Source organism: Lineus longissimus, chromosome 16 (genome assembly GCF_910592395.1).
Source record: "Lineus longissimus chromosome 16, tnLinLong1.2, whole genome shotgun sequence".
Lineage (NCBI taxonomy): Eukaryota > Metazoa > Nemertea > Pilidiophora > Heteronemertea > Lineidae > Lineus > Lineus longissimus.
Window position 1 is genome coordinate 5239903 of NC_088323.1, and position 60948 is coordinate 5300850.

The 60948-nt window shown below is 41.9% G+C and overlaps 3 protein-coding genes across 6 annotated transcripts; all 3 read left to right on the forward strand.

Annotated features, from left to right (window-relative positions):
- Window positions 1-22847: 22847 nt before the first annotated feature.
- LOC135500801 (pancreas transcription factor 1 subunit alpha-like) lies at window positions 22848-27049 on the forward strand. Its single transcript, XM_064792452.1, has 2 exons — window positions 22848-23352; window positions 26880-27049. Exons 1-2 carry the CDS (start codon window positions 22848-22850, stop codon window positions 27047-27049), a joined length of 675 nt encoding a protein of 224 aa, XP_064648522.1.
- An 8771-nt stretch (window positions 27050-35820) lies between these two features.
- On the forward strand, window positions 35821-37946 carry LOC135500358 (acyl-CoA-binding protein-like). Of its 2 annotated transcripts, XR_010449435.1 has the most exons (6): window positions 35821-35914; window positions 36262-36376; window positions 36633-36695; window positions 37042-37123; window positions 37331-37514; window positions 37624-37946. XR_010449435.1 is itself a non-coding variant. In XM_064791786.1 (5 exons), exons 1-4 carry the CDS (start codon window positions 35906-35908, stop codon window positions 37116-37118), a joined length of 264 nt encoding a protein of 87 aa, XP_064647856.1. In that variant the 5' UTR covers window positions 35821-35905; the 3' UTR covers window positions 37119-37123; window positions 37331-37946. The 2 variants fall into 2 exon arrangements, 1 of the variants encoding a protein (XP_064647856.1); XM_064791786.1 differs by having other exon boundaries at window positions 37331-37946.
- Window positions 37947-38410: 464 nt separating this feature from the next.
- Window positions 38411-58970, forward strand: LOC135500321 (tubulin monoglutamylase TTLL4-like). Of its 3 annotated transcripts, none has more exons than XM_064791711.1 (15): window positions 38411-38526; window positions 39715-41524; window positions 48228-48328; window positions 48595-48840; window positions 49070-49257; window positions 49550-49744; window positions 50225-50307; window positions 50438-50566; window positions 50990-51112; window positions 51253-51351; window positions 51490-51750; window positions 52174-52285; window positions 52593-52803; window positions 53306-53459; window positions 55473-58970. In XM_064791711.1, exons 2-15 carry the CDS (start codon window positions 39810-39812, stop codon window positions 55621-55623), a joined length of 3768 nt encoding a protein of 1255 aa, XP_064647781.1. In that variant the 5' UTR covers window positions 38411-38526; window positions 39715-39809; the 3' UTR covers window positions 55624-58970. The 3 variants fall into 3 exon arrangements, with proteins under 3 accessions (XP_064647781.1, XP_064647782.1, XP_064647783.1); XM_064791712.1 differs by lacking the exon at window positions 55473-58970 and adding an exon at window positions 54280-55428; XM_064791713.1 differs by lacking the exon at window positions 55473-58970 and adding an exon at window positions 53704-53862.
- Window positions 58971-60948: the final 1978 nt, after the last annotated feature.

Sequence of the window (60948 nt, forward strand, 5' to 3'; positions counted from 1 at the left end):
ACAAAGACGGTCACGTGTGATTGGGGTACCGACAATGAACTATTGTTGACAAACAAATTATATGGGACGAATGTTTTTTTCACCCCAATACACGTTTTGTAATTTTTTCCCGCAACAGGAGATTTTTCGTCGTTTTTTATCTGGCTGTTGGTGAGCGAGAGAGTTCAACAGATTTTTCTCGACGGGTGGGTATAAAAGAGAGCCGACGCGTGCGGATCTCCGACATTGAACTCCAAAATTTTCAATTTTGAATATTTCGATTTTGATGTCGAAGAAAAATCCTCCAAAAACTCATTAAAACTGAATGTAACTTGAGCCGTTCTTTTTTAACTTCATTTATGAAAAATTTCAATCTGCTTTCCGACATTTTGTTATGTTTAGACGTTTTGTCCTTGGTTTTTATGCTATTGTAATTGACCATTGTATCATTATGAATAAACTTAAAATTAACTGTCCGGATACAATATATCGTCACGAAAGAAGGGCTGCCGGAAAATTGGCTTGAAAATCAATTTCTGAAGACAATGTCATTGAGATTAAACAATCAAATAAGGTCATGATGACTTAGGAGAAAACTTCAATCAACTCGACAAAGTCTACTAAATTTTTTACTGGCAGGTCATTAGAAATCGGGGAAAATAATAAAAAGGGAAACAACGGTTGGTGCCAAAAATGAAATATCGTCGAGACATCCACGAGACGTCAGGGAGGACTTTTTACTCATATTTTTCCAACTTTATACTGAATGAACTCTTGGCCGTATCTGAGCTTTGAGGAGAAATTTTCATTAAAAATTCACCACGGCGCGTGCCTGTCTAAATCGCCATAGAAACCACCAAGCTACACGAATGCCCTGTCACCCAATCGAAATATTTTCAGAACAGATCATTGAACAACATATTATGTCACAAGATTATGATCAGTTGCATCGGGCCATTTGTACGTCAATTAGAACCCTTATTATTTCCATGCAAGGGATTATGACCCAGGGAGCAAGATATCGCGAAGCGCCCCTGGGACAAAGGGTCCCGGACCCTTTATATGTCTGAGGGGGGTGCAGAGTGCCGTTGTTGACGCTGGGCAACACTTGAAATAAAAACAGCCACGAGGGTCCGCGAGAATTGCAGCATTGAGACCAGCTGTTGTGAACCGGCTCGACAAATCAGAACCGGCGTTACAAATGGCTGTAACGCCGCCATGTTTTGTTGTTGGGGTTTTGTACAATGAGATTATTGTGTATTTATGGGGTTTGCGGGACTAATTTCTGTAAATGATTGTTATGTTGTGGATAATGAAATTCCTTTGCTATGATATGGTCTGCTCAGTGAGGTCGTTTGAATACGGATGACTTTAAAAAAATATGTTACAGCATATTTCCCAACTATCATGAACTGATCCGCAACTCCATCTGTTTCCATGCTAATACAAGTAGAGTGGGCAAGGACTACGCAAACTTGTGTCCACCCAACTTCACGGCAAATTATATTTTGTTTCGTTTTAGTGATTTTGGCAGCAAAATCGAAATTGATAAATCTCCAACGATTTGGTATCGCCTGTAGACTGTAAGGGATAAAACCGCATCCGGCACACGAGAGTCCATGCATGTCATCCGAGATTCCACCACCCTGCCCTCTTAACTAATTGGATTATTACGGGCAATGAAATCAGCGTCTCTCAAAAAGGGTCCACAAGGGTCTCGATACAAAGAGCTGCAGCTGACCAGACCAGGGGGCCAGGAAGGGCCACAAACACTAGACAGGGGTCCAAATCAGTTACCTCGGACAATGGGGATTTTGTAATTATGAAAAATTTGATATCAATTCAGTTTAATTTTGCTACAGCATATTGCTCCTATATTTTTTGCTTAAAATGTTAAAAACACTTGTCAGTCGCTTGACAATTTATAGAAATATCGACATCAGAACACATCAGTCATTCAGTTTGGGTTTTTTTGAGAAAAACTAATCTAAAGACTATGACTCAATCAAGAAAACCCAGTTGTTGCCTCCGCAGTCATTTCGCGTCATCAGCAGTATATTTCAGGCAGTATCCATCTGCCTAGATCTGCCGCTACAGCCTAGCCCATGCATTCTTACGAGCACTGAGCTTATTAAAGTTTGGCCACGCTCAGGAGATGTAACACAAAAGTTCAAAGGATCATACCCTATCATTTCTAAGACAATGGTGTTTTAAAGATGACCTTATTCAAAGAATTCTCAATAGAATGGGTATCTCGTGATCTTGATACTGCCTGGCGTCCTCTCAGATTTATCTCGCTGGGGGTACGATTAGCTACCTCATAATTTAATCATCAGCATTGGCTAAAAACAATAGGCTGTCCAAGCAATGATGAAGACACTGTAATTTTGTCCCATGACGGGCGGAGTAAAAATAATGGTCAAGACCCTCCCGGAGACTGTAATGCTGCCTACGGTATGATGAGCGTCCGTGTCATGAATCGACACTTATTGTCATGTTTCATGCTACTTTAAGAAAACGTGACCACATTGTTTTGCTAATTAAGATAGCGTTTCGTGTAATTAAGGAGGTTGGCCATTTTATTGCTCGTTATAGCAATGTGAAGACAGAAGGATAACAGACATGAGACGAATAGATGCAAGGACCGATCTCGCGCACGGTGGGCCCCAAGAAAGTTGTAGGATGTCGAGGATTCATCCTTTTCGCCTGGCCGATATATCAAGAAACAACGTCAGTTGTCCTCTTTCTATGGCGGATTAAATCCATTCCTTTGGCAGTAATCTTTTCTTTGTTTCCATGCTGTCTCATCATGGTCAATGATTCCTGACATATGTTCTGCAGGATTCCGTCGGCGTGCCTTCGGGCATGTCACCTCAAGTAATAACTCAATCTGTTGTTTTTCTCCCGAAAGAGATGTCGGGGGCCAAATACATCAAACTGAAAATAGTTGTAGGCCTGTGGATTTGTCCGGTTGCTCGAAAAGGTCGAAAAGCAAGAATTGTGCATTTCCAACTTTTCAAAAAAGCGCTGAATGCCCGACACAGAGCTCAGAAAAGTGATCCAATTCTATTCGGTGCATGGGTTTTGGATACGTTGTGGTTGCTTTACGATTTTAATTTTTTTAGTGGGAAGACCTTATTAGTGACGCAAACCTACTCTGAACCACCAAGCTTAGAAATCTTCTGCAGACCGGCGATGAGAGGAAACTACGCCGTGACATCAGTGGGACTGTTGGCCTACCACATGTTGCCATCAGGTCTAGTTCCAATCCTTGACCAGAGATTTGCTACTTCTTATGGTTAAAGTCAATCATCACAAATGCGTCGACCAGATATCAACACCTGTGCAATACGCCATCTGTTTGTGTTGTGATGTCACTTGTTTGTGTTGTGACGTAATGCAAACATGCACACGTTGACAAACAGACGACAAGATGGCGGTTTAATAAACAACAAATTTGCTTTCATCATAAAGAGAAAGAACGACTTAATTTTAAAACACTTCGAGACAGATTTGTTTTCGCTAGAAGCCGAGATGATGACTTGTTAAATAGGTGTTGGGCTCCAAGTAGCGCATGAGTGTTTAAACATGGAACGTTGCGATATAAATGGCTGTTAAAGTGGTGCTTGGCGGATTTGTTTGTTTACTTCTTGTTCCTCATGTTGACTGTACCTACCTAAACTTTATACCACCACGCCACTTTGTCCCTATAGGTATGTGCTAATGTGTTTTTTTTTCTTCATGTTTCGATCTGGCTCTGATTAAAATATAAGCACTTTCTCCATCGAGGGCTCGTGTAGAAGTAGAAAATGTCCTCCTGGAAAAAAGTGTCGGACCCTAATGGATTCTGACGGATTATGTCATAATATGCTTCTATAGTGGCCATATAAACCTATGTTCTCCACCACATTCTATCCTTGGACATCTCACTTCTTTATGAATTGGCAATACCCAGTTCAACCCTCTGTCAAGAATGTTTCTGAAGAAAATTTATGATTTTAACTTTTAATACGTTTCTGATCAGATTGTTAAAATGATGGCAGGGTACTGTCTAAACAATCCATCTGACACTGTTTCTTGATCATCGTCAAAACCGATTGTAACGCTCTTCAAAACAAAGACAATACCCTCCCTCGAGTTCAAAGAACAAACCAGTCGCAGCATACTTGAAAAATCACATGACAATCACATGACCTAATCAGATTTCGAATGAGCGGAGCCAGCAATCAAACACTAGCCGACAATACGAACGAATCAGCCATAAGGAATCAAGGCAGATTGTCCCGTCATTGTACAAGGGTGGGTACTTAAACACCATTGTTCAAGCAATTAACAACCACGGGATGCTATTTACTTCTGGCCCCTTAATCTTGCGCGATCGCCTCATCTGAGATTGAGACAGTCGAATAATTAGGAAGCAAGGCGTGGTGGGGAAATGTTCGTTTCTCAGACGGGCCCTGACGCGACGGCGAACAATCCAGTCCTTTCCCCAAGCAGCCATTTTGCGTCCTATCAGCCAATCAGGAACACACGATTCTGTTTTATCGGTGCTGTCTTCAGAATAGAACCAATCACATGGAAGAACATGAACAGTGCATGTATATGTACTAAAAATTTCAGTATTTTGAGGAATTTAACCCGAAAACTCCATTTAATAATTGTCGAAAAGTGGTAAACTTGAAAATCATTGTCATTCCTTTCAGAGTATTTTAGAACCTGTGACAAGAAATTTCAATGCACTAGGAGAGCAGTGTAAGGGGCAGTATAAAAACTACATGGTTACACATACATGCGATATTGTACGTCGATATATTTTTTCGTGCTTCGCTGCTGGTAAACCAAAACTGATTTAAATTTGGCCTCGTTTCTCTTGGCTAATGACCCTACGAACCCTCGCTCCCCGGAATAGCCGATTGTCAAGGCGGGAAGGTGTCACCTGGGTGACCGAAGACGCCATCTTGGATTCGACAGATAATCACAATTTCAACACGCGATCTTCGAGAGAAACTCGAGTTTAAGTTGGACAACTGCAACAGTACTTGGAACGCACTAAATACCTACTACTTATTGTCAAGGTAGCGTGAAATGAACTCTGCACGATGCATCCTTACAAGTTACAAATCGCAATGCATCAACTACACGTGCGTGATTCTCCTTCACCAAATCTCCAAACAATTGAAGACATGCCGCTTGCCTTTTATTGACTAAAACAGATAAAAGGAGTTCCGAAGTTTAATCAAAATTTCATGTTTTTTGTCTTTGGTTTTTGACGATGGGTACCGGCCGTTTTAGTTCACATGACTGGGTCGCTTAGGGAGAGAGAACAAAGACGTTCTCTACTCTTGCGATTAAAAAAAGCGTTGTTATGTAACACAGTTTATGATTTGATACTCTTACGAGTACCTTATCTTCTAAGATTCTTCTTCTTCTTCTTCTCCGCGTCTGTCTAGCTGTCCATTGTTAGGACACTCTCATGCAGGGGGAACTGCCAAAAACGTTACATCCACACAGCTTCATAAAGGGCTCTCAATACTCTTACCCTAAACTGTCGCATCAGTAAAGGTCAAGGTCACAACGAAGGTAATGAAGATCACTGAGAGTTCCGAATGTCGAATCTGAAATGGTGGAAATTATAATGCATTTTTTGGGACGGAATTGCTGCAGTATAAATTTGATCATTACCAGAAACGTAATCGTGGCACGTGTTTCACGGATAAATCACAAGTATCGCGAGATTTCATCACGTGACGAAAATGGCCGACGGCTGCCGTATCAGAATAAACGCCTACACGCCCGGCGGCTTAATTCTGGAGGCTATCGTCTCACCAACGTTGCAACATTTAAGGGTATAGCCCGAGGGAAGGTGGATCCGTATCGCCCGGGGACACCCTTCACAGATAACCTGTGACAATGCCTAAAAGGAACCGCCTCGGGGAGAGAGGCATAGGTGACATATTTGAAATATTGAGAGGAATGGATTTTGAAATATTTGGAAGCAAATCGGGTACTTCGAGAAGGAAACATTTAGGCTCGTGTCAAGCAAAGGCAATTCTATTCAATGTAGTTTACTTTTTGAAAAGAAATGATGGATCTTTAATGAAGAAATTTTCTCACCCGTTTGGAGAGATGTTCCTTTTCTTTCACTTCAGAAAAAAAGTGTGTTCAATGATTTTGGGTCAGATGCAAACATTGCAACTTTTACATCAAGGAATTTTTGATATTTTAAAGACTTTTTAATTATTTGAGAGGAATTTCTAATCTTTCCACAGTCGAAAGTCGACTTCTGTTAACTGCTATTCCATCGGATGCATACCTGGCACGGCGAGGATGCATCCTACTACCGCAGTCACGACAAAGTGTGTGCAAATTTGTATCTACAGATGGGCAATTCTCGCACTTAACATGATGTAGATTGTGTATGACACCTCAATAATATAGTTCTGAGCGGCGAATGAATAAGTCTGGTACACTCTACCATCCACCACTGCACTGCATGTCATGGTCAGGGGACCAGTCTCCGAGTGAATTCAGTCTAAATCTACGTTTCTCTATTGGTTTTCTGTAATCTTAGTCTTTTAAACATAATAGCGTGGTCCATTAGAGGTAATGATATAAAAGAGCGAACCAATCCTCTTCATTATGTCATTTAATCAAAGAAAATCCCGCATTCATCCAAGAATAATTCACAGTCATTGCCGTTCCGTGAAGTCGTTTGCCTTTTATATCAACCCATAGACGTCCCACAACAATTTTAATTGGTATGATCTGCCGCCACGCGTCACCGGAACAAGAATCCATCGTCTGCTTCCGTCAAGAGGTGGCCTACGTCTGTTGAGATGTTATTCAACAAATAACTGTCTAAATCTTCCCTTCCTTTGTGAAGATCGCCATTGGGTTTGTGCAAAATGAGGACCGAACACGCGTCACGTGCAAGGATGGTAATTGCGCGCGTGCACGTGAATCGGCGGGGGTCGAATGTAAACACTGGATATATCTCTTCGCTGACGACCAAGTCATTTCAACGCCGATGGAAGGAGTATTCTCAGTTCCTAGGGGTTCTTGAAGCAGCGATCCAAACATACCCTGCAACTGACACAAACACGAGACGTACACAAGTGGCCGCGTGGAAGCGTCCAAAAGGACAACATCATTAAAAGAAGACAAAACTGGGATCTCGGTCACCGTGACTTTCAGTATGGCAGCAAATGCTTATGATTGTAAGATATTATCAACAGGAGATGATGCATATTAACGTTACTAGTGGGACTGGGCAAACTTGGTATGCAATCACATTGTCTACGCAAATCGGCTGGTCACGTAGCGGTAATTTTCATTACGACGCTTTGCATCTGAAATTCCCACTTCCCTCCCACGTCAGTTCAGACATGCATTGTTTGAATTATTCACAAAATCATGTATAAATGACAAGTGATGATCTGATGCTGCCTACACTCAATGCCATACATTCACGACGAAGGCTGTTTTTGACCTCTGCAACAGGTGATCATGAAAAACACAAACAAATGGTCAAAAAAGCGGAGAAAACAAACAAAAGATAAATCTCTATGGAGGATGAGAAGCGTGGATGACATGGACAAGATTTGACACATCATTTGCCGAGGATACGGGTATCACTGATGCGTAAGCTCTCGTCCGATGACAAGATAGCGCCGGACAAAAGCACGATGAAAATATGACCCACGTGCGGGTCGGAAAAATCGGAAAATAACATGCGCAACAAGAGGAAAACAAAACTTATGGAGCGGGGGCCATTTTGAAATGACAGAGCGAGTTACGTCTGCGGCATTGTTCTCAAGGACGGGTGATTGTAAAAGTGTACCTGTTGGTTTGTGTGACGAAACGCAGGCGCAGAGACGTGTCCTTGTCACCTTTTGAGTTGTCTTCGTACACCTGCGTCCAAAACGAGATTTCATATTTCAATCCTGAGGGGAGTGGTTTGAAAATGATCTTATTCTAATTAAAGGATCAGTGCTTATCTATATGATCGGATATGTCTTTTTTTTCGGATAGACTGATCATGAGATTGCGATGTGGCGGAACCCGCATTCAATTTAGATCAATTTACATTGCAGATACTGCGGTATCGTTGGTATTGGAGAGCTATACCTCCGTGGTATTGGCGATTTCTAAGATAGTTTCCCACACCAAGGCATTTTCCCTTTGCAACTGACTTCGACCCGACTGCGAATGTTCTCGAGAAAAAAAAACAGCGATGAAGATCCTGGTTTCGCCAGAACCTCCCTTTTCGCACTATGGTGCTGAAGGTAGGCCTTCAGTGGGAGAGGCAGCTAGCAACAAAGGAATACCAGCATGATCTCTAATGAACAACACGTCATAAAAGACATAATTTCGGGAGAAAAATCCCGGCATCTTTTTAAATCAATAAAGAATCCCCATGTAACACAACGTCGGCCATTTAAAGCAAATAAAAAGGCACGGCAATGGAACAATCCGATGAATTATGTCCAATGCTCTTTCTCTGTTTCACTTATAAAATGCTCCAACCCCTCCCTTCCGCTTCGGAGACAAAAATAAAGAAAAATGCGCTAACCACTTGACGTCTACCCCTTTGTGAGCCTCTTCACCTGTGAGTGTCTTTTCAAAACAAAGCGCGACAATCCCGAGTGGCGCAACCAATGTTTCCCGCGCGGACCCCGCCCCGAGGCAAAAACTCCGTTTGACGCCCAACATATTTCACCACTTATTCCTCAATCCTGCTGCACTTGAGCTTTAATCAGTCCTTACCCCCGCTGTGAGTGTCCTCACTTAGATCACACTCGACCAAGGAAGCATCTTAATTGGGACTCGTGACGTCATCGCGGCCCCGGGTCTTTCCTACCTCCCATTCGACAAGGATGATGCTATCACACGAGCAAGCGCAGTTTTGAAGATTGGCCCTTGCCCATACTTCTTCTTTCTCTTCTTCTCCTTTGGCTCTCCCCGGCATGTAGGCTTAGATTCTTTTCAAATTCTGTAGTGGTTTAACCGTATCAGACTGTCCACGTTTGTTCAGCTTGATAACATTCGATTTGTCATGGATCTAAAGAACATTCACGACAAGCTGCAGGGTCGCTGCTTCGGAATTCAAGCAGACCCAGTGGGTGAAAATAATATTCGTGATGGTTCTTTGGCCCAGGTCAGAGCCATACTGATGAAACCGCAAAAATATCTCTCCTAAAAACTTCCGGTGGCGATTTGATCTACCACAATCCCGTTTCAGTATTCATTGCAAAAGATTACAGTCTGTAACATATCCTCAGGATGAATAACCAGAGGGGCCTGGCCAGATACCCACCATCCCAGACATCACAAAATGCAATCAAAGATGGCCGGCGGGGTAGAGATAACGAGTTGCGCTAACAACGCGTTCTAAAATCACCAAACCTAACATTTTTACCAAGATTCAATTATCACAGCCCATTAAGTCTTTGCCTTGTAACACTCGTCAATTTAAGTATACCAGAAGTTTTAATAACATGCCTCTTCCTGCGGAGGTTTACTTTTGCTTCGGGCGAAGCACACATGCGCAACAATGAGGTCAGTCATCCGGGTCATTCGTCGCACGTCTGCTTCTGAAGTCTCGGGCAGTAGGTCTATCATTTGGGGGAGGAGTGGAACTCTTGTTTGTACCGGTGTAAAATCGGTGAACAATTGATTAAATTTTTGTTATATTCATGTAGTTAAAAGCCGGGAGCCAGTTAATAATCGGTCTCAACCGGAGCAGATGAGGAAAACTTGTAACCAGAAGGCGGCGAACGGTAATGAGTTTAATTGGTACGACACGTTTTATAATGAGCTGCAGTGGTTAAAAAACAGTGTAGAAACTTGCGAAATAAAAATAACCTCTCCCATAGAAACTATAAACTGTATACATAACGATACAACTAATGGACCGCAGGTACATTGTATTATAGCGTCCTGTCGTGAATGTTCTTGGAAATTTCTATCGGAAATTATTCGTCAAGCTGTCTCTTCGGTAGGTTTTCTGTTGCCCATAACCTTATTTCAATGGAAAAACGCTTCAATAAACAGTGTTCCGATTAACTGCCATTTGCTAATTTTCAAACAGTTTTCGTCAAGTTTACATCGAATGATTCATTATCGCAAGAAAATTACTTAACCATGATAATTTGTTAACTGAAACACAATATTTTGCCCCTTAACAAATTATATCGGCTATAAACCTCTTCAAATCCTACTCAAGCTCAATAAGTATATCACGGACCACCTCCACTCTTAATTCATTCAACCAAAGGTGCAAAATCGGCGAATTAGTGACATCGCTCGGACGGGGATGCACGCAACGCGGCTGAAGAGCCACGCGCGTTTGCGCGACACCACGCGTTGGCGTCCGTCCAGTTGGAGCCTGTGCGGACATGATACGTCAGTGTCCTGAGGCGATCTCTCTATCACGCCCCTGCCACCATAATTATAGGTTTGGTTGATGCGGAACACAGAAAATAGATTGTTTAATTTATGAAGTAAACGCAAGTAAATGCATCCTCGAATACCATGGTCGGCTGTATCCCGGACTTTATTGTAAGGAAGGTGATAACACCAAGTGCATGATTCTCAACGCCGTTGAGGATCAACACACTTCCTATCGTTTTCCAAAAAGATCACAAAGCCATCGGCCAAACCAATCTTACGAATCTGAGTTTTTGGTAGCATCCGAGTTATGCTCCTCTTGCATTCTGAGTAGGCCCTGATCCGCTCGCATTCTGTGCAGTACGAAACAGCAACTCAACTCTCTCTTTCATGAAGCGAAAATGGACGGGTAAATTACCCACACGAAGGTGATGAATAAAAAATCCATTTAATTAGATATCATCATGACACTATAAAACACAGATGCACCTGTTGGGGTCATGGTAATTCGCTCTTACGATTCCAATAGCTGAATTTTCAATGAATCTCCTTTTGTAAACAAACCTTTTGGAGCTTTCAGAAGAAGAATAGGGTTTTTGAAAAGCTTTTAAACGCCATGTTTGGTCACGAGACCTCCCCTAGTCGTTCTATCTCCAGCTGCGACGCATTCAGTCACCGTATCCTACCAAGCAGCGACGACCACGACGGTGCTTCCGTGACACCACGCTTCATGAAATTCGATCTCTGTCCACCACGCCCTTTCTTGCTCGCAAAAAATGCAATTTGAAAAGCGATTAGGCCGCACTAGGGATGCTTTCTGAATGCACCAGTGACCACTTTCACTGAATATTGGTATTAAAATTATTGAATACATTTTTTCATTGATGATAGTCATGAGAAAAATCAGGTGCGAGACGCAGGACGTTGGGTGAATATATGCAAATGCAAGCAAATAAGAAACCACAGGGGGTGGCAGTTGGCCTTGTGTATCGTTATGGCGGCACGAGAGAGGACAGCGAGTCTTACATTCAGCGTCAACCAAAAAAAATGAGCCACCGGCTAAAAAATAAAGGCCATAATTCACTAGCTACATACACCGGTCAAACTCGCGGAACAAACTTCCGGCGGTCACGTGTCCAGGTGCGACACAGGGCGCGTCGATTGGATACGATGCGCCGGGATGTGAATGCGAAGGGAGACGTAGAAAATGTTTAACTGGTCTCATTATGTTTTTGATGAAAGCTTGGTTATGACCAGAAACAAAACTACGTTGATCGAGACAATTTGATACAAATTGAAAGGATAAAATCATTAGCGATTTCAGATGTTTGATTATGAAAACGTTTTATGTTTATTATTCGTCACAACATTGCAGTCCCAAAGACAACGACTATACTATAGTATACCGTGTATCATCACTAGTAAACCGTGATCATCACTAGTAAATTTGGTGACAAATCTAGCTCTATTAAAGAACCTATTAACGGATGTACAGACCTTGTCTTTTTTTACAAAGGGCCCCTGCTAGCCAACCGTGAATCGGATCGAGTCGGATTTCGAAAGGAAACAAGGTCCCTTATTCTACCGACACCCTGTATATTCAGGATCCACAACGAACCTGACTCAAGGACGCATAACAATAAACATCCAATTGGATACAACAAAAATCTCAAAACGTGGGTCTTCATCACCAGGTCTAAATTTCCGTGGGAAGAGACAGGCATGGTCATCCTAGAGATGCGCGTTCTCCCGCGAGTTCTATGTGGCATCTTTTGTTTTTTATCTCAAGTACCCGTGCCATCAAATTCAAACGCCATGCGTTAGAATAAAATCTTTATTATTATCTAGAGATGTTAGATGCTGATTTAATTGTGACCTTTTCTTTTTTTCGTGCGGGTACGGCGTCTTCTACAATAACAGCAGTACATAACAGATAATAATTGTCTCTTTAGTATTTAATTAGGACTAATTGACAACATTTTCCATTGAATTTCATTATCATTTTGTCTTTGAGTCGCGTCGCTGCTAACTGGTATATCATCCGTAGTTATGGACATAGAATCCGATGACGAAACTTGAAGATGCTCAGATATAGTTTTCCCAAACCGTTATTTTTTGGTTTGGAAGAAGAATCGATCCATGCATTTTATCTCTGAAGTTGTGATAGGTGTTTTCCTCATCAGTGTGTGAAACGAAAAGTTGTCACTTCCCACCAGGTTCCTGCAAAAGGCTTTTACTGCATCGCGCCTACATATTTCCCAAATGCTCGATGGCCACATGCTTTCACAACCTCTGCAGGAAGACCAAAGTTTGCGCAAGTCGAGGCAACATATTTTAGGGGCGAGGTCCAATTTCACACTGCAAACACGCGCTAATGGTGGGAAAATTATCACAGAACTCTCATTTAGCGAATTGGGCGTGTGCGAAAAATTTGCTGCGTATTTTCCGTAGCCAGAGAAGCGTAAATCACAGGAATATATCGGCGGCTGATCATTTCTTAAAGCTCCAAAGATCAAGTGTTCTCCTTGTGGCAATTTGGCCCATCTTTATCGGGGCGGTCTTGATCCAGTCTTACGGGGTTCCCGACTCGCGCTTCGTTACCCGAACCACGGGGTGTTTCCCGGAAACAGAGGCCACTGATTTTCGGTGATCCTATAAGGTTAGGCCGGCACCTCCCCCGCTTTGATAGGTTGCAGCTCATACTTCTGTAACAGGTCCTAAATTGATCTCGGAGCAGAAGGTAGTGGGTAAATAGGGATAATGAGATATATACCAACGGGGGACTGAGCGGATGCTATTGAGGTGGGACTGGGACGCTGCCGTACCATTAACCGCGCTTGCACAAGAGCCAAGGGCGAGCAACGGGACGCACAACCCGAGAGGCAACGCAAGGGGAACCAAGAGTTACTTCATAACCATAATTGACATCCTTTACAGCCATGTGAACAAGTTTTCTTTTGTTTGGCTGTGTCCACTCCTCCATCAAGCCCGCGCGAAGTGGACAAATTTTGCCAATTTTCGCTAGTGTCACCGCCTCAGTTATATTGGTTACAATCGAGTGACTAGTTTTGATATTTTGGACCTTCTCGCTTTGTCCGTTTGAGGGTTTAGTGGAGCTAATTTTCCTATCTGCGTAACTTCGAACGCTGTTTGGAGGGTCAGTGCCAGACCGCCAGCGCGCCGTGTGGTCAAGCCGACACCGGAGAATCGCTGGGAAAAGTCAGAATTGAGAGTTCCCCATGTTTCTTGTCTGAGGAATGTGGAAGGAATATTACGCAATGATTGTGCACGGTATGCCCTCTTAGTGGTGAAGATGAGTACAGTTAAGGCTAGAAAGCTTCTGTTCTGTCAAAGCTTGACCCCAAGATATGGCTGAAGTTTATCAGCCAACACTCGGTAGGCTTCATGCCAAAATTCACTTCGGGTGCCATGGGGGGACTGGTCTCATTAGCCTTGGTAGGCAACCAGCCGAGGGAGGAAAACTCTGATTGAAGCCTTGATATGAAGTAAATTTGTAAGGGCGTTGCCACATAAAGGTTGGCCTGCACGCTACAATAGTGCGACTTCAACTCGTCACTAAGGTTTGAGTTCAATGCCAAATGCGTACAGTGCTACAAGGTCTGAGACATAAAGTAAAACTGAACCATGAATCGCCTTCGTCTATCTGAGAACCTTTGCCTTAACTGAGCTGAGCCGTGTCATTGCAGTCGCATCGCCACATCATCAGCGTCCGATCAAGGGTGTTGGAGATCCTCGCGCCATAACGAAACACCTTGTAAATCTTACACGAAAATCTGAGAAATTATATCTCAAAAACCTGCTGACGCCTGTTTAAAACATCATCTTGACACAAATTACCCTCTCTAAATTTAACGCGCCAACACCAACAGCCGAAACCACGCGTCCCCCCTCCAAAAGAAACACCAACAAAAGTATAATATTCTCAATAACCCAATCGTCATTCATTGCAGTTTAAAGATGCTCAAACGAGGCTCGAGTCTTTAGAACGTGTTCGGGAGGGAGTCGGGTTACCATTGACGACAATAGCCGGCCGCCATGATCTGGGAACCCAGCATCCTGATTTTTGCAACAATCGGCCATCTGTTAATTGCTTGTAGAGATGCTGGACCATATTGGTGGGGATCCTTCCCATGGGCCATCGGACAGAATTCGGGGGTTTTTTGTGTAGCATCGCGGCGTCAAGTGGAGTAGAACATGTTGTGTTTACCTGTAAGTTGTGTGATGAGATTGAGGGGGAACATGTGTTATTAGCTGTCAGACATACTTGAGAACATCTTGGACAGTCGTTGGTGGTTGCAATTTTGCACGAACAAGACACTGCAAGAAAAGGTATAACACTAATTGATGTGCAGAATTATCCGCATTCGCCAAATCTAAGAGGCACGTAACAAATTCTCACAAATGTTAGCGCGGAATGTTCTTTATGTGGCCAAAATACGAATATTTAATCTTGAAACAGGCATGTTGCTCTGCAATGGAAATGTTTTGTTGTTTTGAGCAAAATAGTGTAACTCAAGCGAAGAGTCACAGGTGCGGTTTGTCACAAAATTCACACAACTATCAGGGAAATGCATCAATTACATCATTAGAACTTGTGTGCATGCGATTGTGCTTATAATGCATTCTGCGAAAATGTGCACAATTTTTCAAATGGTAAACAGCTAAATACTACAAGATTTCGCACAGCAAAGCATTTTTCTTTACTTTGCTATTCGGTAAACTTGATCTTCGTTACGTGCTGCTCAAGCATCTCCGGAACTTAGACTTTGGCATTATTTGGCGTGAGTCAAGCAGAATGGCCGGATTTGCCATAAACACAAACCGTGGAAACGGAACACATTGTGCATCTCTTCTGTTGAATATACAGTTTGTTTAGCTGACATAACCACTATTCTTCTTGCGGGCATGAAAATAAACAGTTTGCTTTTTAAGAAACCATTACACGTGTTGGCTATTTAAAAGTTTGCTAATTATGATGTTATTTAAACGGTGCGATTATTCTTGAAATGTCAGTGAGGTGAAAATGGTCCCTGGAGACAGGTGGTAAAATTGACACCGATTTGTTTGGCGTTCGTTTCGTTTTTAAAAAATACCCGCGTACTGTATCACAGCTGGAGAGTGCAAAGTGCCTCTCATCGACGAATGGAATTTTGTGATTTGGTCTGTCAGTTCTGTATAAACAGTTCAGAATAAACTTTTTGATTGCGAAATAAATATATAAAACCAGTTGGCTTTCCTTGTAAGTAGAACTCCTTGGGGTGTTTGGTTGCCTCGTGTTGATGTACCACACATTTTCCACCGTTCACCCAGACAAAATTGTCTGGAAACATTCAACCTCTTTTTGGAAAAAAACGAAATTAAAACACCTTTGAATGAAAAAGATGGTTGAAGATTTCGTCGCTGCAGTATTTCGCTGTAATAGACTCGTTGTTAGTGATGTATTGTCCGATTCTGGCAGTGTAGATACTTTCAGTTTCTATTTCATAGTTTCAGATGAAATAGGTATAACACTTAGTTCAACTGTGCACTGAATCGCTGTATGAGATCCGAATCCCATGATTTTCTCGAAATGGACTAGAATCAATTGGTCCACTCTTCACCGGAATCCAATCAAGGGTTGGCACCTTTTATAATTAGCGGAAATCGGGTTTTTACGCCCCCAAAAGAGTAATCTATCGCTGATGATTAAAATTGAAAGGGCGTCCTGTCGGAGCGGAAGTTCGGCGAATTGATTCGTGCAATTGCCTATGTACATAAACAATAGCAAGGCGAGGAAGCTTTTAGCGGTCAGTTTAACAGATGATCGTTCCTTTTTCTTTTCAGTAATGTAAAACAATATGAACCTGTAAAAACTTCAATTATCAATTGATTCAATTTTCGTCTTCAGTTCAAAAATTACAGGGAAAAAAATAAATCGCTTCTCTTTTCAATTATGGTAAATTTTCTAAGTAAAGTAATGTATGATAACATTTGGATCTTCTACCCAATGTTCCTGGTAAGTTTCTTTCTTTCTTCACGCGACCCCCCACCACCCTCCCCGAAACCATTCCTGTAATATGCGATGACATTTCTACCTCGGCAACACGCCCTTCCTTCAGAAGAATCAAGAAGAATCCTTTATAGTGACGTCTTAGTACCTCGTCCCTGCGCTAAAACAATAACGACCAATCCTCACAAACGTATACAAGTTTACTCGAGGGGACGAGACGATAATAACAACAACATTCGCAGACCAACATCCCTTCGTGACGACACGGGTCATCTAGTCCAAAAGGCGACACTTGATTCGGTGGATAAGCCTTATTTATATTTTGACCCTAAGAGAAGCATGTGAAGACCTCCGCAGCAAGAGGTCTTGACAAAATAAAGTCCCTTTTCGTTGACAGATTAGTGTAATCTTTAGTTTTGTAAGGGACATTATCCTCGATCATCTAAGATGGCGCATATTTTGACAAGTCTAACACGACGTTGCTGGGCGATTTGACGCGATTTGACCGTTTTATAATCACAACAATGCCGTCTTAATCACTTCAATGGACTTTAATGAGTTTATTACAAATACAGCCGATTATAAGTTAACAAATTAGCCCCGGGTTGGATGGAACTTGGGGCGCTTGTTGAAGGTGAGTCAATGTCAGTTGCGGTGCAGGCTTCTGACAACCTGTCCTCAGAAACACGCGGTTGTATTTCACTAATCTCAAAACTACTTCCTTCTGAAAATAAAGATAATCATTTAATAGACTGACTTAAAAGTTGACGTTTGAGTGTTGGGCTAGTTGATTCGTAAGGTTTCCCATTAAGAAATAGTCATCTTGACTTAGGAAATCTCCGCCAAACTGAGAGCATTTCAAGGCGACACACACCTCTTGGCGTCCACGGCCTCTGTCCTTCACCAACAGCGCTGTAATCATACACCCCGGTTCCCTGCCTTCCCGAGCTGGAAAGGGGAGCCGTCATCCACCATGTCGGGGTCCACCCACTGACGGCGAAATAGGTACAATTTCCAAACCGAGGGGCGAATTCCTATTAAAACCCGCTCGTTGCAGACGATACCTCATAATTATTGGTGTGAGAGTCTCTCCGATTGCAACGCGGAATTCTGATGCCGTAATTTTCATCAGCATTGGGAGAATTGTCCGGAACATTATCCGCGGACATTTCACTTTTCTCTGTAATGTGTTCACGGGTTTCCTTTCACTATCGAGACGCAACTTGCCTCACTTACCGCACACTTTCCTGATTACATTTTGACACTTTCTGACCGAGAGTGAAATTAGTCCCCCTGGAAAAAAATGGCAATCAGATTTTTGCGGATTTCAAAGATACAGAAAACGAATTGTTAGGCCAATGTTTCATCTGGAACTTCAAAGATCAAAGTGTCTAAAACTACTTTGCCAGAATCAAACAATACGATCATCAAGAATGAGTCATAAGGCAAAATACTGACCACTATTTTCAATCTGTAACTTTTTTGGTACTAAGTGTTATGTAAGGTACCCACGTGTCTCAAAACTAGGCAATAGTTGTTGGTAAACAAAACAATACATCCCAGCAGCCACCTGGCATTGTCAGAAGTCTTGTTTTTACAACGAACCCGTTGCCATGAAACGACAAACTCTGCTACAATGGCGGCTCATACACCAAGTGAACCTTTAAAAATGTCTCCAACAAAACGGCTAATTTCTAAAGCAAATACTATTTTCTATTGAACAGGTTGAACGGTGTCGCGAGGCAGTGAGTGATCAACAAAAGGCCCTGTATCCAGCATGATTTGATTTACCAGTGTTACAGAGAAGGGCCCACGACAACCTAAGAATGCTTGGTAGCCTGGCCCGAATCGCCCGTCAAAACATTGCCGATGCTGTTTTGGGTTAGAAATGCAGTCGTCTTGAGACATCAGCCCTAATATTATGCAAACTGGATGAGTTGCCATGTAATGCTTTTCCTGAATGGGAATCAGTGACAAACGCAAGAGTACCATACAAGTATGAACGTCACGCGCATTTCTATTTCTGTAAGTTAGCGTTAGCGCTAATAATAATCAGACTGGCGGACCGACAAACATATTGCTCCAAGTCCATCCAACAAAGTAACCAACACTGCTTCTTGGACAAAGACAAATCTGCTCGGTTCCCGACCCTCACAGTAACTATTTTCCCCGCAACTCGTGGGCCTGTCGGCAATACCACACAGAAACCAACAAGGTGGCGTATGGCTTGTTGTTGACATGAAAACTGGCCCTAATTCACCCAATAATTCACCTCTCGGTGCGATATTTCTCTTCTAATACCTCAAAATGAGTACTATTTACCCAGTTTAACAGCAATAAGCATGTTTAACTCATGTTTACTCATCAAACAAGCAGCAGTTGCCAGGGATTAGGCCCTTTCTTCCACACCCAGTGAAGTTTGCCCAGAACCCTATTGGTGTCCTCCAATAACGTCACTTCGTATTGACGCCGCGCGTTCCGTAGTTTGTTTTCCCCCAAGGCGTGTACCCGGTTCCGTAATAATTGGTTCCAATTTAACTAGGTCAAAGAAGTTAAATGTATTCATGCACGTATTAACATATACAGGGACTGCAACCTGCAAGGCGGATCAAGACGCAAGGCAACTAAAAGACATTCATTCGGCTTTGTTCGTCTCATTCCGTGAAACATGGCGTTTGCGTGCTAATCGGTTCGGATCATCATCATCGACTCGCGGTTTTTGTTGCTATCTTCATTAGCGATAATCGGTAACCGAGCGCTTTGCGAACTACATGTATTCAGAAAACCGAAAACTTGTACTGGATACGATGCCTCGATTCAGAATCATTCTACTGGTCTGAACACCGGATTAATCAAATTGGTTTACCGAAGACTCCGGACGATATCGAATCGCCGATATCCGTCCACTGTGTCCGGGAATTGTTCAAACCTTGATTAATAATTAACAAATAGCAATTAGTCTTTGAAAAGAATGTTTTTCATATGATTCAGACGTGCTTTGTACAACGCATGAAGCGAAAGGTTGGTTGGGTGGTCATACTTGCGTGAGGCGTAAATATTGTTGACTGTATGGCGACCTCGTGGAGGTCGTGCTGAGAAAACGCCAAGAACTGCGTCAATTTCAGGCGGATCGGGTCAGTCTATCTGTCCGCCCTGTGGAGGCACAATATTGCTATCATCCAAAAAAATGGCATGTTTCTACTGCTACAGACAAAAACACAAATAAGAATAGCAAACGAGAAAAAAATCCATTTTTGCAACAAAAGTCCTCTTATTCGTCTCTTTAGAATCGTATCATCGGCGCGTGTGCCCGCTTAGCATTGTTCTAAAACCGAGATCTCAACCCGCAGACTTTACTTTTAAATTCAATACAATTTTAAGTACCTGCAACCATGTACATGTAAAACTTTAAACTTGTGATGAGAATGATGCTTTTGAGATGCAAAGCGAAAGTGATGCTTGATTTTTGTTGTTGCTCTTCAATGTTGGAATTCACACGCGTGCCCGCATTGTTGGTGTTTTTCAAGTGCTTCCTCACTGCTTTGACCTTTTGAGCAAGTATGAACGATGAGACAAAAGTGCGTTTAAAATGGATGCAAATATATAAAAGATCCCACGAAGAAACAATGACATTTGTTGAGTACATAACGGCAAGGAGCCGTTCATGTTGTACGTACGCACAGTTTCCCGATTTTTCGTCTCTTATTTAAGCGTGGTTGTCAAAATTTTGCACCGGGGTACCAGCATATCTTATAATGCCAAATTTCCTGATAAGATGTTACGAGTGCTTATTCTCAGCTTATGGTGTTTTTAAATGTCCTTGTTAATTAAAAAATTGAGTGTTTTGCACTCTTATTAGTGAAATAACCCGGCCTGCAGATAATTGTCTACGGCGTAGTCCACAGTCTGGTATACCGCCAACTGAATGCAATGGACTACTTGCCAGGGATAAGCAAAGAATAAACCGCAATTAAAAATAAAGAACTTCCAAAATGGTATTCGTTAGAATATTCATCATAAGCGTGCAGCATGCACCCGATGCCCTTGATTCGAAATTTAGAATTAGCTCAAATTTCCCACCGAAACGATCGGAATTTAAACCGGGACGAATTTGTTTACCGTTAATGAAAATACAACTTTAAACCATTGAAATTCTGAAGGATAAAATCAACAGTAAATAATCGGTAACAATATCACATTAACTTCGAACCACGCCATCTTGCACCTGATCCGCGCCGAATTGTCATGCTTGAGTTTCTCTTAATCTTTCCTCCGTTTCTCCCTATTGTATTCTAATTAGGAGTCGCGCGCAGCCAATGGCGGCAGGTGGATTCGAATGCAACGCTCGTTTGATCGTTAAAATATTATTTCATTAAAACCCTGGGGCTTTCACAGGACTGTTTTAGGAAGCGTCCTCTTCTAGTCGATGAATGCACACGGTCGTGTAGTGGTTTGGGGATGCCCTACTGTGAGAACAAATCGGTTCTGACCAGGTTTTAATCAGCGGTATGAAAGGGAATGGGCCATATTCAATGCAATTTAGCGTGTTTTGATTTTGTTCGTAGTCTTTTTGATTTTCAATGAATGTATATATTGGTAAGACAAGTTTGGCATCCAGGCCTGTACTACGATATCTTAAGTTATATGTACGACATCCATATCTAAGAACTCATGGACCGAGCCGATTAGAAAATGAAAAGTTGATGGCTGACGTCAATGTCGTCAGGCGAACCGCTGAGGGTGTGCCAATCATCCTCGCGTGCCTCTGATACCAGTACCTTATCATGGCTACATTATGTACATTGTGCAACATACAAACAATAATGTAATCGATAATACCGGATATTTCGATGTGGGGATCTGTAATGTTTTGTCTCCATATCTGTGAAATTTAAATTTTAAATATCAATAGCTTGACTCTCATCCCTTTATGTCTGTAATGCACCGTTCCTAACGTCACACTATCATCACCATCTTGACCCTCGAGTTTTGGATCCACTCCGCCGACCAGGATTCCGTTACACCAATGAGGGGAGTTTACGGACGGGACGGAGTATACCTCTGATGGTTTAGAATATCATGACCAACCTCTCCATCTCGATTTGCATGTACATGTATATCGCTATAAATTGCACGTTGGTTCAAACGTATCACCATACACTTCTGTCCGCTGGAATTGCAAGTAACAGACAAGTACATGTAATAGGTCAAATCAGTATGTGATTTAGATTGACCCTCGGGCTTATAAATGCAAAGGGGAACGGAGTCAAATCATGCATTTTTGATCGACTGCATTTTTAGACCCGGAAATTAGTCTGTGATACCTCACTTCCCGCGTATGGCCGAGCCAAGAGCCGAGCTTGCAGCCGGCCAGGCGCGGAGCAGGTTGTCGTTGAAAGGGCACGGGTCCCGTGAAGGGCATTTCAAGGACATCTCAAGTAGTTGAGGCATTCGCTCAGCGCAACCTTTGGGTCCACTTCCCAAGATGGATACCTCAAAAGAAGGTCAAGTACGTGTGTCGCCTGTGCATTAACCTGTAGAGGCAAGACTCTGCTCCCTCATTTTGCATTGGCATCCTGCGTACACTGCACGCAATGCATTGCCGAGTGAACGAGCAGGTCACTGTTAACAACTCGTGTTGAAGCAATCTCCAAGTCTGCCTCGCCGAAAAAAAGCTGCTTCTCTAGTGTAAAGCTTCTCAGGTCCAGTTATATGTCTAGAAATGTTGTGACGGTCTAGTATCGAAATTATTCAAACTCATTTTAGCAAGCAATGATAAACAATTCTTAATGCCATCGCAAAAGCTCATGCTGGACATTAAGCACTTACTAATTACTCAACATATGATTGTTATAAGGTCTCTTTTCTTTCGGTAATTCTCAAATGACGTCATAATCAGAGACTTTGTCGATATCAGCATCGGTCATGTAGCCAATATCCGACAGCGTCGCCAAAAACGGTGCACATCACACTACGTGTATTCTGTGTGCACTTCGGTGAACGATGCATCGGAGAATGGAAAAGTGAGTTGGGAACTTTCTGAAAATGCTCAGCTGACGCCGACCAGCTCCCGAGGTGGCGCAATGCAAACTTTGCTATTGAGATTTAAATGTCCCAAATCGCCGTCCCCACCCATTGTCCCCAAGCACGCGATTAGATGTAACGCGCATTCCGATTGGCTTGGCGCGTCACTGGCCACGTGGGTTCTGTTGACATGATTCGGTATAAAAGGTGGACGCGTGGCTGGCGGACCTCAGAACTCGTGTATCTGTCACAAGCGAAACACCCGTCCAATTCTCAACTCTGTCTACAAAGGTGCACGATCACTTCATCGTCTGTCTTCTTCAGTTAGCTGTGACATCAAGTTTCTTTAATTCGGACGTTTTCGTCAAGATACCCATTTCATTACATTCTTCTCACCAGCAGATAAGAGACTTGTATTTTGGATTGTTACGTAATCAAATTCAATATGGATACTGCAGTTTGGGACAGCATATTAGACGAATTCGGCGATGACTCCTACGACTATACAGATTCTCGGACTTATCTTCAACTTGGCCAAGACGGCACATCGGAAGGCCCATCTAGTCCAAGCTTCCCCAGCTCTCCTTCAAGCTGTTCAAACTACTCGTACAGTGACGTAGAGAATCACGTGTCAGGACGTCACTTCCAGAAGCACTCTACGTCATCAAAACACGTCAAGGGTAAGAACCCACTTCGAAGAGTCCAGCAGCGGTATGCGGCGAACCAACGTGAACGGAAACGAATGAAGTCCATCAACGATGCGTTCGAGGGCTTACGGGAGAGGATCCCGGAGGCAAAAGCTGACAAGAAGATGTCAAAAGTGGACACTTTGCGCTCAGCGATTGACTATATTCAGCAGTTAGCGGATGTTTTAAAGTCATGTGGCGATTCTGGCTTCGGCAAAGCTGCGGTTCAGAAACAGAAAGTGATAATCAAGTGTCATTTACCAGGTAAGGAATTATTCAGTTTTTCATTTTCATTTTTGTTTTATTACGATAACTACAACTCCCAAGAATTTCATTCCAAGATATCGATCTAACCACAATAGGTCCAATCCAAACTTTGTAATCTCCTAGCCTTCTGTGTTAAGATGCAAATATCATGAAGTTGATGCCAAGGTTAACATGGCGAAGTGTCAATGGGAAAGTAATAAGCTGTTTGCAATTTCTTATATTATCTTTATTATACGGTGTACTTATAAATCTACCAAGACTTAACATTTTTGCTGAAATGCTCAAGAGATGTCCACCTGGATTTCTCCAACCTAGGACAATAGGTTAGCCTACGTCGTTCACTAAAAGCTTCATTCATCCATCACACTTTTCCTTTCTGCATCTTGGAGGGGTTGCAATCAATTAGTCACTTCCCTTAAACATTGCCCTGGGGTCCCTCAAGACATTACGTGTGAATGGATACACAATGTACTGAAAAGTAGTTGAACTGAAACAATACCTACAAAGAAAAGCAAAACTTTTTTCCGTTTCTTTCAATAGGGTCCATTTACCATATCGCCACTTCCCAAACACGTTCTTGAGGGATACTTGTCTTATAAATAATTAGTCACCTGGGCCAAAAGTGCAGCAGCTCCGCCTAAAAAAGGATATTGTCATCCCAACCTCTAATTATTCACTAAGATTCGCTAATTACCGGTATTCATTTTACCTTCTACCTTATTCAACATCTCTCAGTTACCACTTCTAGGTGTTGACCACATCATGGGAACATTGAAAGCAACTTTCCAACATTGTCAAAGTGCGTCTGTCCGTCTATTGAAAACGTTGCCAGTGCATTGCGTCTCAAAGTCCGATTACTGTCACCTCAATATTCCTCGTTACAAAATAAATACTTTGGTCATTACCTACCGCATTAAGTGACATAGATAGCTTTATTTTTTCCTAATCACTAGTTAGCATATTTAATTAATACTCGTTATCTCATAATTATCACCGAATTTAGAAAGATCATCAATATTGACAAGACAGTAGTTAAATAATTTAGACCTAAGACTGGCGCTTTGAAAAGGTAAATTCGGAATTGTTGTGTGTGGACATAATCTTAGCGGTCAGACAAATAAGATGTACAAAAACAACCTTGTTTTAAAAAAAACCATAACTGGACTTTGAATGCACAAACTCGTATGCAAGACAATAAGCAATAGTATGTGTGACGCTGATAATGAAAACGCACGATTTCACTATGCACAGTGTACCATCGTGTTTAAAAAAACTTGCGGGACGGTGTCTGTCGAAATCTTACTTAAATTAATGTTAGCGAAATTATTGTACCAATTAAAAGTGATCGTCATACAACGAAAAATAATTCTAAGTATACTTCGAACGATTTAACTAAAGATTAATACAACTTCTGAATGAACCGTGCATTAGACTTGATCCTTGGTCACTGTTAATGGGGAGATGAGAGAAAAATCTTGGCGGCTTTTTGCAAAATACAGCGTTAGTATTTTTTTATCACTGTTTCCATGCTCGTTTTATAGGTTTTAAGACTTTTGACAATAACACTTAAAATTCAGTAAATAAAGGTAACCAACCTTACAATATGTCACCGAAGATAATCACGTTAAAGTCGAGCTTGGTTCCTTTTATGCTAAATCCAAGAGGTCTTTGTAAAGGTGTTTCCAATGGGTGACTGTTTAAAGAGATTAACAGTAAAAACAGGTGGATTTTGAGGGTCGCCGCTGTGTTGCTAACAGTAAGGAGCCTCGGGGTCAGATACCGCACTGTCGAAAGATACAAACCGGTATTTTTTAGATGTTTTATAATTTTTTACGGCCGACTTTTGTTTGGAGATGTAAGTTCGCTGATAAACGATGAATAATGGTCCATTACAAAGATCAGTGGTCATCTTTTAAAAGGACATTGGGAAAATAATTCCTATCTCACCATAATCATAAATTGGCAAAATGTTTTATTAATAGCAAATAATAAGAACAAATTTCATACAGTGTAATTTTAAACATTTATCTTTTTTTTTCTTTTTTTTGATGAAATAAGTATGACAGTTTTCTTGTGATTAGTACAATATTTTTATGATACATCATGTAAACTTTTTTCTTTTTAACTCATAAAATGCATTGCCTTCAGCTATCGCGACCACACGTTATCAAGGCGGGCTTTTCATCCGTCGTCTTCCGCGTGAGTGGCATATCATCGGCGCGTGGCTATTGTTCGGGGCGATGATGTGGGCGTGGTGTGGCCTGTCTGTCAAATCTGACGAATCTCTTTCTGGAAATATCGCGTGCATGGGCCACTCTCGAGATTTCATATGAATTTGGGAATAGCAAATGCTAGATTCTTTACAACCAATTTAATATAAAACAAATTCGATTTAATCTGAAATAATTTTCACTTGGCGAGTTTAATCTGAAATCGCAGCATTTGTACATTAGGATTTCGTGTGCATTGCCTTGGAATGCAACAATGGTGATTTAGAAAATCCTTCATGTTATATGCATTTATCAAGGAAGCAAGATATCCTTTCGAGCGAAGTAAAACATCATCGAAAATACCACAGCATGTTTCCCCGCGTCAGCAAGAAAACCCTGTAGCTAATCGATAGGAAAGCAGTTTTTCTCACCATAAAGCCCCTACACCAAAGTTTTCCAACTGGGCATCAACTATTTTCATGGCTCGTTTGGAATTTAACTGATAGACAATGGGTCGGTAATTGAGTCCGTATACAGAAACAAAAAGGTCTAAGTTAAATCGCGTCGGAAAGAATTTCATTCTGTGTCTTAATCATGGCCTATTAAGTACTAAATGATCGGTTAGTAAAGAAACAATGACCAAAAACGCCACCGAAAACATAAATATTATTGCTAAACCAACACCGCCATTTGCAAAAACAAGTGGTCATAAAAAGCGGAACGGGAAATTATCGAGGCTGGTTCGCACGGCCGCGTTAGTATTATTCCGGCTACTTGAACACTTGCCATTATTCTCCTAATGCAATGAATGAGCTTTACACGTTAGAAACAATGCCATTAATTGACTTAAGTATCCCTTACAAATCTCAAACAATATACTTATATTTTCCTGCCATATGTACTTAGCAGTTCCGTTGTTTGCGGAGGCCCTTTGAACTTCTTGCACCTCAGTGTCGGAGTGCGTCGATTGCAAAATAAACATGTCCCCCTTCCCTTTCCAGTGGTATCACAACCGATGTCAAGTGGCTAGCCTTTTTAGCAATAACTACATCGATAAACCATCAGTGAAAAACAAAGGGTGTATGGCAACATTTGTACAAGAAATCATTGGAATTTTCTTTTCTTGATCACTTTTATATCAAATGGCTGACGGAGATAACGCCAATGAAGATAAGTTAACCCCAGCGTTAGTGACAAAACAACCAGGTCAGGATCGGAGATGAACAATATCACTATCATTAGGCCTGCATTTCTTTATTGTTCGAATGAATTCAACATTTTCACTCAAAATCTCTTTATCGTTATGTCTTTCAGAGTTACCGGATTTCGACTACATCGATGGCTTCAACCCCGTGACACCACTCTACGGCCACTCCCTCTCGTGGACGGATGAGAAGCTACCCAAGTTAGGTCCGAATAATACGTTGTCAGCAAAAATATGGATGCCGCAACACCCTGGCGATACGGACTTTATGGACTCATGAAATCTCGTATAATCCACTTGATGGTAAAACTCCATGGGTTATAAATGAAGGTATGGCAATAAAACCCAAATCTGCACAGGAGCAGATCATCTCGGGTCAGTGGCAGTGCATGCTGTCAACCGCAGGCGAAGGCAAAAGCTCGCCAAGCAAAACGGATGCATGGACAGATAGATGATACTTGACTGTCGTCGCTCGTAGCAGCAACTAACTCGTCCGCAGACTGGTGCTGCGCTGATAGAGAGAATTCTCTATCAAATGGCCTCTGTCGCGTTCTATAGATAAGGCCCGGGCTGGAGTTTGGGTCAAAACAGAGAGACCACGCTGTCTGCCATAATCGTCCATAAAAAAGAGTGAAAGAGACGTTCTTTTATGGTGCTAGTCATTTAGACAATTAGAAACCTGGCTTACGACAATCTGATTGTTCCACTGTTGAAGTTCTTGACATTTCCCTCCAGGAAAATGAAGAAGGAGCCTTAGAATATCGAGACATTGTAAATAAATGTAGATAAGCGAACATTTAATATATGCAACTTTATAAGCGAAAGCTGATTAGAAACATTGCTCATCTCTGCCAAGCCACGACACGGACGACACAACTGACATCTAATTGCCAGACTCAAATGAATTAAACGATGATATTGGATGAACTCACTCACATGATCAGTATGCTATCGCCACCACACAGCACCCCAATTCCTTGGAAATTCTCTTAAAAACAGCCTAGGGTGCCAGAATGCGGCGCTTTTGACATTTCTCAAGGCACCCTATGAGGCACCTTATGAGGCATATATCATACAGACCAACGTTTGTTTTTCTCATTTAAACGTACTTAAATTTTGTACGACAACTGCATTTAAAAACGTTTGTAGGAATCGGTTATTTTCTAAATTTACATCTTGTGCTCTGATTCTCATTAGGGGTAAAATCATTCAGCATTACAGTGCTGCCTGGTAGTAGAGCCTACACATACCTCTTTGGTCATTTGCCTCCTGCATTTACATGCACGCTGGCTATGTGCTTCCCATATCGGGGAGATAAACAGCAATTTTGCTTTAATACATTTTAAGGCATTTATAGGCCCGGGTTTATGGGCCCCAGTTTGATCATGCATTTTCAACCTCGTTTTCTCACTGTGTTCATTTTGAATAAGATTTACAACAACTGCATTTTTACCCAAGCTTTACATGTGAAGCTTGACAATCACATATTTCTTACAAAGAATGAATAACGAGTTTATACATTCATGTTCGTGCTAAAAAGATTTTTCTGTACTGTCTACTGCAACCTGAAATATTGGTAGAAGTCCGTGCATATTCCGCGGGAAAGATATGCCTGCACTCTAGCGGCAATTAGTGGAACTGAAATATACCTTTCCATCTTAAACATTCCAAGATTGAAAACAAAGTGTTTTTCATTAAGACTTGTAAATAAACATTGTATATTTGTAAACTTTAAAAATTATTTTTTTGATTGTTTGATGAATTTTTATACATGCAAAGGTTTTGTGTAAATTTCTATTGAGCATACGTGTATATATAGTGTAGAATTAAATTATGAAAATAATTTGAAAATACATGCATACGTTTTTGTCTCAATCATTCCAGCTACTTTACCAGTGTTTAGCCTCGCCCTCATCCCACCCCAACCTGTCACCTCGACTACCCCACCAATTTAAACTGACGAGTTGGCGTTTGGCGCATCCCCCCCCCCCCCCCCATTTGTAATGGTGAAATTAAAGACTTGGGTCTCTCTTGCTATACATCCCTAGACGATCATTGAACAATAAGCCTAAGGTATGGAGTTGTAATAAGAAGCAATGCCTGATGAACAATATTCTGGTCGGACTAAACAACTCACGTTCTGCAAAAACGACAGGCATTCCAATGTGTCTTGCCAAATATTCTTTTGACTTGTTTTACCAAAAATACCATGCACCCTGACACCAAATCACGTTGAGTGGACGGTCAAACTGGCCAGACGGTATACCGGACGATATGTGTCTGGTTTGAAGTGGGTAATTTAATTAAACCTGTTGCTATGCGAACAGCAACTGAATTGGTGTTTTGTTCCTCCGAAAATACCGATGGAAGACAAATTATCAACACACCCTAAAGCCTGCGCCGTTCGTTCAATCAGGCAAGGTTACTCTGAGGTTTAACTTTTTTTGATTTGTGTAATTTGTTTTGAAAATTTATTTACGCGCTGAATATAAAGTTTAACGTTGCGGTTGTGTAGTTATAGACTTATATGCAAATACTATAAATACCAAAAAGTTTCAGCAAATTTGCATGCATTGCATGATAACTGCACTGCACGCCATTTTGTGTAACGTTAAGTGCATTTTTATTTTCCTTTGGCGATTTAAAAAAAACCAAAAAAAAAGATAATAATGCTAGTGCATAAAAATAAAAAGGAAGGAAAAATGTTAGCAGAGCGTAGTTTCGATCTACGGACCTCTGGGTTATGGGCCCAGCACGCTTCCACTGCGCCACTCTGCTGCTCGTTATGTGCGCTGACGCGGCAATATGTAAACATGCTAGCGCTATTCAACGCATGCGTGTTACACACGCTCTATGAGCAGGATTTTCAAGTTCGGCTCCGGTGGTAAACTAATTTTATGGATATTTGACGAGGTTCAGAGGTCACCAAGATATCTCCCAGTGCCAGTCCTCTGGTGCAAGTTCGTTTTTAAACAGTTCGCGGAACAATTTGATATAAACTGGATCGGTATTGATTCATTCTCCAAGCGTCGTCAATGGTGATCATGGTCGCCAAGTCTCACTCGACCTACCGTCTCTGCCACAGTTGGTTCCCTAGCAACCTTTCACCTCAATATTGCGAAAATATCGCTGTCTGTCCCTTGTCCACGAAAATGTATTCATAAATAACTAGGCCTATACACTGCATGCCGCTATATCATGAAAGTCGTATTGTCCATGCATTACTTCCAACATTCACGAATTGTCAAGTTTGGGAGACCGGCAACGTAAAGGATGCCATACTCCATTTCAAATGATGAATTACAATTTGAAGTGTCCGTTTATCTTGTTATCAATGTGAAACATTGTGTATTTAAAGACACTTACCAATCACAGTCAACGCGTAAACGGATGCTGTATGACTTTATGAACAGCTACAAAATGGATTACAATACTTGAAACTTCTCGAGGGGGTACTTGAAAGGTCACGATACTCCGCGGACTCGGGAACTTTTCACCCCTTTCAAAATTACAATTCGCAGATATTGTCAAGTTCCTTTATGATTATGTAAGTCGGGGTGACATAGGATCCCGAAACAAGCATATTGACCCTCTATGTTTTGACATCGTCCAGCTTCCAAACTACGCGCGCGGAGGCTATGGGGGCAATACACCGCTGGAAGTTCAGTATGCGAAACAAGCCATCGACAAAAGCGTAAAATGGACTGATTTCATCATTAATGCCATTATTGCTGTGTTTTCATCACAATCTATTTTGCAAACAAGATGGCAGACGATATTGCTGTGTATTACGCCACAGTTTTTGTCGTGGCCTATACATTCTGAACTTCCGGAGCACTCTCCAAAGCAGACATAATATTCAAGCATATTACAATTGGAACGCCTCACCACACTCTACATCACTGCGTCGGAGTATGCCTCCAGACGACCATTCCGTAGCTGAATCAGAGCTGAAATCTCTCAACACCTCCCCCCTCCAAAAAAAACCGGTCTGGTACATACCGGTCAAATGGGCCTGGGAGTCAGCCCACGTGCGACGTCTCGCGAGGCGTCAGCGGATCGTGTCGCCACCGTGCACATGTGCCGTGTTGGTCCAGGCGGTCAAGTGTTTGCCTTTATGATAGGAAGATCACGACAAGTAGAGGGGTAAACAACGGGCTCGCGAACTGATATCAGTAGCGACACAGGTGACTTATGTCATAGACTTCCCAGAACATAATGAATAAATTGATTGAATTTCAATTTACTGAATGGCGTTGTCGCCAATATTTACGAGGAAGACGTATTGTTTTTTACCATCTTGAAGTCGAAGGATATTCTAGTATCACCCTCATGTCTCTTGGGCCCAAAAAAGATATGATTTGCTCAGTTACGTATATATAGTACAGCTTTAAAAAATCCAATGAAATTTACTGTGTTAAAAGCTGCAGCTTTACAAAAGATCGAAAAAGAATGCCCCGCTTTGTTTAAAAAGCACTTTTTGTCCTCTTTGGGTTCAATGACCCTCCAATATATACTGGTCTATATTGAAATTAAAACGAATTAATACTATGTATAAGCAAACACGCATATCGACTGCGGTTTGCGCACGTGCTTGTCGGGTTCCACGGACCTGTCACACAAGAGCCAGAGCCACCTGACTTGCGGACAAAACAAGACGAGAGAAACGCCCGTAAATGAGACTTAGAAAACAAATCATTAGAGTCATTATAAAGCATTATGAGTCTCATTATCACAACCCTCGAAAATTGATCTCTACCTCAGCATTGTCTGCTTGTCCGATCAGGTGCGCCACAGTTCGCGTTTTTTATGGAAGCGAACAATGGCCGACACCGGCGCGAGTGGTGTGCAGAGTCAAAATTAATTGTCGAATTAGCGGTGAAGTATCTCTTGTTTTATTCTTTGGATGAGAAAGTTGGAGAAATTGTTCTCAAATCTCGCCAGTTAAGGGCCCCAATTAAGAAGAGTTTTGCACTTACTTGGTTATTTGGCCAAAGACAGTAGATCCGAAGGACTTGATTAACAATGGAGGACCAGTATTTGATGATATCAATGACGTATACAAATTCATGAATATTCGATCACCTTCCATAAAGTACCCAAATATTGGGCTGATAAGTCGATCTTGATCTGCATTAAAATAGCTTTGAGCAAAGTGGTATATTTCAAGTATCACTACGCGAGTGAAGGGAGATGCGCAATACAGCATAGTAACTCAAACTCCTCTTAAATCAGTCACGTGACGGGCTCATCTGAAGTCTCAACGGTTAACTGATTCCCAAAATGTCACCAGTACCGATGCCAGTTTCTCAAGACAGGTCGTTTGGAGCTGATCGGGAATGAAAATCTGATCTTCTGAATTTCCCAAGGCTTCTAAACATGAGTGGCAGGTTGTTTCTCGACCCGCGCGCCACTTGAGGCTGACCCGAGAGTTTACTCAACCTACTGTCATCCCACCTCTATCAATGGCCCGTCACTGGTCGAGACATCCAACCAGCTGATCAGGGAGACTGGAACAGCATTTTTCAATTAGATATCCACGAATTATTGGGGCGAACTGGTGTCGAGTTCATAAAAAATGCCTTGAATTAAGAATTCAATTGAAGTTCAATTCTCTCAAAGAGGAAGACACGAGATGGCACAATGGGAAGAGAAATCCCCACGGTGATACAAAGGACTGTTTTGAACGACACGTCCCTGCAGAATTCTTCAGATTTGATATAAAAATGCTCACCATATGTCCGCGGGTATTAAAACGTTGTGAAATACCATACCACATGGTCATTTTGGAAGATCTGCTATTGTGACTTTTAATCTCTCAGGGATGAAACACTTGATCTTGCCAGGGACGAGTGGGTGTTCTTTTGAACGCCGAAGATCTCTTCAGATTTTAACTGGTTGAAAATCGAGGCTGATACCTCTGTCTGTAAGGATTATAAACATCACGGCTATCAAGATCCCGACAGAAACCATTGGGCCAATAACTTGTACCGGTAACCTAACTAATCCTGAAGGCGGGTAGTTAACACCAGTGAGTGCCTTGTTGTTCGAAGCAAACTTTGTCAAATTAACTAGGCGTTATCTCCTTCACGAGTTAAATCCATAGATTTAACGCCAGGTTAAGTTAACGCTAGCGTTAATAGTGGTAAAAACAACTCAGTCTCAGTCGTTAATAACAACAAGAGAGATGTCCAACAGACGCTGTTTTATTTTCCCTTATTTGGAGATAGTGTACAAAAAAGCAATGTGAAAATTATGTATTTTCAAGAATTACATGAGACCTTCATGTTTATTCCTTTATAATCATTCACAGTCGTTACAAGTCGAGAACACAAAAAACATTAGACAGGAAGAGGCAACTTCAAACACAGGAAGTCTCATCGAATCTCGCGAGAAGCCCAAACGAAGTACTTCCGGGTCACGTGTGTCAACAGATGCACCTGCGAGGCTCGTGCGTCGCTTGAAGTATACCCTCCAAAGTCATCGTCAAGTCTGCGATCGAGAGAGAGTTGAAAGATCTTGAAGAGGATGATTTTGTAGAGAATTGAATGACATGTTTAAATAATCATTCGATTGACTCTTGACATATTCAACGATACATTCTGATTCGGCTGAAATTTCCCCCACTTCGAAGGATGAATAAGTCATGTCATTGTTCGAGACTGCACTACAGGATGCTGAAGACTCGCAATCTTGACTTCACGTATAATTCAGATAATAGTTTGCGTATCAGGGACTCACATGGGGTCAGCTGTAGATTTTTGGTCTTATAAATAACTAATGTCGCGTTTACAATGTTTTCATGTGTCAATATTTTTCATGTATGAAAACGTTGTATATACATGTACTTAGGTTCACGCTCGTTAGTCGGTTTAGCGCGTCTCGTGAACCTCTTGTAACATCCAATGAGCAAAGGTTCCTCATATCGAAAAACCTCGGTCTTATTGACCCATATACGAAAACTAACTTGACAGGAAGCCTTCTCCGCCCTCTGGTTGGTTTCTCTGGTGAAGCGCTATTCAGTCAGCCCTTCCCACAATTGCACGAGACGACCGGGAGTCTCACCAAATTGCTTCCCGAAGTGCGCGTAATCCATACCAAAATACAAAGTTATAAAATAATCATTGTAGTTCGGAAAGGTACTAATTCACTCTTCACTTTCAGTCATCCAACTCTTCCCGTTACAGTGTACACCTGCACGCTTCTTCAATTGATGACAATTTTTAATAGTCTCGGATGTCATATAGGGGGCATCGACGCCATTGTTTTTCACATCATTGTCGGAGGTGAAGCACCCTTGATGAAATGGTACTCGACCCGAGTGTGGGTGCAGTGGCTATATGGAAACGAACACTATTCTTAAAGCTTCAACGAGAAGATGATATTGTGTAAATAGAAATTGACACTTATGTCAGTCGCGTATAGATGGGTTGGGTTGGCTTCTTATGAACCATTGGCTGTTCTAGAATAGGCAGGTTTCGCCATCCCTGCGAACGAAGAACTACTGTGTATACGTATTATACGATAAGGACTACTGTCGTGTCCTGTGTTAATTCATTCGCAATATGCAATATTCTTGTAAATTATCCTCTCTTAAACTAGTTTACGACGAGACAAAGACCCAGGAGGCTTCAACAAATCTTGTCGCAGCGACGACGACCTGTCGGCAAACGCGGGATTTTTGTTGCATGCGATTATCTCAAAAATCACTGTTTGCCCGCCGTGGCGGAAAAAGGTTTGCCAAGCAATACGGAATGATGAGAATTGAATAGAGCACCTGTAATTGTGCCAATACCACAAATCCCCAGCAAATTCTCCAGAAATCACGCACAACCAAATATTATCTCGCCATCAACGGGAAGGAGGGTGCATGCGGGTATTGTGAGATCATTGACACATACTTAGAGAGGAAACTGAAGATCCGCACTGCAACGCGCTTTCAATTGCGGCCATTTTGACATCTTTGCGCATGCGGGGTCACGTCCCACTTTGATACCAATTTCGCCGAATACGATGAAGAATCATGATGGAGAATGAAGATTTTCATCATCTCATCTATTCCGCAGAATTTCAATTAACATTGTATTGACAAAATATTATGGATTCACTATTTCAAGATGTCTTTCCGAATGATCATAATCCACAGGGTCTCTAATGAACATGGCAGACGACATGATGGCGGCCATATTACTAGAGAACGCACGCGCGCAGCTGCTCGTGCACGTGACCGCTTTGCTATTTCTGTCAACATGGCTGTATTTACTTTCTGAATTAAGCTTTCATTTTCAGCTATCACATTTCACTCGCATCCGTGATACGCCAGCAATTTAACGATCCGAATGTTTGATTAAAAAGGAAAACTTTAATCAAAATGGGGGTGCTTTTCATTGTAATGTTGATAATTTTCGTTCTTCAGCCCGATGCAATGTGTGCACGAACCTTTTTCTTTCCTTTTTTGTTCAATTGCTTTTAAATGCCAAAAACACTGCGCTGCTTTTTCCATGTCTCTATCATTAACATTGGTATTTATTTTGCGTCAGTTACACGGCACGTGCGCGTCGCTTCTTTGGTCACTGTTATTTTCACAGGTCCCAAGGAGGTCAGTGAGTTCATTCAGCTTGTTAAAGCCTGTTGGGGGGTGGGGGTGGACGCTAACATTAACCCCTGATTACCTCAGGATACTCCATACAGTGTCGCGGGTTTTATAACCCCGTGTGCATGAGATTTAGTCTCCTGCGTGGTCACCATATTGTACACCGTACAAATCTCGACTCATGGTATGACTTCAAGAGAAGATAGACTTTGCCGGCCCAGGATCACACTCCTGACGACCGACGAATGATAACGAAAGAGCAGTGACCTGCCAACGATCACACAGCAGATGACCAAACGATTCTTTCTTTCTAGATTTGACAACCCCGGAAAGCACATCTCTTTGACACTTGTACTCAACAAAAAATCTCAGGGAGCGAAACGACTTCGATTTGGAGCGAAACGACTGGGGGCGAAAAGCTTTGGGAGCGAAACAACCGGAATTCTTATTATCACGTGATACCGGCTTTGCTAAATAACGAGGCGTGAACCTCCCACAAATTCGCTGTTATCTCTCGAATAAATATATATTTCAACCCACACAATGTCTGAGGTATGCATTATGATATCGTTGTGTTATTATTTCAAAGTCTTGGTGTTATGCCTTGTTCCTGAAATGCTGAAATTGATGAAAGCGGTGGCGTTTTTTCCTTCAACAAAAAAGTAGATCAGCAGTGGGCTGACTCAGTGGCATGCATAGCCCATGTGTGGAATTTTTAATTTCTTGTAGGCCTAATCAGCGCGTTTTGCCTCAAATCTCTGTGCTCATGGGTAGGCCAACATTGGCAACAAGAAGACTGTCATTGTGGTAGGTGATCAGTTGGCTATTTCCCTTGATATAGCCTGGCAGGTCAATCTTGAGAACACTTTGACTTTTCCTTTTATTATTTCTCTTTCTAGGCCTTCCTAACTGCAGCCGAACAAGTGAAGAATCTTGCGTCCAGCCCAACAGATGATGAAAAGTTAGAAATTTATGCCTTTTATAAGCAAGTCACAGTTGGAGATTGCAACACAGGTGAACTGCCTTTCAAAATATTTGTTCCATTCAATAAAACCTCTCTATTTAGGACACCCTCGGGACTGACCTAAACAGGGAGGTGTCCTGATTGCGGGACCTAAACAAGTGTCCTTTATTATAGAGAGGGTGTCCTTATAATAACAGAGAGGTGTCCGCCATGACTGGTCAACACCAAAACAAACTTCTTCGAAATCGTCCACCAATGTTCTATCTAATAACCTGCATTAACTATGTCATTTCCCTTGCATTGCAGCCCGGCCTGGTATGTTAGATTTCACGGGGAAAGCAAAATGGGATAAATGGGACAGCAAAAAGGGTAGGTATCATATTTTAGGATCAGCTGTAATTATTTGTTTCAGGGGCTGCAGTATTGCTAGTAAGCCAGTATTTACCATATCCCCTTCGGCCTTGGCTAAGCCTCGCACAACCTGCATAAATGGCGGACCCAATTTTACCCACAATTCCTCCAAACATTCCAACGAATCGATAATTGACTTTTCTTGAATGAGTAATCAGTGGCAGCCAGGAGAAGGAAATGATCACTCCTGCTCCGATAAACTCCTGTAAATATTTTTAGTGGGTGCGATGAACTGAGGATAATATTTCAAGGCATGCTGCATAGTCATACATGTTTCTGTAAATATCTATATTTGTTTCTTCAGGAACTTCCAAAGAGGATGCTGAAAAGGCATATATCGCCAAAGTAGAAGAATTAAAGACAAAATATGGAATGAAATAATTCAGGTAACTTTTCAAACAAGATACTGAAACCAGAAAACCAAAAAGTATTGAAACCCGGAAAACCAGGAGATATGTTCCATTTTATCAGCAGATTATTGCTTATCTACCCATTTTTTGTTGATTATTTGGATGACACACTAATTGTGCAATTAATTACCTGGAAACTAACAATTGAACAATAGTTCTCATCACAACTCCTATTATTTTCAGAAACATTGCCACAGACTCGGTGATCGTATCTTCCTTGGACCAAATGACTCCATCAATCATGTTACCAGACAAAATCAGAGAACAAATTTGGTGCTTGTGTTAATCAGTGATTATTTGTCCATCCTTTGACCGAGGTTCTTTTAATTGCAATCTTGTCAACTTACGAAACAGTGAAGTAATTATGGTCACTGATATTTTTTAAAAAATGGGTTTGTGAGGTCTTCCCTGTACTTATACTTCGAGCCAGGAAATTGAGGAATCTGTTTTTAATCAGAAAATTATAGCTATGGAAGATTACCTGGTAGTTGTTATACTTTGGTGGTAGTGGAATTTTCATTTTGTACTGTCACATCAGACGACATAGTATATTTTAACAGTATTCCTGTTTGGATCAATCAGTTGCCCTTCACTCTAGAGAACAAGACATGCAGTCATGCTGCACTCGAGGCACTAATTCTTCTAGGTCAGGGACTTTTGAGTGGGTACTAGCGGGTTAAGGACAAGCATTTTTCATTTTTAGAAAGAAAAAGCAAGCTACTAAACTTTAAGATTAATGATTACTTTTACTATTTGTACATGTAGTTCTTGATTATTTAATAGATTTTCAAATATACAACTGCCTTAGTTTTCCTCTTTTGCATAGCATACCAAAGGCCAAGGTATAAAGACCATTAATATTCCCCTCGCACAGGAATCACAAGTGTCTTGATTATAATTTTATACCAATCGTGCATGGCGAGGCACAACTACCGGTACATGAGATACAAAACTGGTTCAGAATCATTCCGTCAGATGGCAGGGCTGACCCAATTTATCCCCAATCTCCCGGGCGCCGGGCCAAATGTCCAATTTACATGCAGCCGCTGAAATTGTGCCAGAGACAGTAGGTCGAGTGAGGCCTGACATCAAATGATCACCGTTGACGACGCTTGGAGAGTGATCTATCCCAATCGGGAGACGGGCACCTGCCAAGAACGTTTGTATTAGGCGCCCTGATTGGATGAAGTTTACGTTACCTCTCTTCTAATTGGGTAATTTTAGTCACGTGGTACAATGTTGCCTTGGTTCAGCAGTGGAGTTTACAACATGGCTGCACTCTTCAAAAAACTTGGATTTCTTTGCTCCGATTTCTCGTATTTTCATAGCTGAGTGACAATATCTGATGATTAGAAAATTCTTACAGTTAAATTTAGTTGGTAAGTTTCTGTCGGACTGTCCATCAAAGCCGTATTTTTCATACTGAAGAACTAGTTGTTCTCAAACGATGTCAAATCAGATCCATCGATCGGTCATCAGTACACAGTTTTCTATACTTCTAATTTCGCCAGTCCCCAAGGCGACCTCCTCCTGTTGACACTGACGGGAGTCATCTTAAACAGTGTCCACTGGGTTGTAAGGCATTTTCAAAGTTGCAAGCCAACATGGACGATCCTCATTTATTGTCAAGACCTTGTCCGACATGTTGACTTGTTGTGGACGTGACACTGTCGTGAGTCACTGACACTGTGTGTGGGGGGCGGGGGGGGGGGGGGGGGGTTACACGCCTATTATTTTGGTGCAATTATTAATGTTATGTCCGCATTATTTGGGCTCTGGATGGCGAACTACTGGTCAGATTTCTTTTCTTTTAAGTTTGGTTTTTTATCCTTGCCTCAAAACCAAACAGGATTTTAGGGGATCAAATTCAAAGCCATTTCTGTATGAAAACCAACATATCTCATGTTTCACTTAGTTTGGGTCTTTAGCCCTCAGGGCTTTGCTTCGAGGTCATCATCAAAATCGAAGAGAGACAGCGGTGATGAACCTTCTTTCACAGGCAGCTAAAGAACGTTATTTATATAGTAGCCGTCATTTTGTTGCAGAACAGAAATCTCTAAATGGCAGCAGCCAGCACTTGTGTGGGTTCATGAAAAAAGCAGCATGATTGTGCGGGAGGTGTTGTGTAACATGTTGCTATTTCAGTCCATAGATTAGCAAAAACCATGATGGTTTCTATGGCAGCAAGTGATGGACTGTGAAAGTTGAACACGCCAACTTCATTACGTTTTATCACAGTTTCGTGATTGATTGAATTTTGGTTGACGCCGATCAATTTCCTAAGTGCTAGGTTTCAGGTGGTGTCGTAAACCATAATATAACATTGTTGCTAGAGGAACATGTGATATGCTTGGTTACAAAGTTGGCTATAATTTTCTTGATGACAAGTGGTCCGGATGAAAATGTCTGAGATCAATGCTGTGGTGTTAATTTGTGTGAAACGTTATCACTGAAACATGGAAAATTGTGTTGTGGTTTTTAAACCTGTTTGCGTTATCCCCATTCTTTCAGGAAGATTTGTTTGAAAATTATTAAAATTGTGTCTGATCTTTTTGTTATAATTTCAGATGCCTAACCTCTTCCTACTGCAGCCAGCGATGATGGATAAAATAAAGCGTAGCATTAGATGATGCCATTTGAATTGAAGTGGTAAAAAACTAACATGTCCGGAATGGATGATTTTCGCAAGCAGCTGCCATTGCGGCAGCAAGCGGACAAACCTGTCCTCAAGTACAGCACGATAAGCTCACCGATAACGAATCCAATGCCTCTCTTCACCCAGGCAAACTTACAGTCTTTAAAATATGGTGGGATCTCAGCACCATTCCGCGAATTGCCAGCACGCAATGCTCAAATCAATATGGATTCCATCGCAAAGTTGGGATATTCGTCCCCAACGAAAATCAGTGGAAACCCATATGCTCGGCCGCTTAGTGCCAAGGACTTGGAAGGAAATGTTGCCAACCCACAGCCGGTACTATCTCCGCAGCGCCAGAATTCAAATTCGAATTTCTTTCAAAGTTCTATGTCGGTGTCACCAAGTCGTGTCCAACCCACTCCGTTTACCTCTAGTGCCAGTAACCCCAGTATTGCCACCAGTGCCTCAATACAGACGAATAGTTTTATGCGACCGCAAAGTGCTTTACGAGATATTTCTGACAGTCCGCCAAAATCCGACGTTTCGGGACCTCGTCATTCTATTTTGCGACCACCCTCTGCCGCTGGTCGTCCGGCAAGCCAAAGTAGTTCAAATTCCCGACATTCCGTTACTTTTGCTGACAACTCAGATTCAGACAATAACAATTCAAACAATTATCCCCTTGCCAATGGCATCATTCAAGAATCTGACTCCGAAAATGAAAACATACCTAATGGCGAAACTGCGCTCAATTCTGGAAATGGTAAGGACGATGGGTCAGCGGGAGTCGCATTGAAGGAAATGATCCTACAGGCCCCAACACAAGTAAAAGCTGAGGAAAAAGTTCGGCAGCAGACTGCAGCATCGAGTGAATTCATGCGGAAATTTGCAATGAATGATGCTGGCGCTAAGAACTCCATCCATGCGACGAAAATGCAGAACGCGCAGGTGTACGTATTGAAGACGGAATTACTTGACAGTAAACAGCAGTCACATGCTAACGGCGCCACTACTGTGAATTCCACGAATGTGACGAAGAGTTACAAAATAGAACAGCAACAGTATAACAGTTTAAATAACGGCGCTTACGTAAATAAAAACGTCACAGCAGGGAATAAAAATAACAACACGATAAATGCATCGCCGACGAAAATTTCACGTGACAGGGATATCATATTCAGACCTCCGAGCCCTATTAGTACTCGGGAAGCCATGACTGGTTCGCCCCAGCCACTTGCGAATAAAGTCCGGAACCCACGGTACACTCCTACCAAACCGTACAGTGAGGTCAGCGATCTGACGACACAGGAGAATATCAAGAAAATCGATCCAGATGAACATTCCAGTATTCGAAGCACAAAAACTGAAGCAACCGCTATACACATTCCAACTGATACTGTCTCTAATTCGAAGGACCATTTCACGTCACCGGGCCTTATCACTAAACCGCCAAAGTCTGGCTTTGCACGTGGCGGTACTCAGGCGCAGCCACAAGTCACGAACGCGTCGAAACAGGATGGGACGGCCAAAAAGATGCCTGTAACAAACACGGTGACTGGTACGATATTCTATCGTAAAGGCTCGAAGGGTGAGGAGCTTTTGCACGAGCAGCGACCGAAGGCAGATGGCGCACCATCGAAGGCTCAGAAACTTGAGAAGGCGGCGTCTGTGTCCAATGATGGGGAGGAGTGGGAAGATGACGAAGACTTTGAGGGAGAGTCGGACTCGTACCCTAACAGGTGAGTTTGACATTGAAATTAGCAAAACATCGTAACTGTAATAGGTCCAGTTCTGTCTCTCTGTGAATATCAAGGGCCAGAAATTCAGTTCCTGCAAAATCCATTCAGAAATCAGTGCCTAGTTGTTCTTTTACCTTGGAATTATTGCATTCAGTTTGTTCTTGGTTGGGGTGAACATGTCTAAAATGTGACTTCCTATCCTACATGCAGTAAGAAATTTGATGTGTCACCAAATGTAGTGATCTGCTTGCTAATTATGCCAAAATGACTGTCCTTCACCTGTAGTTCATGTAGTTCAATATTCCATATCTGTACAATTTTAATGATGCTGAGATCATCGCAAAACAGCTAAATAATGTAAACTTTTTTTAGTTATCACTGTGGATTCTACCAAGCGTGGAGTTGGACTGAATCTACAACCAACTTGTTAAGTTGGTAGGTTTGAGCTTCTTTCTCTGCATGGCATTCACATCAGGAAAGTCCCAAATCCTTGTGCATGCCAACCGGTTTATTTCCTTTCTTAATCTAAATTATTTTAGAATGTTTCAAACAATTTTCATCACAAGATACATTCCAGATACCTTACCTTTATCATCATAACAATCAACTCTCCTAAAGGTCTATATTTGATTTCAGGGGTTTAAATTCTCTGCATGGCATTCACATCAGGAAAGTCCCAAATCCTTGTGCATGCCAACCAGTTTATTTCCTTTCTTAATCTAAATTATTTTAGAATGTTTCAAACAATTTTCATCACAAGATACATTCCAGATACCTTACCTTTATCATCATAACAATCAACTCTCCTAAAGGTCTATATTTGATTTCAGAGGTTTAAGTTCCACTTTTTCCAAACGTCACAATCACTTGACTGAGCATGCGTAGCATTTTCACACTGTACCCAAATTCCTCTGAGTGATGGCAAACATGTTATCATCCCCCTTCCCCCTCCCCTCCCCGTGATCCTTGGTCCTGATTCCACAGACTAAACTGTAAATGTCTTTGACAGTCAAGATATGCTAATGAACACAGAACCTAATTCTCCTCATGACCCAGCAGGATAGCAGGATTGCTCAGAGGACTGTGGACCGCCACAGAGTTTGTGTGTGACGACAATGGATTATAATCATGGTAATATGGACCAATGTCAAAATTGTGGCACACTTCTATAGAAGAATCATATGGTGAATGAATTTCACGTATTAGCTTCTGTACTGTTCTATTCTATGGATTTTGTACACCGTTGAATTGGTTTCCAATTCGTGATTGTATGCTTGTGTCCTAAGGCTTGTTGGTGTCGATATTTTCAATGGATCGAAAACATCTTGTGGTCAATTCATGTCATTGGCGTTCAATCAAATATAGGTCAACAGTACACGAGCTGAGCTCTAAGTGGGCTCATTAGGTACATTGAGGCAATTTGTATTGTAGGAGGAAACCTACGCTGTATGATAGAGTCTCCCCTTTCATCGCAATACATGCAATAAAAGTTGTGAGGCACCCTAAAAAGTCGTTGACGAAAAGGGGGGCGCCAACCGCTGGATCTGCCATTGCTGTTCACATAATTGGACAGCTGCTCTCGATCATGTTACTTGTGACATACTGTATTCAAATTTTTTGAAATGAGGTCTAAAGCTTGCCTTAGGAGTGTACACTGAGCTCCCACTCTCAGCGTAACTTTTCTCATATTAGGAACATAAGACGTCAAGTAAGCCGTGCATATGTTTGAGGGCTATTTTAACTGTCCATCAGGTGGTATTGAAATTATAAGCACAAACTTTCGTGTAGTGTTTGCGGGATGTAAAGTTATGATCATAATGCAAACACGAGATTGGAAGTTTGTTTAGCAAGGATTATAGGCCTACCCAGCAGTAGTTGGTCTAATGACCAGCAAGCCCTAGCCCCTGGTTATTTCAGTTTAGTAGAATGCTAGTTTTGTGATGGATACAACTTTGATTCTATATAAAACGTATGACATTGTATGATGGCGTTTTTTCTTAAAACGTTTCGTGATTGATGCTGGGCTTTTTGCGGTGAGTTATCTTTTGTTGACCACGGCTGGGCGTCCACCCTGCCTGTGGTACAATATCTTCAGTTGTGGCCAAGATGAAGTTGCCTAATTGTACCTTTGAGGTCTTGCTGTGTTCCCTACAGTTTTTCCCCGACATCCACGTCGGTGTCTGCAGGCCAGAACTAATCGCAGACATGTTGTTCTTTGCTTCGTCAATATTTGGAATCTATGAATTTATGATGACTTTGAACTTTTGGCAGCTAAGTTCATGCATAGTCATTCCAATATATTGGCTAATTCCTTCATTTTTGGTCGTGAACGTGGGGAAACAAAAAAATGTAGTCTGGTCACAGAAAGGTGTCCTGATTACAAAAGTCAGATTCAATTTAAATTAACCATTTGAGACCATAACCACTGTCGCTAATAGAGATGTGGTCCTGCTAACAGAGGTGTCTGCTAAGGGAGGTTCCACTGTACTCCCAAGGAGCTTTTTGATGCACAGTTGACTACGCCACAGACGCTGTCTAGTGTCAATATTTCAATATTTTAGTTATAAGTGGAACGTGCCCTTCTCAATGGGTTAACAGCGCCATCTCCCAGGGCGACCAATCGATCCTCGAGGGAGGATCACGCAGGCCTAGTCTTCTACATCAGTGATGTCTTAACCAGGATTATCCCTCAATTATCCAAGGCACTTTTTCTGCCGGCCTATTCGTTAACTGAGAATTAGGTTCTGATCTATGAGTAAGCTCGCATTTTTGTAAGCCTGACAGTATTGACAAAGTTGTACAAGACCTAGGTAGGATCTTTTTTCCAACCCACATCATAATTTTCATGTGGGATTTTCAGTTTTTGTGTTGTTATGGCGAAGTGGGTTTGATTTTGTGTACGGGTCTATGACATTATCGACAAGATGTCTGAAAAGGATGTGTTTCGGATAAATATTTTAAATTTCTATTAGCCACTGGAGCCAAATGGGAAACAGCTCTGGTCGATTCGGTCCTTGTTTACCAACTTTGACAAGGTGTTTTTTTGCGAAAACGCAAAGCAATTCAGAAGTCCAGGCTGAATATTCATATACGAGTTTGTCAAAGGTTTGCGTTGTGGTGCTTCTTTTTGTCAATGAAGTGTTTGTCTCTAAACAGGCCGTCGCCAGGAATAAGGTGGTCTTCTACGACGAGTTCAATATTTGAGATTGGTCTGTGAGAAGACAGAATACTAAGCAGGACTGTGGTCGGTGTCCCAACACTCATAAACATTATTCACCTCCCTATAGGCTTCTGGTGGGGCTAAGATTATGGTGATTTAGAAAGTGCTCTCTTGCTGTGACCATTACATAGCAAATGGAGATTTTTTCCAGAGTGCAACACGAAACTTTGAATTTTCAAAAGGCTCGGGAATAGCAAGCAGGCAATTAGTTTGTTTTCGTTTACAGAAATCAAATTGGGAACTGTTTAGATTGAATTGAACGACACCCTACCTGGATATCGTTACAAATTTGCTTCTTCAACTTGTGTTGTTACACAGGGCATCAATAAAGAGAAGAGTTGTGATTCTGTTACCTTCTCTGAGCATAAAAATCGTACCAGCAATTTCTTTTCTTCATATGTCTACAAGTTCGGAATAACTTTGGAGATGAAAAATTGAGGACTAACTCATCATGTCTTTTGTGGATTCTAGTTGTTGACAAACAATTGACTCAATATTTTCTCTTGAATTGTTGATCAATGATGCTGATCGGGGCACATGTTCGTGGGAGTAATTTGTTGTCTGAATGGCGCGCCAGTGAAATGTTCCCATGTTGATTAAAACTAAGAAGCGGCCTGCCTTACGGTTGCCACCGCTTTACGGGAAGATACGAAATAAAGTCATCCCGAGGACATGTGTTGTGCCGCGGAAAACTGCGGCCAAAAGAAAGAAGGAATTTTCATCACTTCCTAGTATTAGTAGGTAGGTATTGCAATGAATCCTTTGGATGATGTGAACTTGCATCATATTGCTGCTGTTTTGTTTGGCCTGAAAATTGCAACCTTCGAATAATCAATAAGAAATCTCAGTTCAATCACGGCACATTATATGACCAATCAATGAGAAATCTCAGCCGTTGCCATTTTATCGATAAACCAATAATGCAAACAGTGGGCGATAAGAGTCGGGATAAATTGATGTTGGCGTTGCTATTGTTAGGTGATTCAATAAAGAACTCTCAACCTGCTTATTGTAGTTGGATGGTTGCCTGTCGGCCCGTGCTCTGGAGCCTGGTAGATTTCTTGAGGTTAACACTGCTGGCTACCACCCAATAGGGCCTGGGTTCAATTCAATCTCGGGGAGAACCTGAGATTGTATTTCAAGTGTTAAAATGGCTGAAATGAAGGAATACATCAAATGTGTATGACATCCCTATCTAAATTATTGACATGCAGGGTGCTAATGCTAGGTAAGGTATGTCCGCTAATAGACGGTGAAATTGGAACTCTCAACCTGCTTATTGTAGTTGGATGGTGGCCTGTCGGCCCGTGCACTGGAGTCTGGTAGATTTCTTGAGGTTAACACTGCTGGCTACCACCCAATAGGGCCTGGGTTCAATTCAATCTTGGGGAGAACCTGAAATTGTATTTCAAGTGTTAAAATGGCTGAAATGAAGAAATACATCAAATGTGTATGACATCCCTATCTAAATTATTGACATGCAGGGAGCTAATGCTAGGTATGTCTGCTAATAGACGGTGACATTGGTTTGGTAGCTCGCGGGTGAAATGCGTTGCTGTCGGAATACAAACATCTTATGTTTGAATATAAAAGTTGACTTTTCATGCTAATGAAAGTAGGCACTATAACAATGTCAGGCCTACTTATGTTTGTTGATTTTAGCGGAGGGAAATATAAGCCTGCCATTTTTAGTGGTCAACACTACGGTACCAAAAGTGTACGTCTGTGGATATAGTTGTGGGTACTCCTTCTCAATTTGTGGACTTTGAAATTCTGACATTTGCTGTTGGCAAATTTGTGTGATTTGCGAACAATGCAACCAATTTTCATGTAGGTATTATTGAACTTATCATATCTCTGAGTTAAAGGTAAAGGTTTGTTGTTTGCTAGGCGATAATATGAAAGCCTAAAAATAATCTCTAGTAATCTCATTTCTGTCATGGCTCATTTCTTTAGCAGAGCAATGTGGTGTATCCATTGACAAATGTTCATTTTACCTGTGGTGTTAACCTACATCGTATTCTACGATATTCTTTTAATGCTCAATGAACCATGAATAAGGTGATGATCCCATTCCCCTGTTGATCACAAATGAAGATTTTTAAGTGAAAAGAGGAACGTGACATTTTTTCGATCAGCTTTGTGACAGTACCGCGTCTTAATAGCCAAGAGTTCAAACCACTGGTCCAATGAACCGTGATTAACTCATCACTGCTGGGTTATTGATGTGCTTAATGGTAATGCAATTCAATGACAATTCCGCTACAAATTTCGAATTTTTACGGACTAGTGTTGATGCAAGCCTTCAAACCTGACTCCGTCTCTGTAGTTCGTGCATACATGTACTATGCCCCATAATCACTCACCCATTCCCCCCTCACAAATTTCTTATGAAAATTCAAACACATCCTAGGGGCAATTTTTCACCTCAATTAGTTTCAACAGAACATATACCCAGAAGGAATTTTTTTCTTTCTTTTCTATTGAGTTTCTCGTTAGTTCATTGATGAGGATTTTTAGTAGACATAACAATAACACTGTAATGTTGTTGCAGCTAAATGTCCAATAAATATTCAAGCTATAAAATAAATTTTAAGTAGAGGCGCAGGGCACTTGATTGTCCAGTATTAGCATGTAAGGGTCGGCAATAATCCTGTAGGGAAAAATCTGATCTTTAAAAATTGCTGCGACATTAAATCGCTCATTTACAGTGGTCGTAGTCGATATCAACCCTACTAGTGGTTCCCTGTTTTGCCTGCAGACAAGAGATCCTTCTGTCGCACGCAGCAGCGATTATAATTGCAGGCAGCTGTGATTTAAAGCGATCTTTTTTTCTTGAGTACTGGTTACACCCACGTCATCTGAGGGTGACTGTGTGACATGCAAACACACCTATTTCATCTAAGGTTAAAAACCACTGTGGCGAATATCTCCAAACTCCTCCAGCAATATCAATCTGAATAAACATAATTTTCGAGAATTTCTTGTTTTGTCAAAGCAAGCTTGGTATTGATTTGCTCTGAGGCGATCTGAACAGGACATAGTTTGAATCGCCCACATGCGATGGAACACCAAATCAACATTTCAATGTCACGATTATTTCTAGGTAATAATCAGTAGCACAGACTGGGCAGTTTGAGATGGACAGCATTGAACACAGGAGAAGAAATCTTATGTGATTACTTATGTTGTGATGATAATCAAAATTCACCTTTCAGACCTGCTCCCTTATGAAGAAGAGAAGAGAGGAATACTGGCCAAAAGACACCACCCTGACCACAAAGCTCTTGGGCTCAGTCGTGGAACTCTCTAGGACGGCCGACTTTTTTATCGAAAACGGGCAAGGGTCTCAAAAATTCAGAAAACAGAAGAAGAAGAAGAAAATTTGCCTGTATTTTCAGTGGGGAGATGTACAGAATAAGATGAAGTAGGCCTATGATTTGCTCCTTTTGTGTCTAATCATTTGACTTGTTCCATTCGCAGTGAACGCCTTCCTGGCGATGGTGAAGCATTTGAGGAAGAGTTTGACGACGATGACGATGGCATCGACAATCTTGACGATGACTTCGTTGATGGCTCAGACGGTGAGTAAAAATGATATCACAGCATTGGCCCAGCACATCTGTAACAAGGATGAGCCATTCAGTGCTCTTCCTGTACCTTAGTCGGTTTTAAAGTGATTGATGCATCATCAAGTGATCATCGAGTCTCTGAATGAAACCCTAGTGGGGCCATATTGGCCACATGTTCATCAGGCCATCAGGAAATCTTCTTAACTTTGCCACTGGAGTAAACCTTCCCCTCACCGATTTGGCAAACTGTGTTTTAATTGTTTCACTTCCGGTTTCAGATGAGTCCGCCTACTCCATCACAAGTGGAACTAGTCTTTCCCGCCAGTCCTCTGCGCGTGCGCGTGTTCACTCCGCCACAAAACGCCTCATGCACATGTCGATCAAAGATGGCGACCGACCGAGCACTGCCACCAGACGTCCCACATCGGCAAAGTCATTTGACGGAGAGTTACAACCAGCTCTCTCAACTAGTTTATTCACCAATGTGCCTCCAACAGTGAACTTTGTGCCAGAAGGGGATAAAGGTTTGTATGACTATGAAATTTGATTTTGATTGATGATATAAGAAGAAAAATGCTTGAGTGGCTGATCAGACTCTCCAGATCGCACGAGATGATTTTCTCCGCTCTGAGAGCTCGAGACCGCACATCAAGTGCTTTAAGGCCGGAGAACATCATTGAGTTATACTCATCATCAAAGATACTCAGAACCAACTGAGATGTCGTGTTGATATTTTTCATATTCTATTTTCAGTTGAACAACTGCCATGGGACATCCGCAAGTTGTTAAAATGGCGACTGAGTCCCATTACGCCAAACATTGTCAAATCTACAATTGGTCGGTCAGGTTTTCGAATCTCGAAGAAGAACTATGACTGGTTGGGGTGCTGGGGGAAACACATGAAAGCTCAGGGTTTCAAGGGAATCAGGGAATATCAGAAAGTAAGTCCACCTCTTCTTCTTCTTCTTCCCCTTATTCTTCTCCCCTCCTCCTCCTCCTCCTCCTCCTTCTTATGCCACAGAGCCGCAGAGCTTTGTGGTGAGGGTGGTGTCCTTTTGCTAGTGATGCTATTTATTCTTCATCAGGTCTGAAGCGCATGCACTGGACCCTATCTCCGTCTCAAACTGCTCGGTGTCTCGTCCGGTGGGGTTTTAAGTTTTTCCATTATAGACTATACAGGCACCAGATATGGGCAGTCTTGCAGAGTCAACTACAATACTATTACACTTTCAGATGAATCACTTTCCGGGATCATTCCAAATTGGCCGCAAAGATCGTCTGTGGCGTAACCTGTCCAAGATGCAGTGCCATTTCGGGAAGCGAGACTTTGGCTTCTTTCCTCAGACGTACGTGTTACCGTTTGATATGAAGCACCTGAAGAGGGCGTGGGAGGACGGTGGAACGAAACAGAAATGGATCATCAAACCGGTAAGTTTACCACCGTCTCCATGCCCTATAAGGGCACTTTTGAACCCCTTCAATTGACTGCCTCTCCAATGACAACAGATGTGTCGTAACTTGTCACAATTACTTGAACCCAGCGTTTTTAGACAGTGGCAGCTCTGGTTCAGATACCCGTTTATATTCCTGGGTGGAGAGAGGCAAGTCAGACAAAGAGACCTGGCTACAGTCTTACTCAGACTATGGGATCGAATCAGGATCAGGGATCGAATCAGGATCAGGGATCGAATCAGGATCAGGGATCTCTTGACCGCTTGTTGAGAATCTGAGCTACCATACCACAGCAGCTTCGAAATGTATGGTTGAGGTCACTGATGGGAAGGTAGCAATTGCTGGTGGGGTATCCTAAAGCTCTAAAACTTCCAAGAAGGACAGAAACTTTCTCTGTGATTTCATATAGTAAATTATGGTGCAATGATGATGATTCTGTTTCAATCTTTCCTACAGCCTGCATCCGCGAGAGGAATTGGTATCAAAGTCATCCACAAGTGGCAGCAAATTCCGAAGAGAAGGCCTGTGATTGTTCAGAGGTAGGAAGATATTCCAAATGTTATATTCAAACAGTTCGCTTCCCGTCATTGCCGATTAATCCAACTGGCCATCCCATGTTGCAGATTTCGGTTTCTCCTACCGAGTGTCAACCCTAACTTCCCTTTGCAGGTATCTGTCTAAGCCGTACTTGATCAATGAGAGCAAGTTTGATCTGCGAATTTACGTGTACGTGACGAGTTACGACCCGCTCAGAATCTATGTGTTCGAGGATGGACTCGTCAGATTTGCTTCTCAGAAGTAGGTGATAAAGTAACTGTCAGTGTTGTGTTGCATTTGACAGCGTTGCTTCCCTTCGGGTGCTCCGGTTTCCTCCTACTTTATATTACAATATTGTTATAGAGCTTATTATGTCCCAGTTCACGCTCAGCTCTCAACCAAGTTCCGCTCTACTTAGTTGTCATTCATTCATTTCAAACTACAATACATTTGAATTAACGCCCTAAAAGTCGGTCTCTGTAAATATTTCCAAAGGGGGCACTAGACATTTATGATAGTCCCTCGACCACATCATCAGTTGCAGTAGGCTGTTCATGCAGTTTTAGAGACCAAGAAGTGCGCATGTAAATATCTATGGTGTCACAAATGGTCACGAACCAAGATATGCATATCCCCAAACGCTGCATCCAAATCAGTGTCTATAACCACCGTTTTATCTTTCAGGTATTCTAGCTCAATGAAGAACCTTAGCAACAAGTACATGCATCTGACCAACTACAGCATCAACAAGAAAAACAATGAGTACCAGGCCAACACGGATGAGACCGTCTGCCAGGGTCACAAATGGTAGGTTTGCAACTGTTCTTAACAACTTTGCTGCAGCAGCCATTCTTCTCACACTTATAAAGGCACAAAATACCTTTCAATGGTTAAGTCTCGACCTTTGCTGCAGGAATGCCAATTTCAAAATACCGTCTTATTTCCAGGGGTCTCAAGGCGTTGTGGGTGTACATGAAGAAACAGGGAATCAACACTGGAGTCATATGGGAGAACATCAAGGATGTCGTCATCAAAACCATCATGTGGTAAGAAGCAGTTTTCCAAAAAGTTCTTCAGCCTAATAATGCATTACTCCGGTCAGGAGACACCCGTTAACATCGCACATTTTTCAACATCCAAGTTTTTGAAAATACTCATTTCATCTTCTTCATTTCGTCTTTCAGTGCGGAGTCGGCCATCAATAGTATGATCAAGGCCAACGTAAGGCGGCGCTACTGTATACACGAGTTGTTTGGTTTCGATATCTTCCTGGACGAGAATCTAAAGCCGTGGATCATCGAGGTGAACATTTCACCGAGTCTTCATTCCAACTCGCAACTCGACATCAACATCAAGGGCAACATGATCAAGGATCTGTTCAACATCGCTGGGTTCCTTGTTCCGGATAAAAACGACGTGGTGCCGGTTGGTGTCTCGGATAACTGGTAAGTCTGTTTTGGTTGGTTACGGTTGTGGTTGAGGGGTTATACCAAACTGGAGGTATTGGTTGTGTCACCAAACTCCGCAAGGATGCCGTTAAATAAAATCTCCACTCAAGCGATGTTTGGTGAGACGACCAATACCAACAAGGCCTTTTGGCCTGTGCGAAGAGAAATGTGAACCCACTACAGGCTTCTTTCTACTCGTACAGGGTCTGTTAGTTGCCAGGACATCTACCCCAGAGACAATGTAATGGATCATGCTTAACTGTCCCATCCAAAGGATGTAAAGAGCTGGATTTTCAGGCCAAAAGGCCTGGGACTCGACCCAGTTTCTGCCACTTGTTAAACTCTCAGCAGGACCTTGGGTCTCAGGTTATGATATCAAATTTTACCCTGACTATCTATCTTCCTTTGATTTTCCAATAGCCGTGCGGAACCTTCAAACGATATCTGTATGGACAAGAGGTTATCCAATCAGCCATATTCAAATGATGAACGTGCCAAACATACATATTACTGTCAGAAACACACAGACGAGGTAAGTAGATAAGGAATTGAACAAAGTCGAAGCTGGGTTCAGAAGTCTTTGCCAGAGGCGATTCAAAATTTCAACAAAGCAGTGGTAAAGTGTGGGGAATTCAACACCTGGCACAGTTGGTTGGGTCATGGACACAGATTGATGTCGAAAATGGGTGTCGTCTTGACGTCACTGCACATCCTTCCACCCATGGAACAAATGCACAACTTTAAACTCCCATACTCCATGCTGTAACCTGGAAAGCCGGCCCTTTAAAAATATTGGGTTGAGTTTGTAAAATCTGATTGTGTCCTGATTTATTTCCCAGGCTGTGCGAGCAACAATCCTGGACATCTTGACCCCAGACGACATCCGTATGCTCATCGAAACGCTCGACGAGGACAACCACCGTGGGCAGTTCCAGCGTGTTTTCCCGTCAACCTCATCCCACCGCTACCTCAAACATCTCGAGCAGCCACGTTACTACAACCTCCTCCTCGACGCCTGGTGCCACAAGTACCACAAATACGAATCGCGAGGTAAACAACGAGATTCTATGTCAAAACCACGTCGGCCATCATTTGAGAAGCTCGGTACATCATTGTTTTGTCTATGTTTAGTGTAGTTGGGGGTGCAGTTCCACTGTCCTATGTTTAGTGTGGTTAGGGGCAATTTCAATGTCGTGTCTGCAGTCTCACCTCACCTGCTGTATGTGTCTTGTACCCTGTTTGATCAGAGGTCAGTTTCTTTCATTTATAAACCGGCCCACAAGCTGGTGACATGTTTTAGTCATCAAGGAACATGAGATTTTCTCATACTCCTCATTTGACTCTGTCATGAAACCTGAAAGCCGTGAAGACCTAGGAGCATGAGTGGATCATAAGTTTGATCCAAATACTAGACACTTTTGATGGTGACGTTTTTGAATATTATTTTATCACCCAGATAGATATCCCCACTGCCAAGCACTGAGTTCCACAAGCAAAGAGCGGTGACACTTCAAATTTAGTAGTTTTCAAGGATTTTGTAATTTTCTTTCAGGTATCAGCCTCTTAGATCAGTACTGCAGGAAAGGCCTTCATCTCGAGAACCCAACATCAGACCCTCATCACCAGTGGTCACCGCCAACTTCCACCCCGAGGACCCAGAGTGCTCCGATGGGGAAGAGTCGCGCTGATGCTGACCTCAGAAGCAAGTAAGTAGTGACTCCTGGTGGTCAATTTTTGACATTTGCTACGTGCTGGCTTGTTGTCGGAGCTTTGAAATCTTTGCCACCAAAGCGCACATGAGCATTTTAGATCTCTGTTACCTGTGATTTCAAATCGCTTGTTTGCAGGTACGTGTGACAGGAATCTAATTTGGGTCAATTTTGTTATTTCTGACATTTTCAGAAAACAGCATGCCTATGCAGGGTTAACCAAGCATTTCTTCTTTGCCAGGTTCATTCATCTGCCCAGCTTACCCGAGCTTATGTCGTTGGTTCTCCAACCGCAGTCTGCCATTAAGTTTCCGAGCTCTTCTTTCGAGTAGGAACCCTATTTTGACCTTCTGTCGTATGGGTGCTTCTGTTTTCAACCCACTTTAACCCTTTAGTCCAGTCAGTCCAGTACACAGTGTGTGACTATTGATCGAAAATGAATCTCAAAAAGCTAAGTTTTTCGGCCCTAAGCAAACCAAACCACCTAATTTCAGAATATTCGGCCCCATCTATTTAGTGGGGTTTACCCTTGCCAAGGGTTTGAACTTCACCTATCCACAACATTAGATCTAAGACTTTCTAGTCAATATGAGTACCTCTACGGGTGTAGAAGGGAAAAACTGAGGACAGAAACATTCTAGACTCTGAAGGGTTGAAGTGAATCGAACTTCTCCCAAACCACTGAAGCTCCCTCCCCACATGCAATGCTGATTGGAGCCACTAGAAAGATCTTCAGCCCCCCTGCACGCAGCAGCAATTAGTGCACAGAAGACAACTCTTAGATTATCGATTCTTTTTCCTTCATTTCTTCGTTTAGGTGCCGCTTGTCGCCTGAAATGCAGCAGCTACATGCCCTGACCAAAAGCTGCCGCGCGAAAATAGACAAGCACCGTCGAAAAGTTATTGTGCACTGAAGATGCCCCAGATCCTCCAAATGCCTGTATGCCTATCTCTTTCTTCCCTAGGTGCTTGTCGTCTCCTGACCTGACTATGCCAGTCTCCTTCTTACCCTAAACTTACTAACCAATTCCTGACCTCTTGGAATAAGGCGACACAACTTGACTAGGCTAACTAATTCTGTAGGATGCCCAAATCAAGATTTGATTTGTGCGGTAGTAAGTTCCGAGCTTAAGCTTGGCTATGTGGCGTAGATTCACTTAGGCATGTGACAATGCGCGGTGCACTGAAATTCAAGGGGGTTATTTGTATCACTCACTGTACAAGTGTGAGTAAGTGGTTTTAAAGACAGCTTCAAATTTTGCAATGAATTTGTCTTGGAAATGCAAATCTGGAAAGCACCTAGAATATCCTGGCACAGAAACCAACTACAGATGAACCCTTGGTTTGAAGTCACTTGCGCTCAATAGATTTGCATGATAACTGTCTAGTTTCAGTTCACCAAATAGTCCACTCAGATGCACCTAGAATGGACTCGTACATAAAGTATAGATATGTGTAGAGTGGAGCCTCTCTTTTATTGACACCCTCTCTACTAAGGACATTAGTTTTTGTTCCAAATTGGTTCTTTCCATTCAATTTGACCTCCCTAATCAGGACACCATTGTTGGATGGTGAGTGGCTGTATTCCCAGTTTCTTGGGGAAAGGGGACCCATTTGAAAATAAAGCAATGCTAAGAGGCTTCAGTGCCTAATATTTGATACGAAAATTGTATATATTTACTAATTACTTCATACTAATCCTAAAACTTTACCCAAAATGCACTGCGAAAATCAGAAATACACGCAAATCGCCAAAAAAGAGGTGCAAAGATTTGGTGATTAAAAGTGCATTGATAACTTCATCCTGTTTTCAGAAGATGGTGAAATTTCATCAGAATTGTACATCCATGTGTCAGTATTGGAGGGTTTCACGACGATCATTTTCATTCACTTCACGATTATGGTTGTATTATCAACGGACAGCCACAGTGAGTTGTAGAAACAAAAAAAAATTTGTCTACGAATTCTTTTCTTACATGTAGCTAAATATTCTCGCCGTTTATTTTTCAGTTCAAGCAGCTCCATAGCAAAACGAAAAAAGGTCGTCAGGAAAAATATCGGCCAATCCAGCAGCCTCTCATCATTAAACAATAATAACTCCAAAAGCGCCCTCCCACCTCGTCCACCTGTCAATGGCCAGAGCTCTCCGACGAAAAGTTGACTAGCTGTCCGCCTACCCCCTCTACAGGAATCCACAGAAAGTACCACCAAACGCTTGTCGTCTGCATTTCGCAGTAGTTTCTATGCGCAGACGCGTTCTCAGCCTTCAAGCGGCCGACGGCCGAGGATTAAAAAGACTGTCCAGAGTTTGGATTTGGGACGTTTGGAAGTCGAAGGAGAGACAGAGGATTGATTGAATCTATTTATCTTGAGGACGGGGGGTTACAGCAAATATTTGTAAACTTCTGTCTATATCCAAGAGAATCCTCTCACGGCAAATGTAACTGGGAACCCCTCAGCAAACTCTCTCAAACAAGCTCGCACCATCGGTGGGATTTGCACTGGTCTCAAGAGGAGATGAAATGTAGTGACCAAGAAGTCTCAAGTTAAGCCTTTTGGTCGCTATATCAGTTCTCAATGTGATACTGAATTTGCTCCAATATGTTTTATTCTACTTAAATTATTCCAGATCGACTTGATATATCTTAGTAAGATATGGGAGGTTTAATAGCATTCTGCGAAGTTACTATTTATAGCTCACAAGGTCATTTGCATAAGATATTGATGACGTTTTAGTCACGTGACAGTCGGACATCGACACTTATTTCTACGCATTTGAGCTTATTTCAAAGTCAATTATCTTTGACCCTGCATTGTTTTTAGCATGAATGATACCATAGAGTCAGAGAGAGAAATATTCAGAACAATTATGTAGTATTTCCAACACTCGGACATGTGCCAGATTGAATCTAACTGCCCTAGTTAGAAAGCCTGAATCCATTACGAAACCGCATGTTTGTCCGACATTGCCTGTAATTCAGCGATGGGGAAATAGAGGGCAGCAGCTGCAGTGACGTCATCTTCGCGGAATGCTATTCAATCAATGTGACCTTGGCTGATTGCACTCAGGATTACTATTTTGTTCTCCGATTGCACTCGGGTTGACAACAGTTTTCTTGAGTCTCACCAGGTGATGTTGTTGCAGCTTACTGCCAAGGTAAACTTACTGTGATACTGTTACGTCGGGGCTTGAGAACTTCATTGCGATATTCTGCTGGTCAGAAGAGTAGTACACATGTTGTGTGGAGTGTGACATTGCCATCTTTGGAAGATTTTGATTTCAGTCTCCTTTAAAGGGAACTGAAACCGCCCAGCCAGTTCGTATGACCTCGTTTTCATTTCCCGCGTATCGGGTGATCAGAACGAGGCATGAATGAAACATGGCGCCTAGCTGTCAATCATTGAGTGACGTCACTACTATGGAATTTACTACGAAAATTCATGAATGAAAGATCGCATGACTCACGTGATTCTCACATGATTCTCAATAATAACAAATTGAACTGCGCATGCTCGGGCACTGGGGGCGATGCTACAAATCTGAACTCGAACAGGAAGTTGGAAGTTTGACTTTCTCGGGCGGTGAAAGTCGAAAAGTTGAATAAATCACTCGGCGGTTCCAGTTCCCTTTAAGTGGTCAATTTGATAACCGTAAGGAACCTCAGCACTCTGTAGAATTTTTAATTTTCAAAATGTTATAAGGTACTGTAAACAGTGAAATTCTCTCTGGTGATTGTTAGCAAAGATGGATTGTAATGGTAATAAAGTACTCAATATTTCAATGAAGTTTTTCGAACCCTGTCAGACTTCTAGCATTTAGGTCTATGTACAATATGACACCATAACTTTTCAACTATGTATGTATGTATGTAGGTTGTAATGTTATAAATATCATTCAGTTTTTCCAGTCAAAATGTTTGTTTTGCGATTATTTTTTTTTCATCTTACAGGTCGCAATTTCTTGCGAAATCTTAAAAACTAATGTACCTGTGACAATTTGGTAGTATAAATTTACGTATAGATTCAGTTTCGTTCAAAACTTCCTCCTTATTTGGAAGAAAATCATTTCTGTGGTGGAGGTTGGCAGCATAGCTGAGGTAGGCGGATATTACTTCTTAGGAACCATTTAGAATTACTCATCTGTCATTCAATTGTCATTGTACGATTCATAGTCAGCATAATTTATTAGACATCTTAATTTTTAGCGCGTCCAAAGTATTCTTAGCATCAGTTTGCACTTAACGTTCAAGATTTTTAGCAAATATTCAAGAAGACACAAGAAATTGATGTTCATTTTATGAATGTGATCATTTTATCCTGATGTGAGAAAGAAACACTGTGCACTTCATGAGTCTGTGTGCACATTTGTTAAAGTTAAATGTATGTGTGAAGAACGATAAACAATGAAATTTCAAACATTTCAGCTGTATTGCATAAACTATCTACTATTTTAGCAGCAAATGCTATATTTAGGCTACCACCATGAAAAATAGCAAATTTGTCAACTTTTAGCACTGCGGAAACTTCACCGTCTACTGTACATTTGGATGATTCACTTGTATTAAGTTAATGAAAAAATGGTGCTTACCACTTGAATTTAAAGGGACAACATGGGTGTTGAATTTAGGTGGCCAGGAGGGCACTGGTTTTGCTTGAGAAACAACCAAACCAACATACCTCATGCCTAAGTTGTCCCTTTAATCCCTGTTTTCTGTGTTTGTTTTATGTGTCATATGAAGGTGAATTTTGTGTTTGTCATCTACTGTACTGTAAAGGTTTTTCCAACACCCTGTATACCATTGAAAGCTGATGACTCCATCATAAAAATTCTACTAACTTAGTTATTGGTCGTTCTGTGTGTATGTCAGTGGTGTTCGAATCTGAGAAGAACTATTTTGTATTCACTGTAACCTCGACCATTTTTGAGGTCAACGTCTATTTTTGAACACTTACATTTTGTATCGTATGCATGAAAATAATCATTTAGCGACCATGGGCTTTTACTGAAAGCGTCCTCTTCCGAGAAGAAAATACATAGATTCGGCGAATAACCAGTCCCTATTTTCGAAGATTTGTTGATAAATCGTGCAGAAGATCCCGTGGTCTAAGAATCATGTGATGATTTTCCCTGTAGATTTCAAGGCAAATTTCCATATGATTTTTAAAGGGGGCTGCAGGCAGGAGCCAAGTTGGTCAGATTTAGTGACACGAAGTAGCTGGTAGGGGTCTCTTATCTCACAGTACATTGAAACCATTCCTGCTTATGAGGAACGTATCACTGAATCAAACACAACCTGGCCCCTGTCTCCAGCTCATCACCTGGGGACTGCCACTTAGACCCCCCCCCCCCCCCCCGCTCCTGCCTACTTCTGTGTTATTCGCTTCACTGAAGAGGGGGTGGGATAAAAGATTACAACAGCCCAAGAAAAGTATGACAAATTCCTTTTATTCAAGAAACTGCTGAAGTTTTGAAATAAATAAATGATGATTTAGTGAGAAATATGAAAAGCGTCTTAAGTGTTTTTGCTAAGGATCTGAACTCAACTTCTCCCAGTTGCGCTATATATCGATATCAGTGGTAGGCCAACAGGACGGACAATATTTCTTCATGGGTGAGATGTACCACAGTCTTCATTGATCGGGACAGGGATGATATCCTCATGGGGAGGAATAGACCAGAAGGCTTTCTTAAGTCCCGGTGTAACACCTGTGGTTGTTCTTCATATCATGATGTTTCCATGTAACAGACAGCTCGAGAAATCTTGTAGCCCTTTTCATTAGCGGGAAACACAGTTAAACTGTCAATCTATCTTCAGAGCATTCTCAAACTTAGAGGGGAAACACTCAGGAATGAAAACTCTCAAAAACGTTACAGAGGGACTAATTGTCCGGGCAAGGAGGTTCGATTTTCCCCCTTGGACTGATTCAGTCAACGAAAAGAGACAATTCCCCCGTTTCGTTCAGTTCGACCATATTCTGTTAGGTGTCAGCACTGGTCCTTTACATGTTGGAGTAAAAGAAATGTTGTCCCTTGGGAGAAAATGTCATTGAATAGGATTTTCAGACTTGAACTCCCACTTGCACTGCAGGACGATGATATAATTAAGTGGTCTTGCCCACGCCTCGCGGCCTACTGGTTGTGACCCCGATTGTGACTTTGTCCTATGAAGACCGGTGTGACAGCGGATATAGTCCCCCTGGAGTCATAGTCCGGTAGCATTGTATTTGACCAATTAAGCAGCATGATCTATTGTACCTAACCCTAACCAAAACATTTAGCAATGCGGGCTATTGTTACACGGACTATCAGCCCTAGGACTACTATCCCCGCCACACCGGTTTCAAGTCTATGTTTCTACAGTAATTAAGTGGTCATTGTCCTCAGCTATACACAGGCCTGTCTTTGCAGCACAAGGAAGTTGGTGGTGCATACTTGAAGTCGCTGGCCTAAATTTAAACGGGAAGCAAAATGCCGACTGCCACATGATCTCTTTTTTGTTGCAGACGACCGACAGGCAATTATCTGAAACGCGACATCGTCATCACCAGTTTATTGATTTCGGTTCCATTGTCAGATTCAATTCCAAGCGCCCTAAAAAAACTAAACATTGCGGCGACTGAGATGAGAGAGATGTGATAATTGGTTGGTAATTATGATACAAACCCGTTTCGGAATAAAAAGATATATTTCCAATAATGTTTTTTGTTGCGGTGTTGAGAATATGTACTATGATTGTTGATGTCCGATAAGAAAAGAAACAGTAAGCGAACTTCTGTGTGAAGTCCATGCCTACCATTATAGAGACACTAGACTCGGACTATGCAGTCCATTTTGTCATCTTGATCGGGGACAAGACGGTCCACTGCGTCTGGAGTGTTGACACTTCGAGTTTGGGCGTTTTTTAGCGCTTTTTGTCTCTTCCAACACAAACACGTTTTACTATCTAAGGCGGGAAAAGTATGACCACGCTCTCCAACCGACCTCTCTTCAATTCACCAATGAACGAAAATAAGCTTTGATATTTTTTTATCAGCACCCGGATCAGATAACCATTGGGAGGTCCATCTTGACCAGCAAAAATAAGGCATTTCGTCAATTCCTCTATTCATTTTCATTAATTCTTATGTATGGGCATGCGCGTCTTCCGAACAGCTTGCTCTAAGTAGGTCACGGGTTACTGAAGGCTTTGTTCACACCAAGATCAGGACAAAGGCACAACCATGGCGAACAAACAGAAACAAAGACAAAAACGCTCATATTCTGCGGACAATAGGCCTACTGTCAAAATGAAACTTTTATTTACTAGCAAAAAACACAAAGAATGAGTACTTTTAATTCATCTTCCATGTCTTCTTCAAAAAGGGAAAAGGGCTAGATATATATCTCATACTATGCCTCCAACGTGTCCCTATGGCAAGTTCTTGACCTGGGCCCTCCGATGTAACCCAAAGCAGTTGCTGTTTTAGCACTGCCATTGCAGATTCT

Excerpts from the sequence above, each read along its gene's own strand:
- LOC135500801 (XM_064792452.1), top strand. The coding sequence starts at position 22,848 with ATGGATACTGCAGTTTGGGACAGCATATTAGACGAATTCGGCGATGAC. Across the intron at positions 23,353-26,879 it reads AATCAAGTGTCATTTACCAG|AGTTACCGGATTTCGACTAC; the intron begins GTAAGGAATTAT and ends TATGTCTTTCAG.
- LOC135500358 (XM_064791786.1), top strand. Across the intron at positions 36,377-36,632 it reads AGTTGGAGATTGCAACACAG|CCCGGCCTGGTATGTTAGAT; the intron begins GTGAACTGCCTT and ends CTTGCATTGCAG. Across the intron at positions 36,696-37,041 it reads TAAATGGGACAGCAAAAAGG|GAACTTCCAAAGAGGATGCT; the intron begins GTAGGTATCATA and ends TTGTTTCTTCAG.
- LOC135500321 (XM_064791711.1), top strand. The coding sequence starts at position 39,810 with ATGTCCGGAATGGATGATTTTCGCAAGCAGCTGCCATTGCGGCAGCAA. Across the intron at positions 50,567-50,989 it reads GTCAGATTTGCTTCTCAGAA|GTATTCTAGCTCAATGAAGA; the intron begins GTAGGTGATAAA and ends TTTATCTTTCAG. Across the intron at positions 52,286-52,592 it reads GTCAGAAACACACAGACGAG|GCTGTGCGAGCAACAATCCT; the intron begins GTAAGTAGATAA and ends TTTATTTCCCAG.